Below are 57,500 nucleotides of genomic sequence, written 5' to 3'. Positions count from 1 at the left end.
GGTATATGAGTGCCCGTCCTCCTTCATCCACACCTACCTTCTGGTACTCCGTGTCGTCCGGCCTGAAGTCGCTGCTCACCGCCTCGAATTTGAGGTTGAAATGCGGTAACCGGTGTAGCAGGTTGACCCACCAGGGGGGAGAGTAGTTCACCACCGCCGCCATCCTTCCTGTCACTCACTCACGCCGCGGTCCAGCCCGGTCTCCCGACACGGTCACTGAGAGAAGGGGGATCATAAGACATAACGGTCTCTGTATATTGGGGGGTTAACGGGAGGAGAAACGCCCACGTGACGTTACACACACAAAGTTAGGCCCCAGTGCAGAACTGGAAAACATGGGCTTTAATTATGATGATGATGCCCGTGTATTTAACGGTCGTTATTATTATTATCAACCCCCATCCCATAATCACACACTATAATGTTTTCCATCCAAACCGACATTATTCAAATTAAAATGGTTCTCATTCTCGACTCATCAACATTCCTCGTTCTCTCTTAAAACCACACGTAACGATTTATAAGACGGGGGATTTAAATTCCTTTGTCCCGTTATTATTATAAACCACCGCATTCTCTCGGCGTGAGAGAAAACACAACACGCCGGGGAAGAATTCAATGCTCTGCGGGGGGCGACTGTCTGAACACACCGCGCTGCTGGATCCGGATCAGAAGAATCAGAATTAAAGGTCTTTATTGTTGGTGCCAAGTAGTTTTCACATAGAAGGAATTTGATTTTGGTAGTTTTTTTGGTGCAACATTATTAACGGACAATTACAGTAGAATAAAATAAAATGGAATATAAACTAAATTAGAAATAGAAGCATCAATAGAATAGAATTATAAAATAAAAAAATAAATAGGCCAGGGCTGTACAACTGTGCACGATGTGATCAAGTATATAATGTACTAATATAATAATAACCCTGCTCTGCAAAAAGGGGGCAACGGGAGAAACCGGCGGTGCGACCTACCAGCTCCAGCCAGGCGGACGCAGCGAGACCCGGGTCCGGTAGAGTCCAGACCAGTAGAGTCCGGTGTCCGGTAGAGTCCGGGGCAGTGAATGAGATTCACCTATTGTCTTGCCGGAGTCCCAGTAAGACCGCAGCCAACAACACGCCCGGTGCGTTGTTCACACAACCACATCGAAATAACGGACTCTATAATAATAGACCGTTCCGATCCGGGTCCACATTTCACCCAAACATGTCCCGTTTTGTTTTCTTGATCGGGATTCCGAGAGAGAGAGAGCGAAGAAACGCGACAGCAGTGAGGGGGTTAAACTCGTTGACCCGCAATCCGATGTTTCTGTTTTTTCTTTTCTTTGCCCGGTCCCGTTATTAATTGTCGCCTTTTCTCCTCCTCGTCCTTATTAAACTACCGACTGCAGCTCCGTATAATATAAAACACTTGGACCGTGTTTTTAAAACAGGCCGTGGAGGAGGACGGGGGCTTTGCTGCAGCTAGTCTGCAAATAGATGCATCCGAGTGTGTGTGTGTGCGTGTGTGAAAGAGAGCGAGAGAACAAAACATGCGCAAAGGCGCAGGGCGCCCTCTGGCGTTAAAAAGCCGGTAGTGCATCTTGGCGGAGATTTATTTGTATGATTGATTGATTGAAAACTTTATTAACAGATTGCAGAATGGGTACAGTTAGTACAGTACAGCTCAATACAAATACACACAATTGTTAAGGGGATGCAGACCAGAGAAAGACTTTCGTCTTGTTTACATCAGGTCCCCCATTTTCAATTCATCATAACTCATATTTATTTCTACAACTGCGATTTAATGCACACAACAAAAGACACAATTTCGATTGTTTAAAAAACAAAAGGATTTTTTTTTTATTAGAGTGAAAAAGAATCAACACAGCCCTCATCCATCCTCTCTCTCTCTCTGTCCGCAGGCCTGTGGTGCTGCTTGGTTGTTCTGAAGCACCAGGCCTAGTATTCACTCTATCATTATGCAGCCTATTTACTAGTGAGCAAGTGTTGAATTATTGCAGCAGGTAAGATTTCACAGTTTGGATCAACAGTGCGTCAGGCATTACATCCCTCATCCACTCCCCAAGACTCCCAACGTAGGCCTGATATTATTATACAAAGCGTTCTGTATCATTCACACAATTCATAGATTACAAGTCAGAACAGGGTCAAAAATAGAACTCAAATCCCCTTTTTTAAATGACTATCAGACGGATTTGGCTGTTGTGTGGTTCCGTTCATTTGGTTCATTTTGTGCCAGACAAACTTAAACGGATAGAAAAAGCATTTTGGAAAACATTTCTGACCCACATTCTATGCTAACATACAGTATAGGCACTTTGGCAAGCAAGCAAAAACCGAACAAAACAATAATAAACAAACATTTATTGGAACTGGACTGGGGTGTAACGGTACACAAAACCATGGTACCTCGGTTTTGAAGTCAAGGTTCGGTATGGGTTTTCGGTACAGTGGGGGAAGTTTGGCTTTCCATGTTCCACTCAGGGGCGATGTAGTGTGCAGTAACTAATTGTACTTGTAGGGCTGTCAACGAATATTCTATATTGAAATGAATAATCGACTTGTAAAAAAATATATATATAGTTTTATTTTTTATATTAGAATGCGGTTCCCAAACTTTTTGGGCCGTGCACCCCCTGTCACCTCCCGACCTAGCTGACGCACCCCCCAATGGGTTTCTGTTAGAAAAAATTGTTGCTGGTCTCCGTGCACAGATGAAGCACACCTGTGTCAGACACGCCGAGACATTATTGTTTATTATTATTATTAAAACGTACGTTTTTTATTAAAACGTTTCTTGAATTTCATGATTTACACAGTGAAAATCCCCATTTGAAATAATGTATATTAGTTATATTTATTAGGCATAAAAAAAAATATTGTTTGGTTCCTGTTGGTTGTCAGTTAAGGCCATGAGTAGATAGGGAATTTATTTAATTTAATTTTTTATTTTATCTCTTCCCACGGCGACTATGGATAGGGAATTTCTTTATTTAATTAAAATGTTCACGACAACATGGATGCATGTTTAATATCCATAATACTAAAGGTTTGACTAAGATTTTTATGAAATTTTATTGTAAAAAGAAAAAAAAGAAAATTTTTACCTCCATTAGCCTTTTCATGTCACGCACCACCTAGAGGGCGCTCGCGCGCACCACAGTTTGGGAACCACTAATTAGAATAATTAGATTATGAAAAAAACAGCCCCCGGTGGGCGGTCGTTAGTGGTTAACATACCGTTCGGTACACTACACAGCCGTTCGGTACGGTACGGTACACACTGAAACTTGTTCGGTTCGGTACGGATACGTGTACCTTTACACCCCTAAGTGACTTGAGACAAGCCAAATGGTCGGATTAGGTGGATACATTGTGGCAATAAATCTCCAGACACAACGGCTGCCGTGTTCAGGATGGGACTGAAGTTCTTTGCTAATCTCACATTCCTACAGTAAATCACACTGCGTCGTTGCTTGAAAACCTCTTAACCCTTTCACCGCCGCACTACCAAAACGGTTAACTCTTTCACTGCGACAATTCACAGAAGGTTAAAACCCTTTCACTGCCACACGACAGCCGACCGTCGGTTGTGTGATAGTAAAGGGTTGAATGAATGAAAACTTTATTTAACAGATTGCAGAATGGGTACAATACAGTACGGCTCATCAATACACACAATTGTTAAGGGGATGCAGACCAGAGAGAGACGTTTGTCTTGTTTACATCAGGGTCCCCCATTTTCAATTCATAGTGAAGGTTAACCTTCTGTCGTGTGGCAGTGAAAGGGTTAATCCAGCGGGGTCCTTTTATGAAGGAAATTCCACGACCCTCAGTCGTAACACCTCCCTGGTGTCGTTCCAAAATAACATGGCCGCCGCCGCCGCCGACGGCAAAGTCAACCGTCATTCCTGAAAAGTTGAATTTTTTTTTGTGATTGCAGAGGTTTTCATTCGACGACAGAGCTGGGTTTGAATCGTCCCTCCTCAGAGGCACAGGGGGGGGGGGGGGGGGGGGGGTGTAGTGGAGGGACAGAGGGGGTGAACGTCCTCCTCCGCTGGGTTCATTCAGCTCCGCCCTCGTCTGGACGCCATGTTGACGTCTGGGGACTTGGGGGATTTCCCCCTCGAAGCCAGAGGAAGTTTCTGAGGGAACCCCCCCCCCAGTCCCCCCCACACACACACACACACACACACACACACAGGAAGCATGCCCCCCCCGCCCCCTCCCCCTGCAGCGGATCTAGCGAGCAAGACCCCCCACATTTCATTGTATACTTGTATGCCGTGACAAATAAAACTCTTGACTTGACTTGAACAGGCTGGCTTCTCTGGATCTCAGAGGACGCGATGGAGACACTATGATGTCATCGGAATCGTCTGAGTCGGTTGCACGGGCGGCTGGCGGGGGGCGGAGCTCCAACTGGGCTGTAGAACCACAGAAGAAGAACACATTACAGAGTCTAACTGGCCGGTAGAACCACAGAAAAACACATTACAGAGCCTAACTTATCTACTGTAAATCACTGATATCCTACAGTAAGCTGTGTTCTCTCTCTCACCCTCTCCTCTCCTCTCCTCTTCTCTGCTCTGCTCTTCTCCTCTCTTCTCCTCTCTTCTCCTCTCTCACCCTCTCCTCTCCTCTCCTCTTCTCTGCTCTGCTCTTCTCCTCTCTTCTCCTCTCCTCTCCTCTCTTCTCCTCTCTTCTCCTCTCCTCTCCTCTCCTCTCTTCTCTTCTCCTCTCTTCTCCTCTCCTCTCCTCTCTTCTCTCTCTCTCCTCCCTCTCTCCAGTGAGGGAGCGATGCAGGACCTTGTATATGTGTATGTATGTATATGTATGTGTGTGTATGTGCGTGTGTGTGTATGTGTGTGTATATGTATGTGTGTATGTATGTATGTATGTATGTGTGTGTGTATATATGTATGTATGTGTGTGTATATATGCATGTGTGTATATATGTATGCGTGTATATATATATATATATATATGTGTGTGTGTGTGTGTGTGTGTGTGTGTGTGTGTGTGTGTGTGTGTGTGTGTGTGTGTGTGTGTGTGTGTGTGTGTATGTGTATATATATATGTATGTGTGTGTGTGTGTGTGTGTGTGTGTGTGTGTGTGTGTGTGTGTGTGTGTGTGTGTGTGTGTGTGTGTGTGTGTGTGTGTGTGTGTGCGTGCGTGTGCGTGTGCGTGTGCGTGTCTCACCTGTCTTGCTGGTTGTGTGTGTAAGAAGGGTTCTTCTTGGGGCTGGGGTGGGTGCACTGTTTCCCATTGGTGAAGGTACAGAGAACTCTGAGCTAATACACACACATGCGCACGCACACACAAACACACACACCAAATGTTAAAGTTTCATTTAATACAGGGTGACTATACATTTGCGTGTCTGTCTGTCTGTCAGTGAGTGTGTGTGTGTGTGTGTGTGTGTGTGTGTGTGTGTGTGTGTGTGTGTGTGTGTGTGCGTGTGCATATGTGTGTATGTATCACCTCTCTGTTGCTAGGCCACAGCGGGCCAGGTGTCCCCTAAAAACAGACTGCATCATTGTCACGGCAACTATATCCACATCTCCCACTGCAGAGGAAGTGACATCACCGGCACCACTGTTCTTTGATAGGACAGGCTGGAGAAGAGAGAGAGAGAGAGAGAGAGAGCGAGAGAGAGAGAGAGAGAGAGAGAGAGAGAGAGAGAGAGAGAGATGATGGAGAGACAGACAGGGAGAGGGAGGGAGAGAGAGAGGGTGAAACAGCAAGAGAGAGAGAGAGAGAGAGAGAGAGTGAAGAAAGAGGAGGGTCAAAGGGAAGGTTACAAGGTGCCAGGGACACAAAGAGGCTACAGGCTGCCAGCACCATCAGAGACACCTAGTGGTCGTTTGGTTGAACTGCATCTCCTAGTAGCTGCTCCTGCATTAGAACTCTTGCCAGGGCTCAACCTTTATTTAGTTGTTTATTGACAGTCTACTGATGGTCAGTCGAAGGTCTACCACAGGGGTTCTCAAAAACTTTCATACCGCGACCACATTTTATTTAGGATTATTTTTGGGGACCCCACACTTAACTCATTGGACCACCTCCCCTGAATTTCCCCAAGGGGACCAATAAAGGAATATCTTATCTTATCTTATCTTACCCAATGATAGTCGGGTTAACTCGCCATCGCTGGAGCACCAATCACGAGTATAGTCGGGTTTTAATCGTTATTTATTTTATTAGCGATATCCATACATTTTCATCCATCCAGCCTGATGTTATCGTTGGGAATGGGTCTGAGCTCGCAAAAGGGCAAATACCGCCCCCCTACGCCTTCCGGCTGGTATTGCACTCCACTGGGAATGGTATCGTTTTTTTTCTGGGACGATCCAAGCCGTGCGGGCGTGGTTTAAATACTCAGGTGAGGTAACCTGATTTCAACGATAGATCTGCGAGGCTGCCCCCCCCCGTCCCCCTCATATGCAATGCTGTTGAACATAGCACGGACCTCCGCGCCCAGTACTTCAAATGGCGATAATTGGATTATGTCTTTTGAATCAGATACAAGGTAAGAACATTATATATAAATTTGATCGTTGATCTGATATGTATTTCTACCCGATCGATGCTGTATCTGTGTGTGTATGTGTGGCGGCGCGCCGGTCTAAACAACATTGCATGCGTGCACGAGGAAGGATAATAATTATGATCTAGCGTTGATTTCAGGTTCGATAATCAGCAGAAAAAGGATAGCGTGTTTTGTGTATTCCACTAAAGGGCTATTATCGCGTCTTTCTCTGAAATTACTAGAAATCACCAAAACTATACTCGTATTCAAAACGGTATAAAACGGAAATGTACAGATGAAAAAACAATCCGTTTTGTACATGTTGACTGCAAGCAACTCACTGATAATCGACGAGTGTATTAGACCCATAGCCATAATTTAAGATATATTTTAAGCACTCGCAAATCTCCCACTCCTCCCATTGATTAAAGCGGTGGCCATCTAGACCTATATCGGGCATATAGCTCCGGCGCTGAATGAGTTAATGTATTGCATCATTTCAACGTGGAATTAAGGAATATCAAAATAAAAGCACACTTTGTTGTTGAACTTGATCATGTATATTTATTAGAAAATTGTATTACAGCACTATGTTATCAATACACATTTATAAAACGAGGCATAAAGCCAGAATATGTTGCCAGAACATAGGGGGAAATTTTTTTATTCTTTTTTACTTGCCACTGTCACCTACCCACAACCCCAATTTGGGTCACAACCCGTAGTTTTGAGAACTGTTGACAGTCAGATGGTCAGTTGAATGTCTAGAATCTAGATATTACTCACAGTCTACTGACATTCTCCTGATAAGATGTAGATTAAGTCTGCAATGGATTCTCAAAATAAGTGGGACATTTCTCTATCGTCAAACGACGAGTCTGTCCTTCTTCTTCTCTGGTTGTTTAAAAAAAGACAGCCGTCATGGACAGACAGTGACCAGCCTCTATACTACAGACAGACCAGCCTCTATACTCCTGATGAATTGAAAATGGGGGACCCTGATGTAAACAAGACGAAAGTCTTTCTCTGGTCTGCATCCCCTTAACAATTGTGTGTATTGAGCTGTACTGTATTGTACCCATTCTGCAATCTGTTAATAAAGTTTTCAATCAATCAATCAATCTACAGACAGACCAGCCTCTATACTACAGACAGACCAGCCTCTATACTACAGACAGACCGGCCTCTATACTACAGACAGACCAGCCTCTATACTACAGACAGACCAGCCTCTATACTACAGACAGACCGGCCTCTATACTACACAGACCAGCCTCTATACTACAGACAGACCAGCCTCTATACTACAGACAGACCGGCCTCTATACTACAGACAGACCAGCCTCTATACTACAGACAGACCAGCCTCTATACTACAGACAGACCAGCCTCTATACTACAGACAGACCAGCCTCTATACTACACAGACCAGCCTCTATACTACACAGACCAGCCTCTATACTACAGACAGACCAGCCTCTATACTACAGACAGACCGGCCTCTATACTACAGACAGACCAGCCTCTATACTACAGACAGACCAGCCTCTATACTACAGACAGACCAGCCTCTATACTACAGACAGACCAGCCTCTATACTACAGACAGACCAGCCTCTATACTACAGACAGTGACCAGCCTCTATACTACAGACAGACCAGCCTCTATACTACAGACAGACCAGCCTCTATACTACAGACAGACCAGCCTCTATACTACAGACAGACCGGCCTCTATACTACAGACAGACCAGCCTCTATACTACAGACAGACCAGCCTCTATACTACAGACAGACCAGCCTCTATACTACAGACAGACCAGCCTCTATATTACAGACAGACCAGCCTCTATACTACATGTAACCCCAGGTTCAGATTCATAATTATCAGTTACATAAATAGTTCCTGTTTATCTCTGCTACCACTTCCTGTTTTACCATGAGGTCCCACTTCCTGTATATAGCGTATGATGTCATGATTTGAAGGTTCTGGAACCTTTGTGATGTCATCCTATGATGTCATATAGAACATTCCGGAACCTTCAAAGCTAGCAGACCGGTGGGAAGCAGATATCTATATTGTAGTGAAACACACTGGACATGTCCCAGTCTATGTAGTGCGACCTGAAACCAGAGATGGCCCACTACGAACGCTCCACAGAGACCTACTGCTACCTTGCGGCTTCCTTCCTACTACCCCTGTGGAAGATGGACCTCCTGTAAAGGTCAAAGCTAAGCGACCAAGAACTCGACAGAACCCAAGAGAAGAAAGCTTGAATGAATCGGAGGGAGAGGACCCAGATGATGACTATCTTGATCTCCCTTATCACTATGACCAGGGAGGTCTAGTGGTGGAAACACGACTCTTTCCAGTGTCCACAGTCGAGCAAGACCCCTCAGACGGAGTCATTATTCCAGAGGGAGCGCCAGATACAGCGGATCTGGAAACTCCCTTACCTGATATGGATCCGGAAGAGGACAACCTACCCGACCAGACCTTACCAGTTATGAGTTCAGAGGAGAACAATACTAGCATGAATGAACTGGAGACCGAACCCGATGGACCGGGGAATGTCCACAACGATGTGGAAAGAGAAACCGAAAGAGAGGTCATAGATGAACAGCCAAGAAGGTCGACAAGACATAGGGAACCTCCAAAAACCCTGACTTATCACCGACTAGGAAACCCAATAGTGACGATAATCCAGTCAATATTACAGAGTCTAAGCTCAGTAATCGCAGACTCTTTAGGTGACTCTGACTCCACAGAACCCCATAGGATTGTGATAATGTAGTCCTGGGGTAATATGCACAGGGACGTGCATTAGGATAGAAGGGGAGAATGTAACCTCGGGTTCAGATTCATAACTAGCATAGGAACATAAATAGTTAATGTTAGTAGGTAAGAACTTTCTAGACAGTAAAACATTCTAGGCCCAGACTCCCCAAAACCCCATAGGATTGTGATAATGTAGTCCTGGGATAATATGCACAGGGACGTGCATTAGGATAGAAGGGGAGAATGTAACCCCAGGTTCAGATTCATAATTATCAGTTACATAAATAGTTCCTGTTTATCTCTGCTACCACTTCCTGTTTTACCATGAGGTCCCACTTCCTGTATATAGCGTATGATGTCATGATTTGAAGGTTCTGGAACCTTTGTGATGTCATCCTATGATGTCATATAGAACATTCCGGAACCTCTTGGTTTCCTATATATTCAGCCAGCTCTCAAGCAGCCAGTCTCTTTCTCCTCAACCACTGGACCCGCAACATCACCCAGACGGACCGGACTAACCAACCGACTGGAAGCCGCAAGTCTCCACCAGCACCCCGGAGCAGTCCAGACCACCCCTCACCAAGCGTGCTCAGCTGGATAGATACCCGATGGCGAGCCAACCCCGGAACATTTGATAAGACTAATGGCAGCCTGTGTGAATACCCATGAGGCTCACCTAGTGCTCAACTATTGCTACACCACTAGTCCGGTAGGATTGAACTGAACGAGACTACAAGGACTTCCAAGGGAGGCGATCCCGTTCACCTTATGTTGTGATATTGTATTTTGTATTTGAATTGATTTAACTGGATATATGGATATAGATATTCTGCCATTGTATGATGTTATAATAGAACCTTCTAGAACATAGAACCTTCTAGAACCGGTTGTGGTGATGTCACAATAGACCTCGATTATCGCCGAATCACTTCCTGGTTTAAAGAGTTAACGGGCCAATTCACCTAATAAGGTATTTGCATTCCCTGATAAACTAATATAGAGTTACCGATGATAACCTCAGAGACGTCTGAATGAACCCCAATGTGTTGATCCAATCGACCTAGGCCTTGATATCGACCTAACCCTCCCGCAAGGAAAGGTTACTGACCTAATCTAAAAGGGATACTTCCAAGCATAAGTTGTACTTTACGTGGCAAACAGCTGTTACTGGTATTAACACAAGTGCTACATACAGACAGACCAGCCTCTATACTACAGACAGACCAGCCTCTATACTACAGACAGACCAGCCTCTATACTACAGACAGACCGGCCTCTATACTACAGACAGACCAGCCTCTATACTACAGACAGACCAGCCTCTATACTACAGACAGACCAGCCTCTATACTACAGACAGACCAGCCTCTATACTACAGACAGACCAGCCTCTATACTACAGACAGACCAGCCTCTATACTACAGACAGATATCAGGGGATCTCAAACTTTTTTATACCACGACCCCATTTGATTTAGGATTTTGTTTTGGCGACCCCACACTTAATGTAATCGCGTCATTTCAACATGGAAATAAGGAATATCAAAATAAAAGCACACGTTGTTGAACTTGATCGTGCATATTTATTAGAAAATGAAATTACAGCACTATGTTATCAACAAAAGCGACGGAATTGTTTCTCTGTATACACATTTGTAAAACGAGGCATATTTAGCCAAAATATGTTGCCAGAACATAACGCTCACGTGCACTTTGGCGGAGATCCGCTGCTACTCTGAAAATCCCTGTTGAAGTGAACTTGACTTTCAGTAGCTCGTCACACCCCAAAATCTCCGCTGATTAACCTGGAGTGTCATTAACGGAGTTTCGTAATCCAGCTCATTATGAGCACATTTCTCCAATCGGTTGTTTTTGTCTGCAAGGAAAATCTGCGCTTCTTCTCTGAGTAAAAAAAAAAAGGCGATTTAATACTCTGCCTCGAGATAGCCACCTCGCTTCAGTGTGGTATAGCAGCTGGCTATGTGCAGAGCCCATTTCATCGTGACCAACCGGCACCGCTTCCGACAACAAACCTATCCATTGCGAGTCCAGGTTACACACAAAAGACCACACCCGACCCCTCCCGCCATTATACATGCACAGGATGTAGTGAGATGTGTATTGGAATACTGATGAAGGGGCGAGACGTGGCAAATACACACAGCTGCCGGGTGGAAAACTCTATCGGAGTTTTCTTTCTTTTTTTGCCAACGCGCGACCCCCACTGTCACCTACCCGCGACCCCACTTTGGGTCGCGACCCGTAGTTTGAGAACCGCTGCTCTATACTACAGACGGTGAGCTGCAGGACCACAGCCTCTATACTTAGGAAGCGGAAACACATGGCGGCTGACGCCTCTGTCCGACAGCAGCGGCTAGATTAGAGCCCTTCAATCTGACAACGTGTGTGTGTGTGTGTGTGTGTGTGTGTGTGTGTGTGTGTGTGTGTGTGTGTGTGTGTGTGTGTGTGTGTGTGTGTGTGTGTGTGTGTGTGTGTGTGTGTGTAGGTGTGTGTGTGTGTGTGTGTAGGTGTGTGTGTGTGTGTGTGTGTGTGTGTGTGTGTGTGTGTGTGTGTGTGTGTGTGTGTGTGTGTGTGTGTGTGTGTGTGTGTGTGTGTGTGTGTGTGTGTGTGTGTGTGTGTTACCTTGCCGCGTGTGTCTCTCTGTGGGTCCCTGAGTTGTCTGCGTCTGCGGAGGTGGCCTCTTAACGCTGATTGCAGCATAACAACGTCCTAAAGATAGAACGTAGAGAGAGAGAGAGAGAGAGAGAGAGAGAGAGAGAGAGAGAGAGAGAGAGAGAGAGAGAGAGAGAGAGAGAGAGAGAGATGTGGGCGAACACATTAAGTAACAATATGTTAGTTGCAAAACTAAATAATTTCTTTGCTTGTTAGTTTTTGTTGTTTATTTGCTTGTTTCTTTTATTATTATTCTTTTTTTTTCACACTCACCCTGTCCCTGCGCCTCCAGTGTGTCTGGATGGTCCTGGCAGCATTCTCTCTCGCTCCCCTCCATCTGTCCTCCTCTCTCCTCTTCTTCTCCTCCTCCTCCTCTCTCCTCTTCTTCTCCTCCTCCTCCTCTCTCCTCTTCTTCTCCTCCTCCTCCGCCTCTACCAGAGCGTGTTTGGTCTTCTCCTCCTCAAGGATTTGGATCCTTGCATGCAACTGCTCCAGTTGCTCTCTGAGGAACACAGACACACACACACACAGACACACACACACAGACACACACAGACACACACACACACAGACTATATAACTGACAAATACAATATCCATCTCTCCATTCATCCATCCATCTATCTCTCCGTCCGTCCGTCTGTCTAGATCCATCCATCCATGTATAGTATTTTCCCATTTTCCCATAGAAACACTGTTCCTTTATTAAAAAGGTGAACTACGCCCAATTTCAGAATTGATACACGTTGTTTCTGTGGTCTAATAAAGTCCAAAGATAATAGTGAGCAACTTTCACCCAAAACAAAAACTAGAGAGCGCCAAAACTCAAATGTGTGACGTCATCAGACAGATGGTCTGGAGCAGCTCCACAGACAATGACTTGGGAGTAGGTGTGTAACGACTAACGATGCGACCTCACAACGATTCGATTCGATTACGATTATTCAGGCAACGATTCGATGCATCATGAAATTTCTTCATTTGACCACGATTCGATTCGAAAAAACTTCTATCAGTTAATGTGGCTGGGGGAACTGATTCACTCAGCATGAATGGACTGTAGGTCAATAAAAATAATACACACAAAAAAAAGATTAAAAAAAGATTAAATTTTATTTTTTTAAATTATTTAGATAAATTTCGATTCTAATCGATTCTAACATATTCAAATCGATGCATTTAGATTAATCAATGCATCGTTACACCCCTACTTGGGAGATATGATAGTTATAGGTGACACTGAGTGACACCCAGGGAGAGAGATGTTATAGGTGACACTGAGAGACACCCAGGGAGAGAGATGTTATAGGTGACACTGAGAGACACCCAGGGAGAGAGATGTTATAGGTGACACTGAGAGACACCCAGGGAGAGAGATGTTATAGGTGACACTGAGAGACACCCAGGGAGAGAGATGTTATAGGTGACACTGAGAGACACCCAGGGAGAGATGTTATAGGTGACACTGAGAGACACCCAGGGAGAGAGATGTTATAGGTGACACTGAGAGACACCCAGGGAGAGATGTTATAGGTGACACTGAGAGACACCCAGGGAGAGATGATGTTATAGGTGACACTGAGAGACACCCAGGGAGAGAGATGTTATAGGTGACACTGAGAGGGAGAGATGTTATAGGTGACACTGAGAGACACCCAGGGGGTTGTTCCGAGCATACGGGTACATTTGCTGTTTCAGAACTGAGAACGCTACTGCAGAATAAAGCTCTATAATTGGTTATAAAAACAAACTCAAACATTATGTGGGTCCTTCATTGTCGATGGAGCAGCTCAAGACTTAATATCTGATGACATCACACATTTGAGTCTTACTTACTGGTTAATAACTATTCAGTAAACAGTACTGGTTAAGAACTATTCAGTAAACAGTACTGGTTAAGAACTATTCAGTAAACAGTACTGGTTAAGATCTATTCAGTAAAGAGTACTGGTTAAGAACTATTCAGTAAACAGTACTGGTTAAGAACTATTCAGTAAACAGTACTGGTTAAGAACTATTCAGTAAACAGTACTGGTTAAGAGCTAGTCAGTAAACAGTACTGGTTAAGATCTATTCAGTAAAGAGTACTGGTTAAGAACTATTCAGTAAACAGTACTGGTTAAGAACTATTCAGTAAACAGTACTGGTTAAGAACTATTCAGTAAACAGTACTGGTTAAGATCTATTCAGTAAAGAGTACTGATTAAGAACTATTCAGTAAACAGTACTGGTTAAGATAACTATTCAGTAAACAGTACTGGTTAAGAGCTAGTCAGTAAACAGTACTGGTTAAGATCTATTCAGTAAAGAGTACTGGTTAAGAACTATTCAGTAAACAGTACTGGTTAAGAACTATTCAGTAAACAGTACTGGTTAAGAACTATTCAGTAAACAGTACTGGTTAAGATCTATTCAGTAAAGAGTACTAATTAAGAACTATTCAGTAAACAGTACTGGTTAAGATAACTATTCAGTAAACAGTACTGGTTAATAACTATTCAGTAAACAGTACTGGTTAATAACTATTCAGTAAACAGTACTGGTTAAGATCTATTCAGTAAAGAGTACTGGTTAATAACTATTCAGTAAACAGTACTGGTTAAGAACTATTCAGTAAACAGTACTGGTTAAGATCTATTCAGTAAAGAGTACTGGTTAAGATCTATTCAGTAAACAGTACTGGTTAAGATCTATTCAGTAAACATTACTGGTTAATAACTTTTCAGTAAACAGTACTGGTTAAGAACTATTCAGTAAACAGTACTGGTTAAGATCTATTCAGTAAAGAGTACTGGTTAAGAACTATTCAGTAAACAGTACTGGTTAAGAACTATTCAGTAAACCGTACTGGTTAAGTTCTATTCAGTAAACAGTACTGGTTAAGAACTATTCAGTAAACCGTACTGGTTAAGTTCTATTCAGTAAACAGTACTGGTTAAGATCTATTCAGTAAACAGTACTGGTTAAGAACTATTCAGTAAACAGTACTGGTTAAGATCTATTCAGTAAACAGTACTGGTTAAGAGCTAGTCAGTAAACACTGAACAGTACTGGTTAAGTTCTATTCAGTAAACAGTACTGGTTAAGTTCTATTCAGTAAACAGTACTGGTTAAGTTCTATTCAGTAAACAGTACTGGTTAAGTTCTATTCAGTAAACAATAAACAGTACTGGTGGTTAAGAGACATACCTGTGCTCCTGCCTCTCTTTCTCACGTTCACTCGTTTGTTCATCCCTCCATCTTTCCGTCTCTCTCTCCGTTTCCACTCTTTCTGCCGTCAGTCGTTTCAACTCTTCACTGAAAACGCACAACATATATTTAGGTAATACCTGGTAAAGTACACAAAGGGCTATAGTGCTGCTTATACCTACCTATAGCCTGCTAATCTATAATAACTTATTAAAATGTATTATCATTGTTATTATTATTATTGATGAATTCTCAATGTGCTATCACACAATCAGTGCCCAGCTAAAACTACAACTTTCATTTACTCCATGAAGAGACATAATAAATGATGCTCTTTGTTATAAATAACTAAAGGGTTACACGTGTTTTTCCCAGGTCTATAGAGGACTGTGTGAAACAGGATGCTGTGAGTCTCATGGTCTTTGTACCACACTTCCCATTCACTTACTCTCTACTCGTCAGCGTCTGTTTCAGCTCCTCACTCTCTTTCTCCGATTGGCTAACACGGCCCCTCAGAGCGACAAGCTCCTCCCCTTCCTCCCTGGCTGTTCCCACGGAGAACACGGCTTCGGTCGCCGCGGTAACCCCCTGGGTAACATCCAGCATCTCGGTGGGCATCGTCTGGACCTCCCGATCCAATCGACCGCTGCTCTTCGCCGAGTGGGCGTGTTTTCTGCTGTCCTCCAGCCTCTGCGATAGGAGGAGAGAGGTGTCAGTTTGTGTGCCGAGGCTGTGATCTGAGGGGTATTCCAAGAGGCGGGACTCCTCAGTTAGCCAGATAAGTGAAAGATGGTGTAATTGATGATGTTTTTTAATAGTTTTGCAGTCATACCAATTCATGATCCCTCAGTAATTATAATACTTTTATTTTCTATTTTATTTATTTTTTTTATTTTTTATTGATCTTTTTCCCCCTCCATTTTCCTCCGATTATCTCCCATCCCAATGTTAGTCGTTATGCCAATTCCCAATCCCCTTCCTGGTCGCTGCGCATTTACCCCCCACAGTCGGTCTGGGAGAGTGGAGGCTATCACGTGCTTCCTCCGACACACGTCCAGCCAATCAACCGCTTCTTTTCACCTGGCAGCGCGGACTCTCACTGAGAGGGCGTAGCGTGTGGAAGGATCACACTATCCCACTCAAGTCCTATCCGCGCTTAGCAGGCGCCCTGACCGAACTGTAGGAGTCGCTGTTTACAACAACCCGGACCCACCCCGCCAGCTTCTCCCACCCTCTAATACAGCCAATTGTATTAGTGTGAACGGCCAGCCAAGCTGGTGACAACCCCGGAGCTGTGAGCTGGACTCAAACAGGCGAAGCTAGCCGCTCCGGGGTTTGGTGACGAACGCAATCTCCATTACGCCACCTGACCGCCCTATTATAATACTTTTATAAACAATACAATACTTTTTCTATAATAGGTTTTATACAGATAGTAAGTTGAATGTTGTGTTTGTTCATAGTTAAAGACAGTAGAGGTTGAGTACTTTATTATCTAAAGATGGTAAGTGTTGAAGTGCCACTAACAAGAGTGACCCTTTCTGTATTGACATCCTGTTCCCTCTCCTTTTGTGTCACTCGGACAGTAATCTCTGTGCCTACACTACTTTCTTTCACTGTGTGTATAAGCGTATAACTATAATAATCAGTATATTATGTTGATTGCACATGTTAAATAAACTAGAAAGTATAATCAATACTTAGTATACTTACATACTGTATACATACTTCCAAGCAGTATTAGGGTGCATTATCTCTCCCTCAAGGGAGCCCCTGTGTGGGCCATGCCTAGCCTGCTACAACGGGGGAAGAGTTATAGATGTCTTATTCTGCTCCGGTCGGCGCCCTAGAGTCCTGTACTGCAGCGGGTTGATTGGTCGCTGTGACTCGTCTCTGGAGAGGAGTTATTGCTGCCTCACTCTACAACAGTTCAACCTCCGGTCGGCGTCCGAGAATCCTATACTGCTGTGCGCCGATTGGTGCTATGACTTGTCTCTGCACACTGCTGTACTTCCTCATCCTCCTCATCCTCCTCATCCTCCCTTGTGGCAAAAGAACAAGCCAAGGTCATCCTACAATCCTCCAACGGCTGTGTTTTATTATTTTCCTGGATTGGATCTTTCCCAAGCCATATTATTGTAACTCTTTTTCTAATTAAACAAATTTTGTTAAATACTTTATTCAACTTTTGGACCGAGTTATTTCAAAACGCCTGCCATGTCTATGCCTTTACACTGGAAACTGAAACTACAATTGGGGTAAGTAAGGACCACAATGGAAATAAGTCTTGACTTTTTTGTGTAGCATCCTTGACGTTTTTCTGGAATCTTGTATCTTTAAAAATGTCTAATAAAATCAAATAAAATCAACCGCTGAGCGCCAAAAACGAGTTCTCGTTTTTAGATCAATTTTTTTATTTCCCCATTCTAAACACTCGCACGGAACTGCCTGTGTCTCCCTGGCACCGCTGCCTACATTATAATTGCAATGACGATCGAATCCCGTCAGGTGGCAGTTTTGCCTACCTTTTGAACTGGGTCTCTAAGGTGTTTTTCAGTGCCTCGCTACCTCCGGCTGCAGGAATTCCCTCCCCCTCAAAGTGAAGTCAGCACACAGTCGGAGATTTGCTCGCCTGAAACCTATTGTTTCCCGTATTATAGCCAGACCTAATGCACGCGAGTAATCGCAACTTCGTAAAACTACCCCCCCCCCTTGATGATTTTGTGACGAAACATCTATATATGGTATATACCTTTGATTTGGAAATAATATAGGTTTTAGGCGAGCAACCCGAACGATTTGCGCATATATAACATGTCATATCTCACTATCTAGAAAACGAGACTGGATTATTTCGAAACAGGGCGATGTTTAGCGTGGAATAGTGCACAAAAACGAAAGTATATAGAAACGAACTGGTTTGTCAATGTTGGACTATAAATAGTGTCTGTCAAATGAGCCATACTATTGTCTCCATAGCTATAATACAGAACACACGATGGGTCCGCAAACATCGCGAAAATGGTCAATAACGCTGGTGCCAGGGATTAAAGATGGGAAAACAGCATGGTGCTCAAGTTAAAGACAGTAGAGGTTGAGTACTTTATTATCAAAAGATGGTAAGTTGTGTTCATTCATAGTTAAAGACAGTAGAGGTTGAGTACTTTATTATCTAAAGATGGTAAGTTAGTGTGTTGTGTTCATTCATAGTTAAAGACAGTAGAGGTTGAGTACTTTATTATCTAAAGATGGTAAGTTAGTGTGTTGTGTTCATTCATAGTTAAAGACAGTAGAGGTTGAGTACTTTATTATCTAAAGATGGTAAGTTATTGTGTTGTGTTAATTCATAGTTAAAGACAGTAGAGGTTGAGTACTTTATTATCAAAAGATGGTAAGTTGTGTTCATTCATAGTTAAAGACAGTAGAGGTTGAGTACTTTATTATCTAAATATGGTAAGTTAGTGTGTTGTGTTCATTCATAGTTAAAGACACTAGAGGTTGAGTACTTTATTATCTAAATATGGTAAGTTAGTGTGTTGTGTTCATTCATAGTTAAAAACAGTAGCGGATGAGTACACAGTAAATTTCGCAGAGTAAATTGTACATTAAAACTGAGTACATTTTACAAAACTCAGTTTGAGTAAAATATACTCAGTTTGAGTAAAATTTACTCTGCGAAATTTACTGTGTACTTTCAGGTGATGTATCCACATTCATACTCACAAGTTAGTGCAAATACATGAGCTGTCAAAATAAATAAATACCTTCTCCAGTTGCAACAGTCTCCTCACCAGCCTCTGTTTGCTCCACTCTCTGTAGCCTGGGGGACACACAGCTGGATTAGAACCTGGGAGAGATATTAGGCTTACTAGGCTTCAGTCGAAAATAGATATTAGGCTTACTAGGCTTCAGGCCAAGGGAGATATATTAGGCATACTAGGCTTCAGGCCAAGGGAGATATATTAGGCTTACTAGGCTTCAGGCCAAGGGAGATATATTAGGCTTACTAGGCTTCAGGCCAAGGGAGAGATATTAGGCTTACTAGGCTTCAGGCCAAGGGAGAGATATTAGGCTTACTAGGTGTCAGGCCAAGGAAGATATTAGGATTACTAGGCTGACCTTTGGCCCCTCCAGCAGGACTGTCAGTATTGAGTTCTTCTCTCAGTGACGTGTTCTCCTGCTGTAGTTGTTTGAGGTTCTCTGACAAACGCAGAACCGTAGAACTCAGAGCTTTCTGCTGCCTCTGGGAACCTTTACTCTCAGCTCGACTACTACACACACATACACACACACGCGCGCGCGCGAGAGGGGGAGAGTGAAGGAGAAGAGGAATGAGAGAGGAAAACAAGTGTTGGAGAAACCTTAAAGGTGCTATAGATACAATTTTATGTAGAATAAATATATAAATATATATAAATAAATCCACAGAGCTTTTAGAAATGTATGGAATAAAAGTATTGCTAAGTAATTAAATATTTTTTTATTGATTTATTAAAATGTATCATTTATGTTGTTTACATGTTGTGTGCCCGTATCCTCTCCCTACGTCCCATGTCTCCACATCAGTACCTTTTCTATAACCTACACATATGAAATATTCTGCCTAGAAAACATCAGTACCTTTTCTATAACCTATACATATGAAATATTCTGTCTATAAAACATCAGTACCTTTTCTATAACCTATACATATGAAATATTCTATCTAGAGAACATCAGTACCTTTTCTATAACCAATACATATGAAATATTCTGTCTAGAGAACTTCAGTACCTTTTCTATAACCTAAACATATTAAATATTCCGTCTAGAAAACATCAGTACCTTTTCTCTGCTGCTTCAAGGAGTATTTTCAACCTGTATATCTGAAAGACACACACACCAGTGTAAGCCATGTAAGCATGTTTTCACTACAGGAACTTCACACAAACATTATGTACGCAACACAATACCTTTCTTTCCAGATAAGTACAAACGTATCACTTCACATTTTGCCAGCCTACATTCCCAGCAACGACTTCCCAGGTCTATGTTGGCAACCTTTTCAATCATATCAACATATATCACATATCAATGAATCAACACATAAATGCAACCATGATTCCAACGCCTGGCCCTTTCAAACCTCCATTCAACCAGGTCAGTATGAGGGTGTGTGGTAATGATTTTACATTCATTTCATATGGTTTGTTGAATCACGTGGGTAATGAGGTGGAAACAAATCCAGGAAGCATTTTGTATTTCTCCAACCAATCACAGGGCAGCACTCAAACCCCAACCCAGCTCAACCATTACTGCTGTAAAACTCAACCCAGCTCAACTATTACTGCTGTAAAACTCAACCCAGCTCAACCATTACTGCTGTAAACCTCAACCCAACTCAACCAATACTGCTGTAAACCTCAACCCAACTCAACCAATACTGCTGTAAACCTCAACCCAGCTCAACCATTACTGCTGTAAACCTCAACCCAACTCAACCAATACAGCTGTAAACCTCAACCCAACTCAACCAATACTGCTGTAAACCTCAACCCAACTCAACCAATACTGCTGTAAACCTCAACCCAACTCAACCAATACTGCTGTAAACCTCAACCCAACTCAACCAATACTGCTGTAAACCTCAACCCAACTCAACCAATACTGCTGTAAAACTCAACCCAACTCAACCAATACAGCTGTAAAACTCAACCCAACTCAACAAAATACTGCTGTAAACCTCAACCCAACTCAACAAAATACTGCTGTAAACCTCAACCCAACTCAACCAATACAGCTGTAAAACTCAACCCAGATCAACCATTACTGCTGTAAAACTCAACCCAACTCAACCAGTACTGCTGTAAAACTCAACCCAACTCAACCAGTACTGCTGTAAAACTCAACCCAACTCAACCAATACAGCTGTAAAACTCAACCCAACTCAACCATTACTGCTGTAAAACTCAACCCAACTCAACCATTACTGCTGTAAAACTCAACCCAGCTCAACCATTACTGCTGTAAAACCCAACCCAACTCAACCAATACTGATGTAAAACTCAACCCAACTCAACCATTACTGCTGTCAAACTCAACTCAGCTCAACCATTACTGCTGTAAAACTCAACCCAACTCAACCAGTACTGCTGTAAAACTCAACCCAACTCAACCATTACTGCTGTAAAACTCAACCCAGCTCAACCATTACTGCTGTCAAACTCAACCCAACTCAACCAATACTGCTGTAAAACTCAACCCAGCTCCACCATTGCCTCACCTCCTCAAAGTAGGTCTCCACTGTGATCTTCAGCTCCTCCAGGTCCGTGGTCCTCAGCTCACTCTGCAGTTTACTGCTCAGGAGGAGAACAGTGCAAATGACAAATCCATTTCTATCCCAAAAGGGGAAATGGTCTCAGATGAAGTAAAAGAATGCATGATGTATAATCTCATTTGTATATAATTGTTGCAGACGGTACAGTAGAAATTAGGGATGCTCGATATTGGCTTTTTTACCGATACCGATATACCGATATTGTCCAACTCTTAATTTCCGATACCGATATCAACCGATATCAACCGATACCGATATATGCAGGGTTTCCCCCCCCCAAAAATGGAATAATTTCAGGTAATTAACATTACATATCTCTTGTTGTGGAATTAACACAACATTATGCATACTTTTGACAATAAATAAAATCAGAATTTGTTCTTACTTGCTTGCCTGGGTAAATAAAGGTTATAGAAATGTAAAAAAAAAAAAAAAAAAAATTGAAAACCGATACGGATATTTTCCGATATCACATTTTAATGCCAATATCGGCCGATAATATCGGACATCCCTAGTAGAAATCCAGACCTCTGAATGACCTTCTTACCCACTACACCTCCCAGCCCTATTCCATGTGTGTATAAATGAATACATAGTGACGACGGTAGAGAGATAATCACCTCAGAGCGTTCTCCTTCTCTCTGCACTGCTGCTCCAGCTTCAGAATCCTCTGTTTCAGACCATTAATAACCTGCGGACAGAGTGGTTTAGTTAGCTGTCTGCAGAACAGAGTGGTTTAGTTAGCTGTCTGCAGAACAGAGTGGTTTAGTTAGCTGTCTGCAGAACAGAGTGGTTTAGTTAGCTGTCTGTAGAACAGAGTGGTTTAGTTAGCTGTCTGCGGAACAGAGTGGTTTAGTTAGCTGTCTGCAGAACAGAGTGGTTTAGTTAGCTGTCTGCGGAACAGAGTGGTTTAGTTAGCTGTCTGCAGAACAGAATGGTTTAGTTAGCTGTCTGCGGAACAGAATGGTTTAGTTAGCTGTCTGCAGAACAGAGTGGTTTAGTTAGCTGTCTGCGGAACAGAGTGTTGCAGTTTTCAGCACAGTTTTCTCCGCTTGAAAACATTTGTTTCTTTCTGAAAGAAATCTTGACGTTTGACATTTACCGGGGCCGGTTTCGAATTGCAGCCCCCCCCCCCCCCCCCCCCGTAGATACCCTTTGAGAGCGGTTTTGAAGGAGGGTATATAGGGATTCACATTCCTTTACGGCTGTGGGTAGGGCGTTCCACATTATTGTGGCATAGTTGCGAAACGAGTTTAATCCCTTGTTTGAGCCGAATCTGGACGTGATTAGTGGAACTCCCTCTGGTGTTGTGGTCGTGGACCTCACTGACTGTCTTTTACTCTGTTTCGTTTGAGTAGTGCTGGTGTCGCCAAGTAGATTCCGCCTTTCTTTTTGCCAGCATTTGGAACACACGGCCAAATCCATTGCGAGTGTCCAGGTTACAATACCTGTCCTAACTGAATCAAAACAGCTTTATATGCGTGGCCTGGAAAGTGCTTTAGTTAAGAGACAGTGCCGATCACAAATATCGGACTACACATTGACTCACAAAAGATCAGACGTGGTGGGGCGGCTACGTGGCGTAGTGGGCAAGGCGCTCGCCACGAATGCGGAGACGCTGGGCTCGCCTGTTCGAGCCCAGCGCTCCACATTGCTTTCAGTTTAGCTGGTCGTCCGTACTAATACAATTGGCAGTATTAGGGGGTGGGAAACTGATGGGTGGGGATCGGGTGTTGTGGACAGCGACTCCTACAGGTCGGTTGGTGCGCCTGCGCAGTAGAATCAGGAAGTGTCGGGGGCAGCGTGAGCCTCCCACGCGTTACTCCTCGCCACTGAGAGATCGAGCTGCGCAGGTGAAAAGATGCGACTGCTGTTACCTCAAGTACCGGAGGGGACTTGTGCTATGTATGACTTAGTCCACATTGCAGCCGGCTTGTGGGAGGCAAGAAACAGCGTTCGTGACAGGGGAGGGTTGAATTGGATGATACGAAATTGGGATGGGAGAAAAATATAGAAAATGGGAGAAAAAGTGAACTAAAAAAAAAAAGATCAGACGTGGCCTCCGTGATTACATGCGCAGGATGTAGCGAGATGTGTATTGGAATACTGTGTATCGGCCAATTTGGGTCGCAACCCGTAGTTTGAGAACCGCTGTGGTAGACTATAGTATGAGGTAGGTAGCTATGATTATTATGGTTACTATGATTACAGTGTAGGGCAGTTGTAGACAGTGAAAGCAGTAGGTAGGTATTCAACTGAGCATAGGCAACAGAGTTCAAAGGTTTACCTCGAGTTAGTGATGGAAATGTGATTGTGGAGTTAAGGCACAATGTCAAAACATAAAACAGTTTAAAATAAAATACAGTCAAATGGTTTTCCAGAGGTACAGAGATGAAGAAGGGGTTTGATAACTGGCAGTATGTATGTATATATAAATGTATATATGTGCATATGTAGGTATATAGTTGTATATATGTATAAAAAATGAATAAGGTATTATTAAAAAAATTATTGTTAACTAAGTAGATTTTTTCAATATAAGTCTAGTAATGTATGAATTAGTAAATACAATATAGTATGTTCTGTTGAGTAAATAGGGGTGGGATTAAATAAGTGTATGCTTCTTCCCACTCCTTTTCAAATATGTAAATGACAAAAGAATATAATAAGAAGTTGAGTTTGACTTTTTTGTTTATTCGTTATTTAAATTTTTACATTTTTTATATACATTTATTATTTGAACGGCTTAAGGCTATATATATGTACTTAATGTTTGTTTGTTATGTTGCATATTTGAAATAAACTTCAATCATTCAATCAATCAATGTGCAAAAGTGAAATATGCTATATCGTAAAAAAAAATATATATATTTTTTGTACCTCGATGCATATGGTGATGTTTCTATATTGCAATAGTTTGTGGCTCAGCAGCAGACGTACTTACCACGCTGCCATCCTTCTTCTTATCCACCAGACTGCGGGTGTATTCAGACGCCTGCAGCAACAACATACAGTAAATACAAGCGGGTCAAATAGAAATCTTTCAATTTCACACAGGGGGACAATTGTATCGTCGTCAACGGGACCACACCACGCACAACGAATGTGGTGAAAATAAAGGGAAAATATAATATTTTATTAAACAATGATACACAATCTATTGGGTATCAAACAGGAGGAAAGACTGTCGGGTTTTAAACCGTGGATACCAAACAGAGAAGGTAAAAATGACTTTAAACTGTTGAACAGTAATCCAGAACTATTTTATTGCACTGTACAAAACTGTGATTTTATGTCTGCACTTTATGTGCTAATTTTATGTCTATTCTATTCTACTACTTATTGCACTATTTCACTCTGTCTATTCTATCTTACTCTTTTTATTATTGTCTATTTTTAAAACTGAATCAAATCCTAAACAAGGTGGCCTGTTGGGATGTTAGATCCTAATGTTAAAAACTGAGATTTTATATGTGTCTTTTCTCTGTTGTGAAGCACTTTGAGCTGAACATTTTGTATGAAAGGTGCTATACAAATAAAGTGTATTATTATTATTAACCCTTGCGGTAGTGAAAGGGTTAACCTTCTGTCGTGTGGTAGTGTGAAAGGGTTAACCATTTGCCGTGTGGCAGTGAAAGGGGTTAACCTTCTGTATTGTCGCAGTGAAAGGTTAACCCTTTGGTAGTGTGGTAGTGAAAGGGTTAATGATCTGCTCATCTAAAAACAACAATAAAAGAAAATATAAGTAAATAAGAGTCCAACATTGACGTATAGAGTAGAGTGGTACCTTGGAGGGATCCAGCAGCTCCTGGATCTGCTTCTCTCGCTTCCCTGCATCCTCCTCCAGACGACGCAGCTTGACCTTCAGCTGCTGCCCGTCACACTTCTGGGCCTGGACGCTCTGGAACCACATCAGTTCAGTTCAGTTATCACACTTCTGGGCCTGGACTCTCTCTGGAACCACACCAGTTCAGTTCAGTTATCACACTTCTGGGCCTGGACTCTCTCTGGAACCACACCAGTTCAGTTCAGTTATCACACTTCTGGGCCTGGACGCTCTGGAACCACATCAGTTCAGTTCAGTTATCACACTTCTGGGCCTGGACTCTCTCTGGAACCACACCAGTTCAGTTCAGTTATCACACTTCTGGGCCTGGACGCTCTGGAACCACACCAGTTCAGTTCAGTTATCACACTTCTGGGCCTGGACGCTCTGGAACCACACCAGTTGAATGAATGAATGAATGAAAACTTTATTTAACAGATTGCAGAATGGGTACAATACAGTACGGCTCAATACATACAATTGTTAAGGGGATGCAGACCTGAGAAAGACGTTTGTCTTGTTTCCATCAGGGTCCCCCATTTTCAATTCATATAGACATTTATGACATACACAACATACATGACATTTATGGCATAGGGACATATAGGTATTTAGTACTGATACATTTGTGACATAGGCGGTATTCAAATATACAGTACTGTTACCCCTAGATCCTGACAGAGTATATACATATGATGGGGAGGGGACTGTACATTAGGAGGGGGTGGGTGGGTGGGAGGGAAATATACATACGGCGGGGAGGGAATATATACATGCGGTGGGGAGGAGACTGTCTATTAGGAGGTGGTGGGGGTTTTGGGCATTTACGGTGGCCAGTTTCGAATTGCAGCCTCCCGTAGGTGCTCTTTAAGGGCGGTTTTGAATGTGGGCAGGGATTCACATTCCTTTACAGCTTTGGGTAGGGCGTTCCACATTGTTGTGGCATAATTGCGAAACGTGTTTAGTCCCTTGTTTGAGCCGAATCTGGGTTTAACATGATTTGTTGAGCTTCCTCTGGTGTAGTGGTTGTGGTATTCACTGACCTTTGGGAAGTATTTTGACATGTACATGGGCACCCCGGTCGTATAGTGTATCTTGTAGACCAGGCCCATTGCAAGTTGCTGTACTCTGTCGTCTACTCTAAGCCATCCTAGGTTGGCAAAGTGGGCAGGGGTGAGGTGGGTTCTGGGGTTCAGGTCAAGTAGTAGTCTGACCAGTTTGTTTTGTGATGTTTGTAATTTTGTTTTAAGCGCCTTTGAGGTGCTTTGGTACCATGAGGTGCACGCATAGTCATAGTACCCTTGAATGAGTGCTCCTGCCAGAGTCTTCAGGGTATTCTTGTTTACCAGAGAGGAGATCCGGTACAAGAATCTAGTTCGTTGGTTGACTTTTTTTATTACATTGGATGCCATTTTGTCACAGGAAAGATTTGCCTCTAGGATGGAACCCAGGTAGGTAATTTCGTCTTTCCTTGTGACAATATTGTCACCCACTGTAACTGAGAATCCGTCGGTCTTGCTGAGTTTGTTATTTGAACCGAAGAGAATGGACTCTGTTTTGCCCATGTGTAATGATAGTTTGTTATCAGCGAGCCATATGCAGATTTTGCCTAGTTCCGTGCTGAGGGTTTTTTCAACCTGCAATTTGTTCTTGTCAGAGACCAGCAGGGCTGAGTCGTCCGCAAACAGGAACAAGTTGCAGTCACAGGCTGACGACATGTCATTTGCATAAATTAGGAAGAGTAGCGGTCCTAGTATGCTTCCTTGTGGAACACCACAGCTCACTGTGAGGGGGGGGGATAGAGTACCGTTTACCTCTACCATCTGTTCTCTCCCCTCCAGGTAGGATTGCATCCAGCTCACTGATAGGCTATCAAAACCAATTGCTTTTAGCTTGTCCATTAGAATGGAGTGATTGACAGTGTCGAAGGCCTTTTGTAGGTCCAGCATGACCATGCCGCAGTATTTGCCAGCGTCCACCTCTTGTTTGATGTGGTCGTTCAAATAGAGGAGGCATGTGTCAGTGGAGTGGGACGTTCTGAAGCCAGATTGGAATTCGTAGATTAGGTTTTTTTCCGCCAGGTACTTTTCGACCTGTTCGTAGACTATTTTCTCCATGACTTTCGAGATGGAGGTAAGAATAGAAACAGGGCGGTTCAGTTCAGTTATCACACTTCTGGGCCTGGACACTCTGGAACCACATCAGTTCAGTTCAGTTATCACACTTCTGGGCCTGGACTCTCTGGAACCACATCAGTTCAGTTCAGTTATCACACTTCTGGGCCTGGACTCTCTCTGGAACCACATCAGTTCAGTTCAGTTATCACACTTCTGGGCCTGGACTCTCTGGAACCACATCAGTTCAGTTCTCCTTTTCTCTACTACAGGTAAGTGTTCAGAGAAATCAATAACACTTGTCTTCATTGTTTCCACAAAGTGTATCAATAGAATAGAATAGAAAGATAACAATATTAAAATGTTGTAGATATATAATATATATATATCTACCCTTCTTACAATATATCCTTAACCCTTAGTCATTTAAAACACTATAAACCTTCTAACAATATATCATTAACCTGTTAGTCATTTAAAACATTATAAACCTTCTAACAATATATCATTAACCCTTTAGTCATTTAAAACATTATATATCTACCCTTCTAACAATATATAATTAACACTTTAGTCATTTAAAGGGGACATGTTTCTCTCTCTCTCTCTCCCTCTCTCTCTCTCCGTCTCTGTCTCTCCCTCCCTCTCTCTCTCCCTCTCTATCTCTCTCTCTCTCCCTCCAGAGTGCATGCAGAGCACTCTGCCGCAGTATGGGGAAGTGGTTTCCACTCGCTGTGTAGTCAGTCTAGGTAGATTGTGGGCGGGCATTAGCTACAACCACAGAGCCAATCACATCACTGTCCGCTACCCAGAGCCTGAGTGACGTCACTCAGGCCTTCAAATCAGGATGGCCTAATTTACTGGAGCATGGTCTGAGCTGAATCAGAGCAATCCGCCAATATGGTATTTAGACACTAAAACACATTGATACTAACTCACATGTCACCTTTAAAACAAACATTATAAACCTTCTAACAATATATCATTAACCCTTTAGTCATAACAATTTTTAAATCTACCCTTCTAACAATATGTCATTAACCCTTTAGTCATTTAAAACATTATATACCTACCCTTCTTACAATCCTTAACCATTTAGTCATCTAAAACGTTCACATAGCCTACATGGTAACCAGCCATATGGTTATTATATCACAGTTAGGAGGCTGTCAGAACCACACCCCTTAGCTGTGATATAATAACCATATACCATGGCCTGCCGCGAGCTATTGCTTAAATATACCCAGATCATTAACCCTTTAGTCATAGTTCAAAACGTGAAAATAACAGGAAATATAGAAGAGAAAATAAGAAATATATTAAAAAGTTCCAAATACAATAGTCTTACAGATAGTATATACCTGACCTGAGATATGACAAAAATAAATTGAAAGTAAACGGTCCGTCGTCCCGGTAACGTGTACCTTTTTGAGATGGATGATCTCGTCATGCATGCCTTCCTTCTCTCTGTAATCGTCTTTAATCGGGGTGTAACCTGGGAGACGGGGACAGAGGACGGGGGATGATGAGAACGTACGTGATAAGTATCGTCATTGACTTGTATGTCTCGTGATACATACAAGAGAGGGGGTTAGCAAGACGGCTGAGAAAAAACAGATCTCGGAACAGGTGCGTTTACATGCATGTGCTGATGTTATTCAGGATTGTTGTTCAGGAGTATTCGCTTACTCCGTTTATCCCGTTTACAATGGCCTGGATAAGCTGGTATCCTGACTATGAGAAACATGATTATGATGGCTAACTTGTGATTCTGAACAGATCTAGAATGTAGAGATCGTGTAAAGAACGGACTAACTAAAACCTGCAAACCCAAATAAACTGTTTCCTGGTTTACTGTCACCACCTTCCAGAGGGAATGAGCCCGAAGTCCGGCTACTTCTAACCAGTAGGTTACATGAGCGGTGTTGTTGTGTCGGACTCCCTGCAGAAGAACCACCTCGTGTTGTTAGCAGAACGCTGCTGGACTCTACCACGTTCAGAACAACACAGGAGAAGGTAAACAAAGGATGAGGTTGGCCTCCAGTAAGGCCATCTGCACCTCCTGCTTCTGTTCACTTGTTTAATCTCCTCCAGTAAGGCCATCTGCACCTCCTGCTTCTGTTCACTTGTTTCATCTCCTCCAGTAAGGCCATCTGCACCTCCTGCTTCTGTTCACTTGTTTCATCTCCTCCAGTAAGGCCATCTGCACCGCCTGCTTCTGTTCACTTGTTTCATCTCCTCCAGTAAGGCCACCTCCTGTTTATGTTCCCTTCTTCGATGGAAGTGTGGATCCAAGTAACTAGCTTTGTTCAGCAGCATGAACACCCTCTTTTCCTCACTATACCGCTCCTCCAGATCGGTAATGATCTGTGTCTTCAGTTCAGTGTTTCCCCTGAAAAAAAATTCAGCAGCGGTGCTGTGCCTCTAGGGGGGTCCGGGGGCATGCCCCCCGTAACTTTTTTTTTACATTTTAAAGTTAAATGCATCAATCTGGTGCACTTTGAGAGCAAAATAAAGAGGCTAGATCTATGATGATTGTACATGTCAAAATACTTCCCAAAGGTCAGTGAATACCACAACCACTACACCAGAGGAAGCTCAACAAATCATGTAAAACCCAGATTCGGCTCAAACAAGGGACTAAACACGTTTCGCAATTATGCCACAACAATGTGGAACGCCCTACCCAAAGCTGTAAAGGAATGTGAATCACTACCCAAAACCCCCACCACCTCCTAATAGACAGTCTCCTCCCCACCGCATGTATATATTCCCTCCCCACCGTATGTATATTTCTCACCCACCCACCCCCTCCTAATGTACAGTCCCCTCCCCATCATATGTATATACTCTGTCAGGATCTAGGGGTAACAGTACTGTATATTTGAATACCGTTTATGTCACAAATGTATCAGTACTAAATACCTATATGTCCCTATGCCATAAATGTCATGTATGTTGTGTATGTCATAAATGTCTATATGAATTGAAAATGGGGGACCCTGATGGAAACAAGACAAACGTCTTTCTCAGGTCTGCATCCCCTTAACAATTGTATGTATTGAGCCGTACTGTATTGTACCCATTCTGCAATCTGTTAAATAAAGTTTTCATTCATTCATTCATTCATGGCTGTTTATGTTTATGTTTATGTTTATTTAGGATCCCCATTGGCTTTTGCACTTGACAAAAGCTATTCTTCCTGGGGATCCTGCACACACAACGATACAACAATATTCAATACATTACATCATTATCAACATCAACATCAATTACATCATCAATTACATCATTATCAATATCAGTTAGGATGATATTGTACAAGATATTTATTAGTAAAAAGTATTCAAATAAAATAATTAAAATCAAATAAATAGTGCTTCCTGAGCAGCACTCACTGCCATCAACATAAATACAACTAACAGTCAATTGATTTTCACCGCTATTCCATAAGGGCTCAGTGCATGCTCGTCAGCAGATGGCACTTTAACTTCCTCTTGAAGGTGGCCTTGGATTCTATTTCAGCTAAGTAGCTTGGCAATGAGATTTCAGTAGATTTGTTCTCGGTTTAGGTGCCATTAGATGGCCTGACGTAGCTTGTCTGGTTATATGGTCATGTTCTTCTCTTATGTAAACTATATGATCATAAAAATACTGTGATAGGCTGACTGAAGCCATGACACTGAGCAGGGCTTCCCCTACAGGGAACAATATAGGTGCACACAGTGCCAGTATGACAACGTGTCAGCAGCGCCAGTATGTGTTAAAAGCTATTTATAATTTTTTTGCAGAGAAAGCTTGGGGCCAGTTTAGAATCATCATCATCATCATCATCTCATCATCATCTTAGTTTTACATCCCTATTTCCCCACTACAATGAGGTTGGACGGGCGATGACTCCACGCCACTGGAGTCATCATTTTTGGTTTGTAGCTAGTTGTATACCTCGGATGCCCTTCCTTACAGATACGGTGAGGACCTAGCCTTTGCGTATTCCTACACACACAAGGCAGTGCGGTTTTCTTTCAGGGTTTTCTCCCTTAGCCTTTGCGTATCCCTACGCACACACACACAAGGCAGTGAGGCACCCTGTATCCCTAGGTAGGGGGGCTAGAGAGGGTACTAACACTTGCCCAAGGTGGACCCTCAGACTAATGGAGGGAAGGAGTTGTCTTACTTCTCCATTCTCGTTCGGCTTCCGCTAGAACTAGCCACTGCCCAGTTTAGAAACAGACGCATCATTATCTAATATGCGATTGGGTCCTTTGGTCCTCTGTTCCTCTGTGCGTGTGCGTGTGTGTGTGTTTCTGTGTTCACCATTAAACTATTGTGCAACCTTATACACTGTACTTAAATAAATAACTTATTTGCCCTTGTGTTTGATATTTTATTGAAAGTATGTTTTTAAGTTGTAGGCAATTACAGCAAACGGCTTTCTTTATTGCAAATCTTTCTGCCTCCCGGATGGTGGGCACAAGACCCCCTCCGGACCACCCCTTAGTTGTGACTCAGCAGCACCATCTCGTTTGGCGACCCTGGGGAAAGGCCTGACCTCGTCCTGTTTACTGAGGAGGTTCTGGTGGGAGTGTTCCCTGGCTCCTCCCCCCTACAGAGATATTGGTAATGATGAGGATGTGAACATGCATATTATGAACACCTCATCCCATCTCAGACAGGATAGCAGCTAGTATAACAGTATAACAGAGTGTGACGTTCATACTCAAACAAGACTAAAGCCAGACGCGTGGTCGAGCGTGCGTGCACACGACTCATTCACGGTGGTGCGCCAGCCTCGCACACAATGGGGAAGCTGCTAGCTTGCCGATTTCAAAGTCGGCCTTCGAAGTCTGTCGGTTTTAAAAGAAAAAGACAGAGCCCCTTGTACAACTTCCCTACAAATTGATTTATTTTCATAAATACTATAATAATATAATAACTTTTTTTTCCCCACCACTTTTTAGCTCTTTTTTAGCTCTTTTTTTAGCCCTACTTATTATGTCCGTCTTTGTTTTTAACAAGTATTAATAAATTTTATGTATTGTATTAATTGTTTTAAATGGACAGACAGACAGACAGACAGACAGACAGACAGACAGACAGACAGACAGACAGACAGACAGACAGACAGACAGACAGACAGACAGACAGACAGACAGACAGACAGACAGACAGACAGACAGACAGACAGACAGACAGACACATACAACCAATCATATAATCTCTGTCCTATACCTCCTCCCTTCACACTCACTCACCATTAGAGGAGGAGGTGTGGGACAGTCTGTGTCTCCTCAGGGAATGTTTGATGAGCCCTGGTGTCACGTCACACTCCGACCTCAGTGTCTGGGAGAGACCTGGGAGAGAGAGAGAGAGAGCGAGAGAGAGAGAGAGAGAGAGAGAGAGAGAGAGAGAGAGAGAGAGAGAGAGAGAGAGAGAGAGAGAGAGAGAGAGAGAGAGAGAGAGACACAAATAAATAAAGGGAGGGAGAAATAGAGGGAGAGAGAGAAAGAGAAATAGAGGGAGAGAGAGAAATAAAAGGAGAGAGAGAAATAGAGGGAGAGAGAGAGAGACAAATAAATAAAGGGAGAGAGAAATAGAGGGAGAGAGAGAAAGAGAAATAGAGGGAGAAATAAATAGAAGGAGAGAGAGAGAAATAGAGGGAGGGAGAGAGAGAGAGAGAGAGAGAGAGAGAGAGAGAGAGAGAGAGAGAGAGAGAGAGAAGAGCCTGATATCAGCCCAATAGGTATCAGTATTGAGCATCTCTAGTTGTAGTGTGTCAGTATTGTGTATATCTAGTTGTAGTGTGTTAGTATTGTGTATCTCTAGTTGTAGTGTGTCAGTATTGAGCATCTCTAGTTGTAGTGTGTTAGTATTGTGTATCTCTAGTTGTAGTGTGTTAGTATTGTGTATCTCTAGTTGTAGTTCAAGTTCTTTAATAGTTGTCATACAGAAGTACAGAATACTTTCATACAAAATGCTTCTTACTGTTACGCTCCAGAGACTGTGCTAGACAAGATAGTATCAAATAACATAATAACATAATATAGCATGAATTTAGAAGAAGAAAATGAGGTCACAGTGTTCGGTATAGACATATGTACAATGTTCTGAGTTACCATATAATATACAATACACAATACCATGCAGTGTACTAATGTACAGTACTATCTAGAAACGATTGGTTGTATGTGTCTGTCTGTCTGTCTGTCTGTCTGTCTGTCTGTCTGTCTGTCTGTCTGTCTGTCTGTCTGTCTGTCTGTCTGTCTGTCTGTCCATTTAAAACAATTAATACAATACATAAAATTAATTAATACTTGTTAAAAACAAAGACGGACATAATAAGTAGGGCTAAAAAAAGAGCTAAAAAAGAGCTAAAAAGTGGTGGGGAAAAAAAAGTTATTATATTATTATAGTATTTATGAAAATAAATCAATTTGTAGGGAAGTTGTACAAGGGGCTCTGTCTTTTTCTTTTAAAACCGACAGACTTCGAAGGCCGACTTTGAAATCGGCAAGCTAGCAGCTTCCCCATAGTGTGTGTTAGTATTGAGCATCTCTAGTTGTAGTGTGTCAGTATTGTGTATCTCTAGTTGTAGTGTGTTAGTATTGAGCATCTCTAGTTGTAGTGTGTCAGTATTGTGTATCTCTAGTTGTAGTGTGTCAGTATTGTGTATCTCTAGTTGTAGTGTGTTAGTATTGTGTATCTCTAGTTGTAGTGTGTCAGTATTGTGTATCTCTAGTTGTAGTGTGTCAGTATTGAGCATCTCTAGTTGTAGTGTGTTAGTATTGTGTATCTCTAGTTGTAGTGTGTTAGTATTGTGTATCTCTAGTTGTAGTGTGTCAGTATTGGGTATCTCTAGTTGTAGTGTGTCAGTATTGTGTATCTCTAGTTGTAGTGTGTTAGTATTGAGCATCTCTAGTTGTAGTGTGTCAGTATTGTGTATCTCTAGTTGTAGTGTGTTAGTATTGAGCATCTCTAGTTGTAGTGTGTCAGTATTGTGTATCTCTAGTTGTAGTGTGTCAGTATTGTGTATCTCTAGTTGTAGTGTGTCAGTATTGTGTATCTCTAGTTGTAGTGTGTTAGTATTGTGTATCTCTAGTTGTAGTGTGTTAGTATTGAGCATCTCTAGTTGTAGTGTGTCAGTATTGTGTATCTCTAGTTGTAGTGTGTTAGTATTGTGTATCTCTAGTTGTAGTGTGTCAGTATTGGGTATCTCTAGTTGTAGTGTGTCAGTATTGTGTATCTCTAGTTGTAGTGTGTCAGTATTGTGTATCTCTAGTTGTAGTGTGTCAGTATTGTGTATCTCTAGTTGTAGTGTGTTAGTATTGTGTATCTCTAGTTGTAGTATGTCAGTATTGTGTATCTCTAGTTGTAGTGTGTTAGTATTGGGTATCTCTAGTTGTAGTGTGTCAGTATTGTGTATCTCTAGTTGTAGTGTGTTAGTATTGTGTATCTCTAGATGTAGTGTGTTAGTATTGGGTATCTCTAGTTGTAGTGTGTCAGTATTGTGTATATCTAGTTGTAGTGTGTTAGTATTGAGCAGGGCTCCTTGAGAGCGGTCAGCTGTACAAACAGTCTGACTCCGTCCCTTCGTCCAATTTCATTATCTATCTTATTACACACTTATTTTTTTTATTATTATTATTATTTTTTATGTTTTTTGTATTATTATTATTTTCTTTTAACTCATTCACGGCCAACCACGACTATAGTGGGGTTATCGCGCCATGCGTTGAGCGCCAAAACCAGAGTATAGTCGGGTTTTCGATCGTTTATCGTTTTTTTCTTTTATTCGATTTTTTTTATTCATTACAGTCTCACGGACCTCAGTGTATCATTGACTCATTCTGAGACGCAGAGAGTGCAATGCCGGCCGAATCCCGCTAGGTGGCAGTATCGCCCACCCTTTGAAACCTTATTTCACACTGTGGGCTAGATGCACAAAGAATGGATTGCACGGTGCTAATTGCACGCTTAGTTACAATTCATTATGAATGTGTGTAAACAAGACGAAAGTCTTTCTCTGGTCTGCATCCCCTTAACAATTGTGTGTCTTGAGCCGTACTGTATTGTACCCATTCTGCAATCTGTTAATAAAATGTTCATTCAATCAATCACCGCGCAGTCACCTGGGGTCTCCCTCTCCCTCTCGCCCCTGCTCTCTCCTGGGGAGGTCCTCAGCGGTCTCCAGGCCGACACGGCTGCTCTCCTGGGGTTCACATTCAGACTGGAGAGGTATGGAGACCCTAGACACACAGAGAGATAAGATATCCCTTTATTGATCCCCTTGGTGAAATCCAGGCGTCATAGCAGCATGGGGGAGGGGGAGGGGAGGTACAGGTATGGGCAGGGTAATGGTAGAAAGACAATAAATATAGGCAATAAAATTGTATCTGAATATAAAAAAAGAAACAGTGTAAACAATATAATTAACTCTGAATATAAAAATATGAGAAAAATAAACAGTGTAAACAAAAGTGCAGATGAGGGTCTGTATGCCCTATCAGTTATATTATACGTTACAATAAATATAGGCAAAAAAGAACTTGAATCTGAATACTATTGGTAATGAGTAGAAGTAAACAGTATACACAAGGTACCCTAACTGGCATGATATATGTTGTAGTCTGTGCAGGTTTTGGTGGAGAGAGCACAGCGAAACCTCTACTGCATTAACAATGGCAGTTAGAAACACACACTGGCCTAGTACACGGTCACACACACAAGACAAGCTCCAATATACAATAATCAAACTATGTGAAATTGCTTAGGGATTCCCGCAGAAATGAAATATACTTTCTTTCAAATCCTGCATTCTAGTGAATTTTCATAGTAACACTGCACTTCAGACAACCTACAACTGGTGATGGTGTCTAGGTCTTTAAGTGTTAAACAGCTGAGAGCAGTCACTGTTGTTTTTTGTGGTCTTCTTTCATACACACATCCCCCCAAAGTATAAATTGTATGGTTTTTTAAGTTTTTTTTACTCACTGAGCACTCATTGCCACCAATGCAAATGCAAAGGAGTGCTCACTGAGTAAAAAAAGAAAGAAGAAAAACACACAAATTATACTTTGGGGGGAGCCATTATACTTTGGGGACCCCCCAAAGTATTAACATGCAGCGGGAATCACTGAGCTAAGAATACTGAACTGTACACAATGCGAGTCCGTGTATACAAACATAATTGGTGTAGCGTTGGTGGTGCTGGCCACATCACCGCTGCATGGACACAAACATCTGGAGAACTATAGGCTTACACTTCTGTTGCCATGGAAACACACTACTCTACACGCGCACGCCTGCACAAACAGACACACAAACAGAAACAAGAGGAGGAAGACGATTTGTCTCTTTCCGCCAATAAGAAGCAGAGATGCAGAGCAGGACTTACTGGGAGTAGAGGGAGGCTTCGCAGACGATCTCCTCGTCCTGTGTCTCTGGTGAAGGACAGAAAGGGGGTTGACACTCAATCGAAGAATTCATAAGTTAGCCTATTTGTTTCCTCTGGTCTAGTAGGGCAGTCCAATACATATAGGACAGTTCAATCTATATTTGTGAACATTAATAGGCCAGACTCTCAAAGACAGAAATCCCAGAAGTAGGCCGTTTCAGGACCCCCCCCCCACCCCAGGAATGTCAAATCTCATTTCCATTGATGAAAATAGCTCAGACCGACTGGATGGATGACATAGCACTTTTCTGTCCGTGTTTAACATTAAAAACAATAACCTTTTTTTACAAAAAATGTTACCTTCTCGTGTTCGAACATGTCAGCAGAGAAAGAGAAGATATCCTCCCCCTGGAAGAGAAAGAGAGAGAGAGAGAGCGAAAGCGAGAGAGAGAGAGAGAGAGAGAGAGAGAGAGAGAGAGAGAGAGAGAGAGAGAGAGAGAGAGAATGAGGGCAGTGCTAAGGCAACACATGGACAATGTTATCTTAACAATAAGAGGAGGACGGGAGATATTCATGTTCGCTTTGTCTGCCAAGTCAAGTCAAATGTATTTGCATAGCCCAAAATTCTTCACAGATCACAGATCAACGAGTAACATCACAACTTATGATGAATTGAAAATGGGGGACCCTGATGTAAAAAGTCTAGACGAAAGTCTCTCTCTGGTCTGCATCCCCTTAACAATTGTATGTATTGAGCTGTACTGTACCCATTCTGCAATCTGTTAATAAAGTGTTTCAATCAATAGATCCACAATAAAAGCACATTCAGCAAGAATTCTGGGTCTCAATGAACCCAAAATGTCAATGTGGTTAGAAGTGGTGGAGAGAATAAAAGCTAGCTTATAATGGTAGTGTCTGGTTAGGAGCGAGGGATAATGGAGGTACTATCCAAGGAGGGGTCCGGGAGGGGGGGGTTCGAGCTGGAGCATAATTGTGTAGGGTTTTAGATAATAGGTATTAGGGGTATATCCTGTATAAGACATTGGTATAATTGGTAATTTCGTTGGATATACACTGTATACGGTAAAATATTATTATATATTTTTTTGCTTTGTTTCTGTGCTTGCATGTCATTTTAGCCATCTTAATTGTTAGTTTCATTATGCATTGTGTGTTGAGTACTGACTTTGAATAATTTTGTTTTGCAATAATAAAAAAAAAAAAAGAAAAAAAAAGCACATTCAAACATAAAACCCACAATTTCACAACACCCTCAGACTTTCCCCAATGAAGACAAGGAACGACTCCCTGTAAAGTAGCAATAGGAGAAAAAAGGGAGAAACTTCAGATGGGCAATTAAAAGGGGATCCGATCCCCCATCAGGCCTCAGGGTGTCGGTGATATATGGGTGTTTCTGATTGATTGATTGATTGAAAACTTTAATTAACAGATTGCAGAATGGGTACAGTACAGTACAACTCAATACACACAATTGTTAAGGGGATGCAGACCAGAGAAAGACTTTAGTCTTGTTTACATCAGGGTCCCCCATTTTCAATTCATAGTGACATTTATGACATACACATACTGTATACATATAAAAATCGAATCATCTAATCTAATCATGACATACAGCTATTACAGTACTGTTACATTTGTGACATACAACAAGATATGCAAATATACAGTACTGTTAAACAGAGATCCTAACAGTAAATGTATATGAGGGGGAGGAGAGTGAGACTGTACATTATGAGGAGGGGGTACTGCTATGGATGATATAGAATATAGATGGATGGATAATAGAACAAACGAATACTTGGTAAACAAACATGAAACAGGTGGGTGATGACGCAGACACATACACACCACATACAGTATATAATACATACACGCATACAGTGTATAAGCAACTGGTTCTAACGTCACAGCTGTCCAAAACACCACATTAATTAAAAAACACAGAATAGCCCTGTTCTTCTCACCAGATCCTCACAGTCCTCTTCGGTCGGAACATCACTTGCCTCCAAGTACGACATCCTGATCGCGACAGTTGTCCCTAAACGTGAAACAATTCGCTTTCACTGTGAATTCATAGTCCAAACTTGATCTTCGAAGTGTGTAATAATAACGACCCTGTCATGTTTGACCAAGAGACCCCCTACTCCAGTTTGTTACTCGCCTCGCCCCCCAAACCGAAAATACATAATACGACACACAGTTGCAGTGATAATAACGGCTCGGCCATCCAATCATCATATGCCAGTCGTTTTATTCATATAATCAAGGTTTTGATTCGCGAAAATGTCGCCTTTGTGTCGATGGCGTCCATCGGGTTTGTTAGTGTTTTCACATCTGTGTTGAAGAAGCCGAGGGAGAGTCGTCTCTCTAGCAACGGCCCTACGCGCTGCCCTGCGCTGCAACACGCTTCCTGCTTTCCCATCCGAGTAATTCCTTCTCGGCGCCCATTGGTCGGGGGACACTCTGTGGGGGCGGGACCGAAGGGGTTCTCCTCCAATCATTAGGAGGACCAGCCATGTATATGAAACAAAATTGATTGTTAATCTGTTGTTAATCTAAAACCTGAACTCAACCTGGTTTCAGCTCAGCTGATTGGAGGGTGTGTCCCCCCCCCCACCCGCCTACCCAACCCCCCCACCCACCCACCCAACCACCTCCAATGTACAGTAACCCCCCCCCCACCCCACCCCACCTACCTAACCCAACCTCCTACAATGTACAGTTTCTTCGTCAAATGTATATACTCTCTTTTTAGACTATTTTTGTATCACAAACAGTACTGTATTTGTAAATCTGGTATGTCATAAATGTATAGCTGTAGCAGTACTGTCTATCTGTATGTCATGTATGTCATATATGTTATGATGAATTGAAAATGAGGGACCCTGATGTAAACAAGACGAAAGTCTTTCTCTGGTCTGCATCCCCTTAACAATTGTGTGTATTGAGCTGTACTGTATTGTACACATTCTGCAATCTGTTTATAAAATTTTCAATCAATCAATCAATCAATCAATGTTAAAACTGCCCTTTTGTTCTGCTAATTGGCTATTAACTGCCTCCTGTGCTGAAAATCATTCTGTAGCCAGAATGACCTCCTAGACCCTAATCAGTCAGGCTTCAGGACTGGTCACTCAGAGAGGCCCTCAGAGTCATAGCAGTCACAGAGGCTCTTCACTTAGCAAGGCTTAGAAGAATAAGGCCTTAGAAGGGCCTCTCCTCTGTCCTGATTCTCCTGGACCTGTCAGCAGCCTTCGACACAGTCAACCATCAGATCCTCCTCGCATCCCCCCCCCCCAGGAATGGCTGTCATCCCACCTCGACAACCGCTCCCACCAAGTATCCATCTATCCATAATCCATCAATCCATCATCCACCCATCCAACCATCATCCATGCATCAATCCATCATCCACCATCACCCATCCATCCAACCATCATCCATCCATCTATCCATCACCCATCTATCAACCCATCATCCATTCATCCATCTATCATCCATCCATCAACCCATCATCCATCCATCCATCAACCCATCATCCATCCATCCATCTATCCATCACCCATCTATCCATCATCCACTCATCATCTATCTATCCATCATCCACCCATCCATCACCCAAGTATCACATCGCTGCAACCATAGATATATATGTGTTCTATAGATATCTATGGCTGCAACAACCAGAACCTGCAGATTCCTCCTGAGCAATGTCAGAAGGATCCGCCCCTTCCTGACAAAAGAAGCCACTCACCTCCTTGTCCAATCAACAGTCATGTGCCGCCTCGACTACTGCAATGCACTGCTCGCTGCATGGTCTAGTAGTGTAGACATAGTAGATAATAGTGTGTATATGTAGGCATATTAGTATAGTACATAGTACTAGTAAAATAGTACTTTGATTAGATGTCAATATACAGCTCAAGTACAGTACAACGGAAATAAGTTTGGCATCCAGCCAGAGTGCAAATGTAACAGTAAAGTGCAATAGTAATATACAATGTACAGGTGATTAAACTGGATATAAAATATATACATTTGTACTACTGAGTAATAGAGCTAATCAGACGTATGTACAATGTTGTAGTATTAATATGTACAGTGACACAGGTAAAGACACCATATAGTAAGTCATACTGGCCAGCAGTGTAACTAGTAAGAGTAGGTAAGGGATATGTACAGATATAGATATAGTATCTACAGATATGTAAAAAGGATTATATGCAGGTACTACAGACAGATGTCGATGGGTATATATACGGTAAGAATATATATATATATATATATATATATATATATATATATATATATATATATATATATATATATATATATATATATATATATACGGTACATACAGCATTATTGTACATGCTAGCATACATAGTTATATGTGTTATATATGCAGGTGTATAATTAGGTATACAGAAGGAGTGTATGCAGGTATATTCAGACAGATTTGTATGTATATATATATGCAATAAATATAAATGTATATATACAGTATATAAAGCACTATTGTACATGCAACATCATACAGAGTTATATGGGTAGACTATAGTATGAGTAGTAGTATAGTATATGGGTAGTATATAGTATAGTATGTACTGTAGGTAGTTATGATTAGTGTAGTATAGATAGTGAGAAGGTTCTTTTCTTTTCTTTATTCTTCCAGGTATTGATTGAAGTGTGTTTTTAGTTGACGGCAGAAGATTGGGCAGGTTTCAGCCGCCCTGACTGTGGAGGGAAGATTGGTAACGGTAATAACTTTATTTGCCTACACACACTACACCACCACCAGTTTGTTCTGTTGTTTTGTTTTTGTTATGTATTTTGTGTAAATAAATACATGCCGGTTGGTGTTTTCCCCGTTGAACCTGTTGTGTTGCTTTTACGGGTCTTCCTCTGTTCTCATAACAATAATCAAACATAAGCAAATGCAGGTAATAACAACACGTCTTAATGAATTAACAGAATGCCATTACACCTGTGGACAAGATTAGCTGCTGCTTCTTCTTGGAATAATGAAATATCTGTCTATTTCAGCATACAAGCAAGTTAAAATAAAGATTAACACAGATAAATACAAGGGAAAATATCAGTAAAATAGTTACACATTGAATGAATAGGACAAAAAGAAAAAAACTTTCAGTCAGTTCAAACAGTTGCAGTTAATATCCTGTTCTTATATCCATAAGTCAGTGGCACATTCATTTTTAGTATTTGCTGAAGATCATTCCCAGAAGCCGGGACATTAAAACAAAAGACTTTCCAAGTTCAGACTCGGGGGGGGACTTGAAGCACAAGCCATTCATCTGAGCGAGTTTAGATAGGGTCTGCAGTTCCATTCCAGCATCGTTGTGATGTATGGTGGTCATTTTCTGGCAATGGCCTTAAAGATAAACAGATATCAATGTTTATTATCTCCTCTCTGCCAAATAAAACCAGGCCACTTTATCAAACAAGATGCAAATGGTGAGAACAGTTTTCATCACCAGTAATAAATCGGAGTGCAGATTGCTGAGTGCAGAGTGCTGAGTTCAGATCGCCTGTGGACCGAGCAGCGGTGCTATAAATTACAACACCACCATCACCGACAGGTACACTGCTTCAATGATCCATTTCTTACTAATCATAGGGAAGCTGGCTTTCTTTTTGGTAAAATAAACCCATTTCTTGTCGCAGTTTGCTGGCATGATGTGGTATTTAAATGTACATTTCTCATCAAACCAGATGCCAAAATATTTATACTCAGTGACTCTCTCAATGCTAGAACCATTTACAGTGGATATATGCAAGCCAATATTTCAGGCTCTAGTAAACAGCATGGATTTTGTTTTATTTGCATTAAGTATCAGTTTAAGATTAATTAGGAACAGGGCAGCTGGGTGGCGCAGCGGACATTGCGCTCGTCACCAACGCAAGAGACACCGGGTTCGACTCCGGCCGGACATGTGATGCAAGGCTTCTATCCTCCCTACAACCGGCCAGTGGGGGGCATATGCGAGCAACGTTCAAGACAGGGGAGGGGAGAATTGGCACAAGCGGAATTGGGATGGGAGAAAATAGAAAAAGGGGAGAAAAAGTGGATCAACAAAAAAAAAGATTAATTAGGAACTTCCTGAAGAGGACAGAATAGTCTGCTTCGTTTCAGTTACCCCCAGGAGCCCGAGGAGGAGTGAGTCTCAGGCAGCCGGCAGATGCAGAGCGCAGGGGTCTTGAGGTTGTGTAGTTAGAAGATGCAGAGCGTAGGGGTCTTGAGGGTGTGTAGTTAGAAGATGCAGAGCGGAGGGGTCTTGAGGGTGTGTAGTTAGAAGATGCAGAGCGGAGGGGTCTTGAGGGTGTGTAGTTAGAAGATGCAGAGCGTAGGGGTCTTGAGGGTGTGTAGTTAGAAGATGCAGAGCGTAGGGGTCTTGAGGGTGTGTAGTTAGAAGATGCAGAGCATAGGGGTCTTGAGGGTGTGTAGTTAGAAGATGCAGAGCGTAGGGGTCTTGAGGGTGTGTAGTTAGAAGATGCAGAGCATAGGGGTCTTGAGGGTGTGTAGTTAGAAGATGCAGATGGTAGGGGTCTTAAGGGTGTGTAGTTAGAAGATGCAGAGCGTAGGGGTCTTGAGGGTGTGTAGTTAGAAGATGCAGATGGTAGGGGTCTTGAGGGTGTGTAGTTAGAAGATGCAGAGTGTAGGGGTCTTGAGGGTGTGTAGTTAGAAGATGCAGAGCGGAGGGGTCTTGAGGGTGTGTAGTTAGAAGATGCAGAGCGGAGGGGTCTTGAGGGTGTGTAGTTAGAAGATGCAGAGCGTAGGGGTCTCCTCACCGAAAAAGCCAGACCTCAGCAAACAGCTGTTAACCGTACCATCCCCTGTAAAAATAGCTCCAAGGAAGGCCACCGAGGTCAGGGAGCACAGCAGGTTTGGGCTGCAGTAAAACTTGGTCAGTAAAACCAAATGGCCATGTATAATGATAAATCGAACAGGAGACCATTCGGCTTTCTCCCCCACCTAGATAGAGAATGATCCTCCCCCGGCCCAATAAACACATTCTGCAAGCCGAATGTCACCAGTCACACATTAACTATAGAACAGATAGACTGGATGGTTTTAGACCTTGAGGAAATAGGTAAAACTGATGGCTTTGTCAGAGAGATTAGTTAGATGGCCTCAGGTTAAATATTGCAACACACATTTACTAAAAGCAAAGCAAGGACCATTAGTGTAAAACTAAACAAAATACTTAGTGTTTCATAAAGCTAAAACAAGGTTAAAGATTACTTTGAAATAGGAATACAAATCAGTAGGAGGAAACATTAAATAAGGCAATTACGTAAGTAACATGGACATAACTCTTAAAACTATTAGGAAAACGGTAGTCACAATAAAGAATAAAATCTCTTAATGCTAAAAGATAAAACAATACAGTATTGGTTAATCAAGAAGCCAGTATACTATTTCTGTTGAAGGACAAATGCTATTCTCTGTGCCCGGAGAGCCATGTAGACACTTCCCAAATAAGGTAAAAGGAGTAAATAGAAAATAGGCTGTAGAAAGTAGGAGTCTCCCTATTTTAGACTGCATTAGGGTCACTGTGTAACGTTGTCTCACAAGACCCAGATGACGTGTCACTCACAAAAGGAATTCCTGCTAGAAGGAATTTGGCCAATGGGAAAGCCCGATCTCTGGAGTGACATCACATGACAGGCAGGGAAAAGGGTATTCTCTGTCTCATTTAAATTGCAGGACTGGTGGAGAAAGGAGACTCGAGCGCTCAGAGCCGGAGACGCACAGAGCCACGGACACAGACGATCGCATCATAGCAGGGATCCACCGAGCCGAGACGAAATCAAGCGCTCCCAAACTGAGAAGACCAGAGGTTGCCTTGGCAACCAGCACCACCACCGGAGAAAACAAGTCTGACCGGCATCCGCCGATCAGAACGGGACCAACTGCCACACCAAAGAGATGATTAGATAGAAGAAGAAGACCCTGTACTTGTTTGATTCATAGATGTGTTTAATTAAGAATGGAATAAACACCCCAGTTGTTTGATTCAGACCACCTCGTCCGCGCTTCCTTCCTACAACCGAACTACATTGAAATGCAAACGATGGAGAGTAGAAGGGTACAAACTATACGATCACAGAGACTAGAATGAACGGAAGACACTTCAAAGATGCAGAGCGTAGGGGTCTTGAGGGTGTGTAGTTAGAAGATGCAGAGCGTAGGGGTCTTGAGGTTGTGTAGTTAGAAGATGCAGAGCGTAGGGGTCTTGAGGGTGTGTAGTTAGAAGATGCAGAGTGTAGGGGTCTTGAGGGTGTGTAGTTAGAAGATGCAGAGTGTAGGGGTCTTGAGGTTGTGTAGTTAGAAGATGCAGAGCAGAGGGGTCTTGAGGGTGTGTAGTTAGAAGATGCAGAGCGGAGGGGTCTTGAGGGTGTGTAGTTAGAAGATGCAGAGCGTAGGGGTCTTGAGGGTGTGTAGTTAGAATATGCAGAGCGGAGGGGTCTTGAGGGTGTGTAGTTAGAAGATGCAGGGTGTAGGAGTCTTGAGGGTGTGTAGTTAGAAGATGCAGAGCGTAGGGGTCTTGAGGGTGTGTAGTTAGAAGATGCAGAGCGTAGGGGTCTTGAGGGTGTGTAGTTAGAAGATGCAGAGCGTAGGGGTCTTGAGGGTGTGTAGTTAGAAGATGCAGAGCGCAGGGGTCTTGAGGGTGTGTAGTTAGAAGATGCAGAGCGTAGGGATCTTGAGGGTGTGTAGTTAGAAGATGCAGAGCGTAGGGGTCTTGAGGGTGTGTAGTTAGAAGATGCAGAGCGTAGGGGTCTTGAGGGTGTGTAGTTAGAGCTCCGTTGACCGGAGGAGGGAGCCGTTGCCTTTGTTTTGCACGGAATGCCAGGTCAAGGACCTTGAAGCAGATTCGTGCGGCGATGGGAAGCCAGTGCAGCTCTCTGAGAAGTGGGCTGACGTGGGCTGACTTTGGTAGGTTGGAGATCAGGCGGGCCACTGCGTTCTGTATGAGTTGAAGTGGCTTCTTTTGTCAGGAAGGTGCGTAATCCTTCTCATGTTGCTCAGGAAGTATCTACGGGTTCTGGTTGCGATGCGAGCAGAGAAGTCAAGGACCTCACCTGGGTTCTTGGCGGTCAGGGACGGAGCCACGGCAACGGTCTCTATGGTGATTTAAAGGTTGGTCGGTGGGGAGGAGCAAGTGAAGTAGCTTCGTTTCGCTCAGGTGGTTGTTTGTTGTATTGAAGCTCTTGGTGGTCAGTGAACAATATGGGGTGTCTAGTCAGGACACGGGAGGCAGGAATGTCCTTTGAGGAGTTTTATTAGGAACTGTAGATACACAGATGCACAGGCACTAGTACTATTATACTAAATGTAGATACACAGATGCACAGGCACTAGTAGCTACTATTGTAGTGCTATTAACCATTACTACTGTGGGAGTATGTTTCTGTTGTCATGGACGCACACAAACTGAGGAAATCAACTGAAACCTAATGTATTAGAAACTGACACCATAGACATGTCCAGGCATGTTCTCATTATGAAGCTATTCTCTACCGAAAGGGGCATTGTAATGAGTTAAATCTCACTGTCGTCCTGGGGTCAGCCCTATGTTCCCACAGCCCAATGGTCCCACAGCCCTATGTTCCCACATTTCTAAGATTCTTCTAAAAAATTAGGCCCTATGTTCCCACAGCCCTATGGTCCCACAGCCCTATGTTCCCGGACGAACCCTCTACTACCAGAGGACAATAGGTTGGGTGTAATTGGCTACCAAATTAAGAGAAAGGGGGATAAAATCAGATACAAATTTATGAAAAAAGGAAATGTGGGAACAGAGGGCTGTGGGACCATTGGACTGTGTGAACATAGGGCCTAATTTTGAGAAAAATCTTAGAAATGTGGGAACATAGGGCTGTGGGACCATTGGGCTGTGGGAACATATAGGCATGATCCCGTCGTCCTTATGTCTACATATTCCTTGAGCCTTTTGCACAGTCGTCATCCAGGCAGAAATGTCGGACAAGCAGACCAAGATCCGCTCAGAGACTTGGGTATCCGAGGGAGGAAATGAGAGGAAGAGTTGAGTGTCGTCAGCATAGCGGTGGTGAGGAGAGGGTGGAGGGGGACAGGGAGTGGTGGTGAGGGGAGGGTGGAGGGGGACAGGAAGTGGTGGTGAGGGGAGGGTGCAGGGGGACAGCACGTTGTGGTGAGGGGAGGGTGCAGGGGGACAGGGAGCGGTGGTGAGGGGAGGGTGCAGGGGGACAGGGAGCGTAGCAGGAGGCACTTATATCTCTAAGCTCAGACACCTGTGGCTAACTGCTGGACTTTGGGGGAGGGGCTGAAATACTACTAGTCAAATACTATAGCCTACTGTTAGTAGATTCTGCTCAATGTAGTATAGTAGTAGTAGTAGTAGTAGTAGTAGTAGTTTATTCAGTCATCATCTCACACAATACAATATTCACAATCATTTAACAATATTTGATTTTACAGTGACTGAAAAGGTACAGACTGAAGCATATTGCTTATACGTGCCTGTCCTATATTCTTAACACAATTAAGACTCCAAAACAGTATTCTAAAAGAAACTAGCAAAAAACTGTATTATTCACCTTTGTAATTTTCAAAAATAGCTTTACAAACCATTTTCTTAAAAACCAAAAGCGAATGACTCATTCTTAACTGTATATCAGCATTTTTCCACAAGTTAACCCCAATAATAGAAATACACCTCTTTTTAATTTAATCCCTTTCTTAGCTTTTTGAACAGTAAATTTACAAATATCTCTCAAATCATATGTATTGAAAAAAACCTTTGCACCCCGTCCAGGAGTAGCTTTGCTTTAGCTCGGTACATTATTTGCATAGTTTTATAATAAACCAAATCATAAAATTTCATAACATGAGACTTTATAAACAATGGATTTGTGTGGTCATAGTAGCCTTAAAAAGGTTCTGAATGGCCCGTGTTTGCAGTGAGACTATTGGATTTACAGTCTTTTATCAGTCTATTTGCATAATACAAACTGCCGCTGGCAGGGCGTGGCCTCAGCTGACACTCAGTTGATACACCTTGACAGTTACTAACAGCAGTTACTGAAACCAGTTGAAATCACCCAACGATCAGTTTGAACCGGTTTAAACCCACCGTGAGGAATGGATAGGTCTTCGCTGGACTTCATTCATTTAATGACGCTTCATTTAAATTCTACCCTCAGTCAAGACTCCTCATCCTCCTTGTTCCTAATCAAAGGTGGAAACGATACTCCTAAAACATGTTGAACCTCTGAAATATTGTATCTGTATGGGTGTGTAACATTTGTAAGTGTGTGTGTGTGTGTGTGTGTGTGTGTGTGTGTGTGTGCTTATGGACAGGTCTTAGTCTTTGTGTGTGCGTCTGTGTGCGCGTGCGCGTGTGTGTGCTTATGGACAGGACTTTGCTTTGTGTGTGTGTGTGTGTGTGTGTGTGTGTGTGTGTGTGTGTGTGTGTGTGTGTGTGTGTGTGTGTGTGTGTGTGTGTGTGTGTGTGTGTGTGTGTGTGTGTGTGTGTGCTTATGGACAGGTCTTTATCACACTAACAACATCACACACGCATTATGCATACACACACACACACACAAGATACCCCTGTATACAAATTATTATATCATCAAGGACGTTTATACAAACTGAACTTGTATGGATATCAACTATAAAATATTTGATCCATTCATTGTTTACATTGTGATACATCTCTGACATTGATACAGGCTGTACAGAAGTCTTTTATACAAATCGGTATAAATATGTAACAGTATGTTTTATACAGGGGGGACTTGACACAATGAAATATCATAGAACAGTTCTGTATTGTTTTTTATGATACCACATCTGAACCCATGCGTTCTGCCCTCGCTGTAATTCCTGTTGTGTCCAGATGGGGGCGGTGTGGACTGAGCTAGGTCCCACGCTGGGCAGCCTCCTGCACTGTGTCTGCAGCTCCAGCCCAGTCTCCCAGTGAGCAGCCGCAACTCAAGCCCCGGCCCCAGCCCTCGTGTCCCACCCAGCCCTAGTTACAGCCCTCGTGTCCCACACAGCCCTAGTTTCAGCCCTCGTGTCTCACACAGCCCTAGTTTCAGCCCTCGTGTCTCACACAGCCCTAGTTTCAGCCCTCGTGTCCCACACAGCCCTAGTTTCAGCCCTTGTGTCCCACACAGCCCTAGTTTCAGCCCTTGTGTCCCACACAGCCCTAGTTTCAGCCCTCGTGTCCCACACAGCCCTAGTTTCAGCCCTCGTGTCCCACACAGCCCTAGTTTCAGCCCTCGTGTCCCACACAGCTCTAGTTTCAGCCCTCATGTCTCACACAGCCCTAGTTTCAGCCTCAGTTTCAGCCCTCATGTCTCACACAGCCCTAGTTTCAGCCTCAGTTTCAGCCCTCGTGTCCCACACAGCCCTAGTTTCAGCCTCAGTTTCAGCCCTCGTGTCTCACACAGCTCTAGTTTCAGCCCATGTTGATGATAATGAAATTATAAGGCACCGGTCCCTATAACACTAAGTATCACTTCATGGAGCTGTAATTAACACAACGCAGAGATTCAACGTCAATAAACTGTCAAACTAAATGAACATGTGCAAAACTGTTGATTTTGGATGTGTGTGTGAGATTATGTGCAAAAATAAATCGGCCTTGTTTTTTTTTGGTGACGTGCCCCTTTAAGTGAACGACGACCTAACCTGAAAGCTCACGTGTTGTTTCCTTCAGTCAAATGGTGTTTGGTGAACAGAATACAGACACGGAGCCACTAACCACAGCGCCTGCCGACTCTGGAGTCAAGACGGAGCCACTAACCACCACAGCGCCTGGAGACTCTGGAGTCAAGACGGAGCCACTAACCACAGCACCTGGAGACTCTGGAGTCAAGACGGAGCCACTAACCACCACAGCGCCTGGAGACTCTGGAGTCAAGACGGAGCCACTAACCACAGCGCCCCCTGGAGACTCTGGAGTCAAGACGGAGCCACTAACCACCACAGCGCCTGCAGACTCTGGAGTCAAGACGGAGCCACTAACCACAGCGCCTGGAGACTCTGGAGTCAAGACGGAGCCACTAACCACCACAGCGCCTGCAGACTCTGGAGTCAAGACGGAGCCACTAACCACAGCGCCTGGAGACTCTGGAGTCAAGACGGAGCCACTAACCACCACAGCGCCTGGAGACTCTGGAGTCAAGACGGAGCCACTAACCACAGCGCCCCCTGGAGACTCTGGAGTCAAGACGGAGCCACTAACCACCACAGCGCCTGCAGACTCTGGAGTCAAGACGGAGCCACTAACCACAGCGCCTGGAGACTCTGGAGTCAAGACGGAGCCACTAACCACCACAGCGCCTGCAGACTCTGGAGTCAAGACGGAGCCACTAACCACAGCGCCTGCAGACTCTGGAGTCAAGACGGAGCCAGCTGGTTTGAATACTACTGTGACAGAAGAAGGCTTTGAAATGTGGCCCTCGCTGGTCTCTGTGACCGTCACCTCGACCCCCGTTTGAGAGTCACCTCTTCTGAATGAATGAATGAATGAATGAATTATTTATTTTGAATGTTTACATATAGATAAACAAACAAATAATTACTCGAACATTTTCACAACTAAACAAACGAAAAAGATAGGTTTGAAGCCGAAGGCTTATAGAGCAACCTATACCCCTAATAAAAAAATAACGAATTCAAAAAAGTTAAAGTTTTCAAAATATAACAAACAAAAAATATCAACAATCAAAAATCAACAAAAAACGATCCAGAAAAGAACAAAAAAAGTTAAAGTTTGCAAGATAAAACAAACAAACAAACAAAAAATCAACAATCAACAACAAAAAACGATTCCTGAAAAGAACATAAGCCAACATAGGAAAAATCTAAAATTCATCTGCAATACCAGAGTTTCATGGTATCTGCATCGCAGCACTGGCCGTTGAAAGACGATCGCCTTTCGCTACCGTACACATTGATTTTATGGCATCAACAGGTGTCAACCTTCTAGATATTGAGTTCTTCCATACAGGTTGAGTGTTTCTTCTAGTTTGTGGGCATTTTATGGATGATATTGACTGAATGCTCCGACTCTCTTTGGCAAAGCCGGAGGGAATAGCCTGCGAACGTTAAACGGAAAACAATTGACTCGTCTGCATTGTAAGATATACTTTCATTCGACAAAGAACGATATTGAAATAAAGATGTAGGGTAACACTTTACTTAAATCATAGGCCTACATGTATAATACATTACAATCAACTTCATAATGAGTTATAATACAGTATAAGAGGGGTTTTAGCTCATAATGCCTAATATCAATATCCCAACTATGTTACAAGTGATGAAGCGGTTTCTAGTTTGTTTCATTACAAACTAGTGTGGTGGGTGTTTAAGGGGATATAGTGTGAGTGTTTAAGGGGGTATAGTGTGAGTGTTTAAGGGGATATAGTGTGAGTGTTTAAGGGGGATATAGTGTGAGTGTTTAAGGGGGTATAGTGTGAGTGTTTAAGGGGATATAGTGTGAGTGTTTAAGGGGGATATAGTGTGAGTGTTTAAGGGGATATAGTGTGAGTGTTTAAGGGGGTATAGTGTGTTTAAGGGGATATTGTGTGAGTGTTTAAGGGGATATAGTGTGAGTGGATAAGGGGATATAGTGTGAGTGTTTAAGGGGATATAGTGTGGGTGTTTAAGGGGATATAGTGTGAGTGTTTAAGGGGATATAGTGTGAGTGTTTAAGGGGATATAGTGTGAGTGTTTAAGGGGGTATAGTGTGAGTGTTTAAGGGGGTATAGTGTGAGTGTTTAAGGGGATATAGTGTGCGTATTTAAGGGGATATGGTGCAAGTGTTTAAGGGGATATAGTGTGAGTGTTTAAGGGGATATAGTGTGAGTGTTTAAGGGGATATAGTGTGAGTGTTTAAGGGGGTATAGTGTGGGTGGATAAGGGGATATAGTGTGGGTGTTTAAGGGGATATTGTGTGAGTGGGTGTTTAAGGGGATATTGTGTGAGTGTTTAAGGGGGTATAGTGTGGGTGTTTAAGGGGGTATAGTGTGGGTGTTTAAGGGGATATAGTGTGAGTGTTTAAGGGGATATAGTGTGGGTGTTTAAGGGGATATAGTGTGAGTGTTTAAGGGGATATAGTGTGAGTGTTTAAGGGGATATAGTGTGGGTGTTTAAGGGGATATAGTGTGAGTGTTTAAGGGGATATAGTGTGAGTGTTTAAGGGGATATAGTGTGAGTGGATAAGGGGATATAGTGTGGGTGTTTAAGGGGATATAGTGTGAGTGTTTAAGGGGATATAGTGTGAGTGTTTAAGGGGATATAGTGTGAGTGGATAAGGGGATATAGTGTGAGTGTTTAAGGGGATATAGTGTGAGTGTTTAAGGGGATATAGTGTGGGTGTTTAAGGGGGTATAGTGTGAGTGTTTAAGGGGATATAGTGTGAGTGTTTAAGGGGATATAGTGTGAGTGTTTAAGGGGATATAGTGTGAGTGTTTAAGGGGATATAGTGTGAGTGTTTAAGGGGATATAGTGTGAGTGTTTAAGGGGATATAGTTTGGGTGTTTAAGGTGATATAGTGTGAGTATTTAAGGGGATATAGTGTGGGTGTTTAAGGGGATATAGTGTCTGTGTTTTTTTTTTTAAACTTTGACCAGTCACCTGGTTCTTTTTGCGTTTATCGCTTTTTCTTCGCATTCATACTTGGTCAAGTTCGACCGACAGAAGCAGGCTGAAAGGGTTCAGATGGGGGGGAAGACACTCTGGGAAAGGCACGGTTGCCGTCCGGGATTCGAACGCACTCAGCCCCAGATCCGCGGGAGCGCGGTTGTCCACGGCGCTGAAATAGCACTCGCGGTACGTGGTGAGCTACTGGAGCTCCCCCATAGTGTCTGTGTTTAAGGGGATATAGTGTGAGTGTTTAAGGGGATATAGTGTGGGTGTTTAAGGTGATATAGTGTGAGTGTTTAAGGGGATATAGTGTGGGTGTTTAAGGGGATATAGTGTGGGTGTTTAAGGGGATATAGTGTGAGTGTTTAAGGGGATATAGTGTGGGTGTTTAAGGGGATATAGTGTGGGTGTTTAAGGGGGTATAGTGTGAGTGGATAAGGGGATATAGTGTGAGTGTTTAAGGGGATATAGTGTGAGTGTTTAAGGGGATATAGTGTGAGTGTTTAAGGGGATATAGTGTGAGTGTTTAAGGGGATATAGTGCAAGTGATTAAGGGGATATAGTGTGAGTGTTTAAGGGGATATAGTGTGAGTGTTTAAGGGGATATAGTGTGAGTGTTTAAGGGGATATAGTGTGGGTGTTTAAGGGGGTATAGTGTGGGTGGATAAGGGGATATAGTGTGAGTGTTTAAGGGGATATAGTGTGAGTGTTTAAGGGGATATAGTGTGAGTGTTTAAGGGGGTATAGTGTGAGTGGATAAGGGGATATAGTGTGAGTGTTTAAGGGGATATAGTGTGAGTGTTTAAGGGGATATAGTGTGAGTGGATAAGGGGATATAGTGTGAGTGTTTAAGGGGATATAGTGTGAGTGTTTAAGGGGATATAGTGTGAGTGGATAAGGGGATATAGTGTGAGTGTTTAAGGGGATATAGTGTGAGTGTTTAAGGGGATATAGTGTGAGTGTTTAAGGGGATATGGTGTGAGTGTTTAAGGGGATATAGTGTGAGTGTTTAAGGGGATATGGTGTGAGTGTTTAAGGGGATATAGTGTGAGTATTTAAGGGGATATGGTGTGAGTATTTAAGGGGATATGGTGTGAGTGTTTAAGGGGATATAGTGTGGGTGTTTAAGGGGATATAGTGTGGGTGTTTAAGGGGATATAGTGTGGGTGTTTAAGGGGATATAGTGTGGGTGGATAAGGGGATATAGTGTGGGTGGAGCCAGTATGCTGTCCCAGCATAGTTGTAAGAGGAGAGGAAACATTGTGAGGAAGTGAAGCTCCCAGATGCAGACTGACACTGTTTGACTCCGATTTGGACATTAAAGTTAGAATGCACAATGTATATGTATTTGAGTATATCTTTCTTCACCTCCTAACTCAGAAGACAAGTCTGTTCTGCTACCGCGTTTACAGACATTACACATGTAAACAAACCTTTTACAGCCTCAAACCTCCTGATGAATAGAAAATGGGGGACCCTGATGTAAACAAGACGAAAGTCTTTCTCTGGTCTGCATCCCCTTAACAATTGTGTGTATTGAGCTGTACTGTATTGTACCCATTCTGCAATCTGTTAATAAAGTTTTCAATCAATCAATCAATCAATCAAAGAGCTCATGTTTAGCTGCTACTTTACATCAGTCGAAGTCTCAGAAAATACATTTCAAACTGAAAGCACATCGTCGATCCAATAAATGACTACATAAAACAAAGGCGGTACAAAGGGGGGTTCATACTACAATCAACGATTGTGCCTTTAAACTGTGTGACCTCTTTTCCTGACTGAACCAGATAATTCCATCCTGCTACAGCTGGTTTTCTAGGTGGAAGACACCACGATGAAATAGAACTGTGGTAGAAGTCCTTCATCCCATATTCTACTTAAAGCCCCAATCTGTGGTTTGTTGTCGGGACCATATCAATGTGGCGTATGTTCTACATACTGTACATTCCTGAAGGGTTTGATGATCTGTAGATGGAAAATATGCAATTTGGAACTTATAGCTTAACCCTTTCACTACCACACTACCAAAGGGTTAACCCTTTCACTGCGACAATACAGAAGGTTAACCCTTTCACTACCACACTACCAAAGGGTTAACCCTTTCACTGCGACAATACAGAAGGTTAACCCTTTCACTACCACACTACCAAAGGGTTAACCCTTTCACTGCGACAATACAGAAGGTTAACCCTTTCACTACCACACTACCAAAGGGTTAACCCTTTTCACTACGACAATACAGAAGGTTAACCCTTTCACTACCACACTACCAAAGGGTTAACCCTTTTCACTGCGACAATACAGAAGGTTAACCCTTTCACTGCCACACTACAGAAGGTTAACCGTCTGTAGTGTCACGCGCAGCGATGCTTCCCCAAACAGGCTTGTTCCACTTATCTACTTCTCCCTCCTGGTGGAATAGATTCTCTCCCTGGTTTATACATTTACATTTACATTAACATTTACATTTAGTCATTTAGCTGATGCTTTTATCCAAAGCGACTTACAAGTTGTGTACAACAGGTCAGCAGGAAGGGCACAACTCTGGCAGCTGAGTAACAATGTTCATCAAACAGTGTTGAAAACGTGGGCGCTGCAGTGTTGAGTGCATAGTAGTAGAGACATATTAGTATAGTAGGTAGTAATATAGGCAAGGAAGATGTACTATGAGTACTACTATGATCGGCAACACTGAATCCTAGTGTTGTGTTAATTACAGCTCAATGAAATGATAGTCCCTATATACGGTATTTGTATTTTTTCATCTACATCATTTCATGGTGCTGTGATTAACACCGCGCAAGGATTCAATGTCCCAAATGACATCACTGGTGGCCATATTCAAACTCATATACTCTCAATAAGTGTCAAACTAAATGAATGTGTGCAAAACAGTTTTATTTATGTGCGTGAGATTTTGTGCAAAATATATAGTTTTTTTTGGTGAAGTGCCCCTTTAACCTCTGGTGTGCTATAGGGTCAGTGGCAGCTAGCGCATACATGTACATGTGTACTTGTGTGCAGTGGAATAAAACATCCAGATCAATGTGAGCTACTCTACATACTGTAGACGTCCCTTCAGTTCAGCTCAGGGTCAGTCAGACCGACAGGCTGCAATTTCAGCTAACGTTTTAATCAACGGGTGTGCGCCCTAAATCTGAGGGTAGCGACTGATTGGCTTGCAGAGACTTCACTCAAATTGTCAACTCACTGAGCGGTGGGTGGGACCGGAAGGCAAGCGCTCCAATCAGAACGACATTCTGCCTGTTGGTTTAACAAAACTCCTACGAACCCGTTCTCTCAGCATCATCAAAGAAACTCATCAGACACGTCCACCGTTTCATCCAGTGGAAGCACATGTTTAGGACCAGGATACACTATTTACTTTCATGTGAATAGATGGTGGAATAGATCCCCCCCCCTCCTGATAGAATAGATTATCTCCCCCTGGTGGAATAGATTCTCCCTCCTAGTGGAATAGATTACCCCTCCTAGTGGAATAGATGACCCCTCCTGGTGGAATAGATTATCCCTCCTGGTGGAATAGATTACCCCTCCTAGTGGAATAGATTACCCCTCCTAGTGGAATAGATTATCCCTCCTAGTGGAATAGATTCTCCCTCCTAGTGGAATAGATTTTCCCTCCTAGTGGAATAGATTACCCCTCCTAGTGGAATAGATTACCCCTCCTAGTGGAATAGATTACCCCTCCTAGTGGAATAGATTACCCCTCCTAGTGGAACAGATTCTCCCGCCTGGTGGATTAGATTATCCCGCCTGGTGGAATAGAGGACCCCTGGATTTTAGGACGAGGATAAAGAGTACAATATTTGCTTTCACATGAAGTTCCCATAAAGGGGAACGTCACTGAGTTTACAAATGTTAATCCTGTCCCCCGGGACCGTTCAGTCACTATTTCTCAACATCTCTCCTAAAGCTAGAAATAAGAAACCTTGAACGTGTTGATCTCAAATCTGGGACTGGTCCAAGGAATGGAACACTGACTGTGAGAATTTAAACTGCCAAAATGAGGCTCCAATTCTGGTTCAGACGACCAGTCAGCAATAACTAGAATATCCACCTCATTTAGGTGGCAGAGCTCAACTTAGCCCTTTCACTACCACACTACCAAAGGGTTAACCCTTTCACTGCGACAATACATCAGGTTAACCCTTTCACTGCCACACGACAAAGGGTTAACCCTTTCACTGCCACACTACTGTAGTGTGGTAGTGAAAGGTTAACCTTCTGTAGTGTGGTAGTGAAAGGGTTAACCTGATGTATTGTCGCAGTGAAAGGGTTAACCCTTTGGTAGTGTGGTAGTGAAAGGTTAACCTTCTGTAGTGTGGTAGCGAGAGAAAAAAGAAAAAAAAGTGCAATCAATATTCATGAACATGAGCTCCTCTCTTTCCCAGAGCCAGAGACCAGAGAAGTGAGACTTAAACAGATGCCACCATCAGGTATAAAGTCCGGAGCTGCTCCATTGACAATATAAGAAGGCATTTCATTAATCCCTTGGGGAAGTTCATCCTCTGTATTTGACCCATCCTAACTATTCGGGGGCAGTGGGGCAGCATGTTTATGGTGTGGGAGGAAACCAGAGCACCCAGAGGAAACCCACCACAAGAATGGGAAAAACATGCAAACTCCACACAGACAGAAAGGCCCCCAGTTGGGAATTATAACGCAAGACCTTCTTGCTGTGAGGTAACCAAAGCGCCGCTGTGCCTCCCAATTAAGGTGAGACTGGTTTTGTGGACCCGCAGAATGTTTTCTTATCGTTTTTTATATTCTATAGTAGTAGTGTTCTCAGTTCTGAAACAGAAAACATACCCGTATACTCATGTCCATCCCATTGCCGTTGTGTCCTTGGGCAAGACGCTTAACCTACTTGCCTCGTATTAATGTCCGTATCCGAGGACTTGACATGGACCACACACATTGACAGTGTTGTGAAGAAGGCACGACAACGCCTCT

General features: G+C 42.8%; 1 protein-coding gene across 1 annotated transcript; it reads right to left on the bottom strand.

Annotated features, from left to right (window-relative positions):
- Positions 1-4,271: 4,271 nt before the first annotated feature.
- On the bottom strand, positions 4,272-38,984 carry iqce (IQ motif containing E; the record flags this gene model as incomplete). The annotated part of the gene is made up of 20 exons (XM_084319492.1): positions 38,818-38,984; positions 37,193-37,240; positions 36,833-36,878; positions 35,568-35,684; positions 32,694-32,792; positions 28,863-28,933; positions 25,286-25,399; positions 24,443-24,493; positions 22,119-22,189; positions 21,445-21,517; positions 20,007-20,047; positions 19,302-19,453; positions 18,947-19,002; positions 15,631-15,872; positions 15,183-15,290; positions 12,267-12,495; positions 11,964-12,050; positions 5,491-5,624; positions 5,209-5,300; positions 4,272-4,432 (listed from the first exon to the last, which is right to left on the bottom strand). The coding sequence occupies exons 1-20, from the start codon at positions 38,869-38,871 to the stop codon at positions 4,272-4,274; spliced, it is 2,046 nt and encodes a 681-aa protein (XP_084175618.1). The 5' UTR covers positions 38,872-38,984.
- Between the last annotated feature and the right edge of the window lie 18,516 nt (positions 38,985-57,500).

Source organism: Notolepis coatsorum (assembly GCF_963971535.1).
Source record: "Notolepis coatsorum genome assembly, chromosome: 7".
NCBI classification, from domain to species: domain Eukaryota; kingdom Metazoa; phylum Chordata; class Actinopteri; order Aulopiformes; family Paralepididae; genus Notolepis; species Notolepis coatsorum.
This window is presented reverse-complemented; position numbering and strand designations above follow the sequence as displayed.